Source organism: Jaculus jaculus, chromosome 6 (assembly GCF_020740685.1).
Source record: "Jaculus jaculus isolate mJacJac1 chromosome 6, mJacJac1.mat.Y.cur, whole genome shotgun sequence".
In the NCBI taxonomy this organism is placed as follows: domain Eukaryota; kingdom Metazoa; phylum Chordata; class Mammalia; order Rodentia; family Dipodidae; genus Jaculus; species Jaculus jaculus.
In genome coordinates, this window is record NC_059107.1 from 44,144,027 (window position 1) to 44,204,974 (window position 60,948).

At 42.1% G+C, this 60,948-nt stretch overlaps 1 protein-coding gene and 1 pseudogene across 1 annotated transcript; one reads left to right on the forward strand and one right to left on the reverse strand.

Moving 5' to 3' along the window:
• Positions 1 to 10,034: 10,034 nt before the first annotated feature.
• On the reverse strand, positions 10,035 to 10,463 carry LOC123461441 (annotated as a pseudogene).
• A 9,645-nt stretch (positions 10,464 to 20,108) lies between these two features.
• Positions 20,109 to 59,143, forward strand: Chmp3 (charged multivesicular body protein 3). The gene is made up of 6 exons (XM_004660512.2): positions 20,109 to 20,263; positions 28,417 to 28,477; positions 31,840 to 32,019; positions 48,193 to 48,314; positions 55,150 to 55,264; positions 58,630 to 59,143. Exons 1-6 carry the CDS (start codon positions 20,219 to 20,221, stop codon positions 58,770 to 58,772), a joined length of 666 nt encoding a protein of 221 aa, XP_004660569.1. The 5' UTR covers positions 20,109 to 20,218; the 3' UTR covers positions 58,773 to 59,143.
• Positions 59,144 to 60,948: the final 1,805 nt, after the last annotated feature.

Consider the following 60,948-nt stretch of genomic DNA (forward strand, 5'->3'; position numbering starts at 1 on the left):
CCATAACAGACATGCCACTATTGCACCCATTGGCTCATTTGGTCTAGTTGGCCATACTTAAGTCTCATGACGATCCTCCTGCCTCTGCCTCCTGAAGGCTAGGATTAAAGGAGGCTGAGGTAGGAGGATCGCCATGAGTTCAAGGCCATCCTGAGACTACATAGTGAATTCTAGGTCAGCCTGGGCTAGAGTGAGACCCTACCTCAAAAAACAAAATAAATAAATAAAAGAAAAGGAAATAATTGAAGAGGCATGCACACAGATAGCAAAATATTGAGAAATTTTAGTACAGTAAAACAGAAGAGTGTGTAAAAAGATAGGATGGGAGCTAGTCATGGTGGTGCATGCCTTTAATCCCAGCACTCAGGAGGAAGAGGAAGGAGGTTCGCCATGAGTTCAAGGCCACCCTGAGACAACTTAGTGAATTCCAGGTCAGCCTGGGCTAGATGGAGACCTTAACTTGAAGCCCCCCAACACCCACACAAAAAAAAAAAAATGGGTGGAGTATTGTGTTCCAAGAAAGCAACTGGCTGGCTCCTTGAGTAATTACATTGCCCGAGGGCAGTGGGTTACTGTTTGGCTAGGAGAAGGAGGAGCTAGTTACTGGAGGTCGCACTTTGGGTAGTTCTCTGTGCTGATTGACAGGCTCATGTAGGCAAGCTTTTCTCTACTACACATGTCCTTTCCCATGACCCATCTGATTTTTTTCCGTCTGGTTTTAATTACACAAACATCCAATTATGCATAGGCATAAGATGATAATAGTGGGTTCTCCCTAACTGTTCACCCAGAGAACACAGTTTGCCTTACTTCATGTGTGCCCCAAATCCATCCAGGCTGGGTTGTCCCCATCTCCACCCCCATCTCCTCATCCCACATCTATCATGGCATGTGTTGGAATGGAAACTGACTATAAAAAGTGAGTTAACACTGGGTATGGTGACACTTGCCTTTAATCTCAGCACTCAGGTGATCAAGGTAGAGGGATCACTATGAGTTTGAGGCCAGGCTGAGACTACTTAGCCTGGACTACAGTGAGACCCTATCTTGAAAATAAAAGGGGGGTGGCTGGAGAGATGGCTTAGTGGTTAAGATGCTTGCCTGCAAAAGCCTAAGAATTCACATGAAATCTCCATGTCCCACATAGCCAGATGTAGTGATGCAAGCACAGAATGTTGCACATGCGCACAAGGGGGAGTGTGCATCTGGAGTTTGTTTGCAGGAGCTGAAGGCGCTGGTGCACCCATTCTTTCTCTCTCTATCTCTCTTTCTCTCTCCCTCTTTCTTTCTCTGTTTCTGTCTCAAAATAATTTTTAAAAGTTTAATTTTTTTTAATAAAAAAAAGAGGGGAGGAGAGGGAGTTACTGAAGGTTAATAAGGGAGGAGAGACTTATTCCCTTGTTTAAAGTGGGATATACTTGCAGTTGGATGCAGATGGGGACCCCAGGTTGCCGACTGGTATCTAGGTACGTGGTTAGGAAAAGGGTTTGTTTATTGCCTAAGCCGAGCAGTGTCCCAGGTTGCTAAGCCATTCCCCATGCTTGTCTGCTTCAGGTTGAAAGATAAGAACAAACAATATTCAAACCAGCCAAATGAAAGGAATTAGTAATAACCCATGTAAATGCTCTTAACTCTTCAGTAACAGACACAGACGAGCTGATTGGATTCAAATCCAAGATTCAACTGTTTGTCATCTGCAGGGAACATATCTGGGTGTGAAGACACAGACAGACTGTAGGAGGAGACATGGAAGTTGCTATACCAAGCAAGCAGAAGCTGAAAACAAGCAAGAGTAACTATACTTGTTTCCAACAAAGTATGTTTCAAGCCAGATTTAGTCTAAAGAGACAAAGAAAGCAACCCATCAAAAAGATACAGTAAACAGAAATATATGTGCACTGAACAAACACAGGACATACAGGAACAGATATGTCCACATACAATAATAGTGGATGTCTTCCACATCACACTTTTATCAATAGAGCATGCAGATAAAATATCTACAAAGAAACTTTAAACTTTCCCATAGGCCAAATGGACTTAGCAGTCGTCTACATAATATTTCATTTAAAATCCATAGGATAAACATTCTTCTCAACATCCCATAGATGACATTTGAGGCCAAAACACAAGTCTTAACAAATACCAAAGAGAGTAAAGTAATTTAGTATATCATGTCAGATATACCAAATACCAAAGAGAGTGAAGTAATTTAGTATATCATGTCAGATCACAGTAGAATCAAGCTAGAAGTTAATTTTAAGAGAAACTGCACAAATATTTTGAGAATGAACAATACCCTCTTGGATGATCAGAAGGTTATACAAAACATGCAAGAGAACACTTAAAATTTCCTACATTAGAATGAAAATGAAAACACAACTTATCAGAAAATTTGGGATGCAGAAGACCTAGTTCTAAGTGGTAAGTTTATAGTTATGAGTGCTTACATTAAAAAAAAATCAATATTAGGGTTGGAGAGATTGCTCAGTGATTAAGGCACTTGCCTGCAAAAGCCTAAAGACCTGGGTTTGATTCCCCAGTACCTAGATAAAGCCAGATGAACAAAGTGGTACATGTATTACATGCATCTGGGGTTTGTTTGCAGCAGCTAGAAACCCGGGTGCACTCAGTCTCTTTCTGTCTTTCCCTCCCAACCCCCACATACCAAAGGATGGTGGCACATGCCTTTAATCCCAGCACTCAGGAGGCAGAGATAAGAGGATGTGAGTTTGAGGCCAGCCTGAGATTTCATACTGAACTCCAGGTCAGTCTGAGCTTGAGCAAGACCCTACCTTGAAAAAAACAAACAAAAAAAAAAAAATCAACACTGGAGCCAGGCATGGTGGCGCATGCCTTTAATCCCAGCACTTAGGAGGCAGAGGTAGGAGGATTGCCATAAATTTGAGGCCACCCTGAGACTACATAGTGAATTCCAGGTCAGCCTGGGCCAGAGTGAGACCCTACCTCAAAAAAACAAAACAAAACAAAAAAAATCAACACTGGGCTGGAGAGATGACTTAGCAGTTAAGGCGTTTGCCTGCAAAGCCAAAGGATCTCTGTTAGGCTCTCCAGGACCCACATAAGCCAGATGCACAAGGGGGCACATGCATCTGGAGTTCGTTTGCAGTGGCTGGAGGCCCTGGAACACACATTCTATCCCTCCCTCCCTCCCCCTCAAATAAACAAATAAATAAAACATCAACATTTTAAAAAATAAGAAAACTTAATAATGCACCTCAGCATCTTAGAAAGACAAGAAGACAAATCCAATAAATACAAGGACAGAAATTGATGAAATGGATACTAAAGAACAATATTAAGGAATCAATGAAACAGACAGTTTATCCTTTGAAAAGATGAAGAAGGGGCTAGAGAAATGGTTCAGTGGGTAAAGTGCTTGCCACATAAGCATGGGCACCTGAGTTGGATCCCCAGCACCCATGTGAAAGCTGAATGTGGTAGCAGGTACTGGTAACCCTAGCACAGGGTAGGCAGAGACAGGAGGATCCCTGGGCCTACTGGCTAGCTTGTCTAGCTGAATTAGCGAACTCTAGGTTGAGAGCAAGATATGTCTCAACAAGAAAGGTGTTAGGCGGATGTGGTTGAACATGCCTTTAATCCCAGCACTCAGAAGGCAGACGTAGGAGGGTCACTGTGAATTTGGGGCCATTCTGAGACTACATAGTAGTGAATTCCAGGTCAGCCTGGGCTAGAGCGAGAGTCTACCTTGAAAAAAAAACAAAACAAAAAAAAAAAGAGCAAATGCGGGCAAAGACTCAGGGTGATGGGTACTCTTATACATTATTGGTGGGAATATAAATTAGTACAGTCACTATGGAAATTGGTATTACGATCTCTCAGAAAATAGGACTATAAAAATAGGACTATAAGTTTCAGCCATGCCACTTCTAGGTAAATAGCAAAAAGAATCTAAGTCAATATGTAATAGAGATAACTACGAAATCTATGCTGACTGTGGCAGTTCTCACACCAGCCATGCTATAGAATCAGCCTAAATGTCCATCAACAGATCAATGAACAAAGATAAAAAGGTCAGGTGTGGTGGTGCATGCCTTTAATCACAGCACGCGGTAGGCAGCAGTAGGAGGACTGCCTTGAGTTCAAGGCCACCCTGAGACTACATAGTGAATTACAGGTCACCCCTACCTCAAAACAACAACATAAAAGATATAAAGAGCTCTCTCTCTTCCTCTCTCAAATAAATAAATAAATTTAAAAATATAAAGAAGACTGGAGAGATAGCTTAGCAGTTAAGGGCTTGCCTGTGAAGCCTAAGAACCCTGGTTCAAGGCTTTATTCCCCTGGATCCACATTAGCCAGATGCACAAGGGGGTGCACAATTCTGGAGTTCATTTGCAGTGGCTGGATGCCCTGGTGCGCCCATTCTCTTTCTCTCTCTGCCTCTTTCTCTCTCTCTTGCTCTCAAATGAATAAAAATAAACATAAAAGGAAAAAATATATATAAAGAAAATAAAACAGTAACTTTAAGGAAAAATGTATAGAACTGTAAAACATTACTAAGCTAGACTCAGAAAAACAAATGTTTTCTCTCATATGCAGAGCTTTGTGTGTGTGTGTGTGTGTGTGTGTGTGTGTGTGTGTGTGTGTGTCTAAGAAGCTGAAGCTCTTGCAGGCATTTGTAATCTCAGGTCCTGGGGAATGAGAAGTCATCAGTGGTGATACATAACGTGGACACTGCAAGACTTAAGTTTGGCCAGCCAGACCAAATGAGCCAATGAGCGCAATAATGGCATGTGTGTTATGGTGGAAACCAATTGGCTCCATGGGAGGGAATACATGCCTGGTACTGAAAACCTAGTCAAAAGCCTATCACTGGGGAGGTCATGAGCCCTAGGATTGTAACACCTGCTGCTGTCTGGCTAAATGCATATATTGTGCTCACCAAACTGCCCAGTAAGCACTTCTCTTAATGTTCATACCCATATATTGATGCTACTCTCACTTTTGGTTAGAGAAGCTTCTATTTTCAGATGACAATGACCTTGGGATGACTCAAAAGGCACCATGATGCTGAGAAGTGACAGAGGAGTGCTCAGCACTGAAGCATCTCTATCACACCTTCCAAGGCTCAGGGTCCATTGTGGAAGAGGTGACCAAAAAAAAATGTAAGAGCAAAGGAAGGGTAAGACTGCTTGCAATGCACTTTTCCATGCACAGAATGGCTGGATATCCATGACCTTGCAGTGCCTGGTACTATCTATACAAGACCTTCATAATAGGAGGAAAAGATCATGACATCATAATAAAAAAGAGAATAATTGAGAGGGTGAGGGGATATGATGGAGAGTGGGTTTGTGAAGGGGAAAGGGGGGTAGTGAATTATGGTTTACTGTCTATAATTATTGAAGTTATCAATAAAACAGTTTATTTATTTATTTGTTTTTTTCAAGGTAGGGTTTCACTGTAGCTCAGGCTGACCTGGAATTCACTATGTAGTCTCAGAATGGCCCTGAACTCATGGTGATCCTCCTACCTCTGCCTCCCAAGTGCTGGGATTAAAGGCATGTGCCACCATGCCCGGCTAATACAAAAGTTTTGAAAAAACAAGCAGGAGTACCATATGGCCATTTAAAAATATTTATTTATTATTTTTAATATTTTTTTATTTATATTTATTTATTTGACAGAGAAAGAGGGAGAGTGAGAGAATGAGTGTGCCAGGGCCTCTGGCCACTGCAAAAGAACTCCAGATGTGGGCTGGAGAGATGGCTTAGCGGTTAAGTGCTTGCCTGTGAAGCCTAAGGACCCCGGTTCGAGGCTCGGTTCCCCAGGTCCCACGTTAGCCAGATGCACAAGGGGGCGCACGCGTCTGGAGTTCATTTGCAGAGGCTGGAAGCCCTGGCGCGCCCATTCTCTCTCTCTCCCTCTACCTGTCTTTCTCTCTGTGTCTGTCACTCTCAAATAAATAAATAAAAATTTTTTTTTTAAAAAAAAAAAAGAACTCCAGATGTGTGAGCCCCTTTGTGCATCTGGCTTATGTGGATCCTGGGGAATCGAACCTGGGTCCTTTGGCTTTGCAGGCAAGTGCCTTAACTGCTAAGCCATCCCTCCAGCCTTTATTTACTTATTATTATTATTTTTTTTTTTTGAGATAGGGTCTCACTCTGGTCCAGACTGACCTGGAATTAACTCTGTAGTCTCAGGGTGGCCTTGAACTCACGACGATCCTCCTACCTCTGCCTCCCAAATGCTGGGATTAAAGGCGTGCGCCACCATGCCCGGCTTATTTACTTATTATTTAAAAGAGACAGGAAGAGGCAGACAGAAAGAGAGTGAGTATGGGCATATCAGAGCCTTCTGCCACAGCAAATCGATTCCAGACTCCATGAACCAATTGTGCACTGAGCAGCTTTATGTGAGTACTGGGGAATCAAATCCAGGCCATCAGGTTTTGCAAGCAAGTGCCTTTAACTAATGAATCATCTCTCCAACCTCCAAATGGCCTTTTTGTTTGTTTGTTTTTGTTTTTTTGTTTTTTCCACGTAAGGTCTTACTCTAGCTTAGGCTGACCTGGAATTCACTATGTAGTCTCAGGGTGGCCTCAAACTCACAACGATCCTCCTGAGTGCTAGGATTAAAGGTGTGTAGCACCACACCAGGCCCAAATCACCATTTTTATTCAAATATTTCCACCTCCCTTGAATGTCTGTTTCCCATTATATAGATTTTTTTTCTTTCCTGAAAATTGAAATCCTTTGTGCTAGTTGAAGGGATTTGTGCTTTGAATCAGATTGATGTTCTGCTTGTAGGAACAGCATCCTTGGGTCTCATCCCAAGGTCTGATTGTGGTGGTTTGATTCAGGTGTCCCCCATAAACTTAGGTGTTCTGAATGCTAGGTTCCCAGCTGATGGAGATTTGGGAATTAATGCCTCCTGGAGGGAGTGTATTGTTGGGGGCGGGCTTATGGGCTTTATAGCCAGTTTCCCCATGCCAGTGTTTGGCACATCCTCCTGTTGCTGTGTTTAACTTTATGTTGGCCAGGGGGTGATGTCCACCCTCTGCTCATGCCATCGTTTTCCCCTGCCATCGTGGAGCTTCCCCTCAAGCCTGTAAGCCAAAATAAATCTCTTTTTCCCAGAAGCTGCTCTTGGTTGGGTGATTTCTAACAGCAATGCGAACCGGACTGCAACACTGATCTTACTGTGTCTACGGTTTGTCCTGCTTGTTTACCAGAACATGATGGGACACAAGTCACTGGGTGGTCACACCTTATGCATGTCTTCCCAACTAAGCCAATAAGGTTCTTTGAACCTAGAATGGAATTCCCTGTCATGGGTTTCCCTTTAAGGGTACTGCATGTCCTAGGGAATTCCCTCTTTATACCTCTACCTTGTTGGGCTGAAGGGAACAAATAAGTGTCTCTTATCTTCAAAGTCTTTATACTGGACACTAGAATTTCTAAACTAAAAGGGACAATGTTGTAATAAACAAAAGTGGACACAGAAAAACACTGAATTAGGTATTGAAGAATGGCAGGAGAAAAAGTCTGATTGCTAGCAAGCAAACAAATGCTTCACTCAAACGCTCCCAACAAGATAAGAGGATATCCAAACAACCAGCTCAGAATTGACCAATGGACCACTGGCCAAACCAAAGGGAGGTCGAAGCTCCAGAAAGAACTCCTTAAAAAAGGGCCCATGCATCTGGGTGTGGTGGTGCATACCTTTAATCTCAGCATTTGGGAGGCAGAGGTAGGAGGATAGCTGTGAGTTTAAGGCCACCCTGAGGCTCCATAGTGAATTCCAGGTCAGCCTGAGCTAGAGTGAGACCCTACCTCGAAAAACAAAAAAAACAAACAAACAAACAAAAAAAAAAAGGCCATGCTAGTAACTTGCACAGATCCAGATAACTCCTCTAGTGTAAATTGTTTGCCTTGGGACCCCACATTAGACACCAAAACTATTGTCATAAAACATAATTCTCAAGCCAGGCATGGTGGTGCATGCCTTTAGTCTCAGCACTTGGGAGGCAGAAGTAGGAGGATCACCATGAGTCCACCCTGAGACTACATAGTGAATTCCAGGTCAGCCTGGGCTAGAGTGAAACCCTACCTCTAAAAATTTAAAAAAAAAAAAAAAACAACTTTCAAAGGGAACAGGAAATTATTTATTCTTGAGCTAAATATGAGTGATCATGGTCTAGGAACATTCAGGCTCCAATGTGGAAATTGTTCATGAATTTTTATAGTTATAGAACAAAATAAAATCATAAATCAAGGCATTTTAAACATATTTGTAGGAACATCAAGTAGGCAGGTTACAGCAAATTGAGAAAGCGTCAGCTGCAGGTGTCAGATGCTATCTTATACCATTCTTAGTGTTTTGTGAAAGCTAGTGGTCTGCTAAGTTAATACATTCTAAAAAGTTTTTTTTTAAATATTTTAGTTATTTATTTATTTATTTGAGAGTGACAGACACAGAGAGAAAGACAGATAGAGGGAGAGAGAGAGAATGGGCGTGCCAGGGCTTCCAGCCTCTGCAAACAAACTCCAGACGCATGCGCCCCCTTGTGCATCTGGCTAACGTGGGACCTGGGGAACCGAGCCTCGAACCGGGGTCCTTAGGCTTCACAGGCAAGCGTTTAACCGCTAAGCCATCTCTCCAGCCCCATTCTAAAAAGTTTTACTTGATAGTCAAATATATGTTGGCTAGTGCTAAACAGCAATGGACCCTGCAAGCCCTAATACTGGCCAGTCAAGCCAAATGTGCCATGAGCCCTAGGAGTGTAACCCATGCTGGTATCTGGCTACAATGAACATATTATACCCACCAAACTGCCCTGTAGGCACTTTTAAAAATGTTTATATCCATGAACCAATGCTACTCTCGCTTTTGGTTAGAGAAGCTTTTCTTCATATGGCAGTGACCACTGGGGTTATTCAAAATCCACCATAGTGCTAAGAAGCGACAGAGGAGTGTTCAGCACTGAGACACCTTTGTCACAGCCTCCAGGGCTCAGGGTCCATTGCAAAAAAGGTGGTGGAAAAAATGTAAGGGCCAAAGAAATGGTAGGACTGCTTACAATGCAATCTTCCAACACAAAATGGCCTTGATATTCATGACCTCACAGTGCCTGAAACTATCTACACAAGACCTTCATAATAGGAGGAAAAGATGATGACATCAAAATAAAAGAGAGACCAGTTGGAAGGGGGAGGGGATTCAATGAGGTTGGATTTGAGAGGGGGGAATGGGAGTAAAGGAAGGGAATTATCTCGATTTTATTGTCTATACATATGGAAGCTGTCAATAAGAAGCTTTAAAAAAAAAGATGTTGGATCAGACGCAGAGGTAGTGAATGAAACCATCAGATGATCTATACACAGTTCAAAATAATTTGGCTCTTGATCTGTAACATTTCATTTCTCTACAATCACAAAGTTCTAAGCACACAATCAACCTTGAGGAATCTTGTAAACATGAGTATTTTTTTTTTTTCCTGAAAGGTTCAGTTCACAGTATGAACTTTTTACCATTATCAGGTAAGGTAATGACAGCAACCAGCAACTCACTGTATAGATTCTAAGATTGCCATTAATGAAATGTTTCTAGTCTTTGTTAGTAAGAGTCCTGTGAGAGTCTGATTAAGGTTGTCAGCAAAACCACAGCACTGTTCAAAGTGCATAAGAGAGTTTATTCTGGAGCCAAATATGAGTAGCCGTGGCTAGAGAACACAGACTAAGATGTGGTGTTTGAATGTAAGATGCCCTCCCGTCGGCCCATGTGTTTGGGTACTTGTCCTCCAGTTGGTGGTGCAGTTGGGAAAGTTGTAGAACATCTAGGAGGTGTAGTATTGCTGGAGGAAGTGTGTCACTGGGCTGGTCCCACTTTCTGATTCTCTTTCTCTGCTTATTGTATTGCTGGTGTGACAATTTGATACTGGCTTCCTGTTCTTTTTTTTTTTTCCTGCTTGGTTAAACAATTTTAACAGTAAGCAATAGAAGCACAGTTACATGGAAAGCCCCACATTTTGCTATTGAAAGAGTCTTCTCTGTCTTTACTTGTAAGGTGTTGAGGGTGGGACCCATTCGTGAATCTTCTTTCTAGTGGTGGAATATGGCGCATACTGTTCTGGAGTGCCACTCGTTGAATTTATGGTTTGCCCAAATGAATTTACGAGCAGTAGGTGGTTTTGTTGTTGGAGGGTCAGTCATGCAGTGAAACCAGCGATGCCACTCACGAGGCACCATGCTTCCATCCACATCCCAAAATGTGTTTTTGCCACTCATTTCAGTAGTATATATAACCCATCGGTGACAGCCAAAAAATTGCTTGTTGTATTTATTTCCATATTTGTCTTCCCCTACTAATGTACCAACTCTCACATCATTTGCCCTGAATAACACTCACAGATGACCCTGGAGGCCGCCATGGCTGGTGAGCTGCTGCGACCCTTGCTTCAGGACCACCCACTCCATTTTCCCCCTGGCTTCCTGTTCTTGCACCACCACAATGGACTCTACTCTCTGAAACTGTAAGCCACATTTAACTCATTGCTTCTGGTCACACATTTATTTATTCACAGCAGTGAGAAAGTAACTGGGGCTAGAGAGATGCTTAGTAGTTAAGGTTGCTTGCAATCAAAACCAAACACCCAGGTTCAGTTCCCCAATGCCTATGTAAAGCTAGATGCACAACTGCCCATTCTTTCTCTCTCAAATAAATGAATGAATTATATATATGATTTATATTTATTAAATATATACAATTATATAAGTATACAAAAATTAAATATACAGACATATATAAGAGAAAGTAACTGATGTACAGGTTACCTCAAATATGATGCTCCAATGTGGTAACAGTCTCATGAAGATTTTATGGTAATAGAACAAAGAAAGTCATAAATCAAGACTCTTCAAATACATTGGTAGAAACACCAGGAAGGCCCCTTACAACAAAAAGAGGAGAAATCTTGCTTATAAGCTTCAGGTGATATCTGAGGACATTCTTAAGTCTTTGGGTTACTGTAGCTAAGGGTATGTTTGTACCCTTCAAAAGTATATACCTAAGTCAGGATGCAGAGGTAGGAGGATCACAGTGAGAGTTCGAGGCCACCCTGAGAGTACATAATGAATTACAGATCAGTCTGGCCTAGAGAGAAACCCTACTTTGGGGGGAAAAAGGTATATACTTAGTAGTCACAGGTTGAGTGTTAGGTCATACATAGAGGTGGGCAATAAATGGCTATTAAGGGGACTAAAGACAGCCCAAGATACTTTATTATAGATTTGCAACATCCCAACTCTTCACAATCACAGAAGTTCTAATCAGGTGATCAGCCTTATAGAACTTTAACACAGGTGAGACATCCTGGGAGCTTCAGTTCCCTAACCACTGGCTTTTGACTAGATTTTAAGAACCTGGAATGGATCTCTCTTGAGGAATGGGCCTTAAATCCAGTCAATAGCAGTTGTTTACCTCCATAGCAGTTACACCACTATTAAACTGCTGGGCACATGTTGTCTGGCTGGCCAGTTGGATAGCTCACTGCTTGGTAAGACTTGATTACTCCCCACCAGTACACTAGATAGGGAATAGTTACATGATTGGCTGATTTAAGCAGTAACTGCATTTGTATCTTTCTGATAGGCTTAGGATGCTGGTGGGCAAAGCTTGTGGGCAGGGGGCTAGGGGAATTCCAAGCAGATTAGGTAACCTTTATTGTGATTGGCTATATGTTTCAAGAAAATTTAGGACTTCTGGTTAAGATGGCAGGTTAGGAACCACATGAAAGCAGCCTAGGGAAGAAAAAGCCAAAAAAAAAAAAAAAAAAAAAACCCAGCAAAATACATGCTTTTACTAAAAAACGAGGTGTATAAGAAATTAAAATGGCAGCAGAGAAGTAGGAGAGATCCAGGGCATCCAGAGCCCATACAGAAAGGCAGAAGTGGCTCCAACAGCGGCAGTGCCAGGTCCGCAGGGCCACAGTGGCCAGGCTCACTTGAGCCACAGAAAAAGCCAGGTGAGGGGAGTTTCCCACTCACACAAGAGCCCTTCGCAAACTCAAGAAACGTGAAGAGAGAGTGGCACTGAACAACAGAGAAGCAGATCACAAGGTAGAAGAGCATGTGGACCAGTGAGAGAACTAGAGCCACCATCAACAGGCTCCCCTCTCCCACCTCCAGTGCCCAGCTCCAGTGAACAGAGCAGTGGACCAGTGACCCAGCCAGCCTACTTGAACCCACAGTGCACCAAAGAGAGACCCAAGCAGGAGCACAGCATAACTGAGACCAAAATCATCTCAAAAGGAAACTGGGATTACACCAGATCAGTACCCGCCTAATAAACCTGATATATAGCCCTGAACGAGAAATGCTAATTGCAACCTCCATATCAGGATAAATTATATGTTAAATTGGATGGATGGTCAGATTTGCCATTCTTAAATAAGCTATATTTTGGGCTTGTTATTTGTTGCTTCTTGAATTATAGTGGCTTTGTTTCCTTTTCTGTTATACATTAGGGAAGAGTCTCACTTGGTGACAGGCTGACTTGGAACCCTTAGCAGACCAGAAATCTTAACCTCCTTGTTCATAGAGGATCTGGTTGTCATAATACCTACTCTTACATAAATACTTTGTGCTATTTTTCATTGAATGTATACATTGTTTAGTTAAATTTTAGAATATATCTGTATTTTGTTCCACTCAGCCTACTTTAATACTCTCATAGCAGGCAAACCCAACATCTAGGTTCACTCTTGTAGGTACTCTGAGAGTCTTAAGAGCCACACCTAGCATCTTAAGCTCCTACCCTGAAGATATATAACATCAGATTGATTGATACATCTAATAATGCACAGCTAACTAGAAAATTCAAGCATTAACTTAATCCAAGATGTAAAAATATATACATTATAATGTAAGAAACACCAAAAGTCAAGACAATATAAATCCACCAAAAAGTATTAATGCATGAGAAATGTCCTCCAATGAGAACGAGTTAGAAAAAATGCCTGAGAAAGATTTCAAAAGAAGGATTATAAATATGTTCAAAGAAGTCAAAGAAGAACTTAAAGGAATGAAAGAGGAAATCAAAGGAATCAAAGAAGACACAGGACACCAATTTAATGAAATAAAGAGGTCAATACAGGACATAGAAATAGAAATAATATAGAAAAACCAGTCAGAATTACTAGTATTGAAGAACACAGTTAATGAAATAAAAAAAACTCTGTAGAAAATCTCACCAGTAGAATGGATGAAGGAGAGGAAAGAATATCTAAGGTAGAAGACCAAGGTGGCAGATGTAATACAGTCGAAAAAAGAGAAAGACAAACTAATAGAAAAGTATGAATGGGAATTTCAAGATGTTCAGGACACTATGAAAAGATCAAACACAAGAATTCAGGGCATAGTAGAAGGAGAAGAATTTCACTCAAAAGGCATAGTAGGCATCTTCAACAAAATCATAGAAGAAAACTTCCCCAAAATTGGGAAAGAGGTGCCAATGCAGATACAGGAATCCTTTAGAACACCAAAAAGTCAAAACCTGGAAAGAACCTCTCCTTGCCATATTATAATCAAACTACCAAACATACAAACCAAAGAAAAAATATTGAAAGCAGTTAGAAAAATCCAGTTACCTACAAAGGCAAGCCCAATCAGGATCAAAGCAGATTACTCAACACAAACTTTAAAAGCCAGAAGGGCTTGGAATGATGTATTCCAAATGCTGAAAGATAACAACTATCAACCAAGGTTACTTTAACCTGGAAAGCTATCCATTCAAATAGATGGAGAAATAAGGACATTCCACAACAAAAGCAGGCTAAAGGAATATTTGAAGACAAAACCAGCTCTACAGAAAATACTTGAAAGAATCCTCCATGCTGAAGAGAAAGCAAAGCACACATATAAGGAACCTGGAATAAACAAACAATACTCAAATACTAGTTAACACAAGAGAGCAAAGCTAAAACCAGAAGAACTACAAAAAATGGCAAAAATAAATACACACCTTTCAGTAATATCTCTTAATCAACGGCTTCAATGCCCCAACCAAAAGACATAGGTTTGCAGACTGGGTTAAAAGGCAGGATCCTTCAATTTGTTGCCTACAAGAAACCCACCTTTCTACAAAGGATGAACACTATCTTAGGGTGAAAAGTTGGAAAACAGTGTTTCAAGCAAATGGGCCTAGAAAACAAGCAGGGGTTGCTATCCTAATATCTTACAAGGTAGACTTTAGTCCAACATTAGCTAAGAAAGATAAGGAAGGTCATTTTATATTGATTAAGGGCACACTCCAACAGGAGGACATAACAATCCTAAACATATATGCACCTAACATGGAGGCTCCCAACTTCATCAGACAAATGCTATTAGAATTAAGGTCACAGATAACACCAAACACAGTGGTAGTGGGTGACGTCAACACCCCACTCTCATAAATTGATAGGTCATCCTGGGAAAAAATAGAGAGGCTTCTGGACTAAATGAGGAATGGACCTAAAAGATATATACAGAACATTTCATCCAAATGCTACAGAATATACATTCTTTTCAGCAGCACATGGAACATTCTCTAAAATAGACCATATATTAGGACACAAAGAAAATCTTAACAAATACAGGAAAACTGAAATAATTCCTTGCAATTTATCTGACAACAATGGAATCAAACTACAAATCAATAACAAGAAAAGCTATAGAGCATACACAAAATCATGGAAACTAAACAATACACTACTAAATGATGATTGGGTCAAAGAAGAAATCAAGAAGGAAATCAAAAAATTTATAGTCAAATGATAATGAGAACACAACATACCAAAACCTTTGGGATGCAATGAAGGCAGTCCTAAGAGGCAAATTTCTAGCTTTCAGTGCCTATATTAAGAAATTAGATGGGCAGGAGAGATGGTTTAGCGCTTGCCTGTGAAGCCTAAGGACCCTGGTTCAAGGCTCAACTCCCCAGGCCCCATGTTAGTGACTTGCACAAGGGGGTGCATGTGTCAGGAGTTCATTTGCAGTGGCTGGAGGCCCTGGCACGCCCATTCTCTCTCTCTCTCTCTCTGCCTCTTTCTCGCTCTGTCTGTTGCTCTCAAATAAATAAATAAAAATAAAAATAAATTAGAAAGGTCGCAAGTAAATGACCTAATGCTTTACTTTAAAGTCCCGTAAAAAGAAGAACAAGGCAAACCGAAAATCAGGAGATGGGAAGAAATAATAAAGATTAGGGCAGAAATTAATGAAATAGAAACCAAAAAAAAAAAAAAAAAAAAAAAGCAAAAACCTATCCAAAGAATCAATGAAACAAAGAGTTGGTTCTTTGAAAAGATAAACAAGATTGATAAACCCTTAGCAAATCTGACCAAAAGAAAGAGAGAAGAGACACAAATTAATAAAATTAGAGATGAAAAAGGCAACTTCACAACAGATACCAGACAAATTTAAAAAATAGGGACATACTAAAAAAACATATACTCTACTTAAATATGAAAATCTAAAAGAAATGATTTCCTTGAATTATATGACCTACCTAAATTAAATCAAGATGAGATTAATCACTTAAATAGACCTATAACAAGTATGGAGATCCAAGCAGTTATCAAAAACCTCCCAACTAAAAAGAAGCCCAGGCCCAGATGGATTCACTGGTGAATTTGAACCAGACCTTCAGAGAAGAGCTAACACCATTGCTTCTTCAGCTTTTCATAAAATAGAAAAAGCAGGAATCCTACCAAACTCCTTCTACAAAGCCAGCACACCCTGATACCAAAACCAGGCAAAGATAGAACAAAAATAGATAATCACAGGTGAATCTCCCTCATGAACATAGATGCAAAACTTCTCAACAAACAGAATAAAGAATATATCAGAAAGATCATTCACCCTGACCAAGTAGGCTTTATCCCAGACATGCAGGGATGGTTCAACATATGCAAAACGATTAGTGTAATATATTATATAAATGGACTGAAGGACTAAAATCACATGATCATCTCATTAGATGCAGAAAAAAGCATTCGACAAAATCCAACATCTCTTCATGATAAAAGTCTTACAGAGACTGGGAATAGAAGGAACATATCTCAATATAATAAAGGCTATTTATGACAAGCCTATAGCCAACATATTAGTAACTGGGGAAAAATGGAAGCTTTTCTACTAAAATCAGGAACAAGACAAGGGTGTCCACTGTCCCCACTTTTATTTAATATAGTACTGGAAGTCTTAGCTATAGCAATAAGGCAAGAGATGCACATAAAAGGGATACAAATTGGAAAGGAAGAAATCAAGGTATCATTATTTGAAGATGACATGATTCTATATATAAAGGACCCTAAAGACTACCAGCAAACTGTTAGAGCTGATAAACACCTACAGCCATGTAGCAGGATAAAAAATAAATACACAGAAATCAGTAGCCTTCATATATGCTAACAACAAACACACAGAGGATGAAATCAGAGAATCACTCCCATTCACAATAGCATCAAAGAAAATAAACTACCTTGGAATAAACCTAACCAAGGAAATAAAGGATCTCTACAATGAAAACTTTAAAATACTCAAGTGAGAAGACACTAGGAAGTGGAAAAACATCCCTTGTTCCTGGATCAGAAGAATCAATATTATGAAAATGGCAATCTTACTAAAAGCAATATACACATTTAATGCAATCCCCATCAAAATTCTAATGGCATTCTTCACAGAAATAGAAAAAACAATCCAAAAATTCATTTGGAATCAAAAAAACCTCGAATATCTAAAATAATACTGAGCAACAAAAATAATGCTGGTGATGTCACCATACCTGATTTTAACCTATTACTACAGAGCCATAGTAACAAAAACAGCATGGTACTGGCACAAAAGCAGACATGTAGGTTAATGGAACAGAATAGAGGACCCAGATGTAATTCCAGGTAGCTATAGCCACCTGATAGTCAATAAAATGCCAAAAATACTCATTGAAGAAAAGACAGCCTCTTCAGCAAGTGGTGCTGGGAAAACTGGATATGTATCTGTAGAAGGATGAAAATAGATTCTTCTCTCTCTCCATGCACAAGAATTAAGTCCAAAATGGATTAAAGACCTTAACATCAGACCTGAAACTCTGAAACTTCTAGAGGAAAAAGTAGGGGAAACCCTTCAACATATTGGTCTTGACAAAGACTTTCTGAATACAACCCTAATTGCTGAGGCAATAAAACCACAGATTAACTGCTGGGACTTCATGAACGTACAAAGATTTTGTATGGCAAAGGACACAGTGAAAAAAGCAAAGAGGCAACCTACAGAATGGGAAAAAGTCTTTGCCAGCTATACATTTGATAGAGGATTAATAGTTAGGGTATATAATGAATTCAAAAAATTAAGTAGTAAGAAATTAAGCCAATTAAAAAATGGGCTATAGAACTAAATAGAGAGTTCTCAATAGAAGAAATATGAATGGCATGTAAGCATCTAAAAAATGTTTTACATCCCTAGTCATCAGGGAAATGCAGATTAAAACTACATTGAGATTCCATCTTATTCCTGTCAGATTGGCTACCATCATGAAAACAAATGACCATAAATGCTGGCAAGGATGTGGAAAATGAGGAACCCTTCTACTCTGTTGGTGGGAATGCAATCTGGTCCAGCCATTGTGGAAATCAGTGTGGAAGTTCTTAAGACAGCTAAAGATTGATCTACCATATGACCCAGCTATAGCACACCTAGGCATATATCCTAAAGAATCATATCATTACCTTAGAGATACTTGCTCAACCATGTTTATTGCTGCTCAATTCACAATAGCTGGGAAATGGAATCAGCCTAGATGACTTTCAACTGATGAGTGGATAATGAAGATATGGCACATTTATGCAATGGAGTTCTACTCAGCGGTAAAGAAAAATGAAATTATTAAATTTGCAGGAAAATGGATATTTCTGGAAAGGATTATACTAAGTGATGTAACCCAGGCCTAGAAAGCCAAGCGCCACATGTTCTCTCTCATATGTGGATCCTAGCTACAGATGATTGGGCTTCTGTGTGAGAAGGAAAAAACTCAGTAGCAGAGGCCAGTAAGCTAAAGAAGAGATATAAAGGGAAGAGAAAGGAAGAGAGGAGGGTACTTAATTGGTTGGTATTGTATATATGTAAGTAGAAGAATAGATTAATGGGGTTGAAAAGGCCCAAAGTGTAGTCAGGGAAAGTGTTCTAGTAAAGGAAAGGTGAAGGGAGGGCTAATCAAAATCGAAGAGGATATAAATAAATCATATGGAATCCTACTTTTTTGGACAATGGAGCACTCAGGAGCCATAGATTGATGGTAGAAAATTTTCAGTGCCAGGGATGGGATACCTTCCAGTGAGTTTTTGGCCAGGGAGGTCCCTGATGCCCCCAAAACATTATAGGCCATTGCTGAGGCCCTTTGTTTCCCACCAGAAATAGATGGTAAGACCCTATTGCTGAAGACTCCTCATAATTGGGCTGCAAGGCCACTGAGAAATCCTACTGGAGCTGAGCTGAAAACCTCCTCCATGTAGACCAGCTGACAGAAATCTGGAAGAAGCCATTCTGCATGCAGTTCAATGGGAGAAAAAGAAATCACCAGTGAAGAAACTTAACGGTGGACACTGCAAGCATTATTATTTGGCTAGCCAGACCAAATGAGCCAATGAATGCAACAGTGGCATGTCTGTCATGGTGGAAACCAACTGCCCTCTAATTGGACTGGAGACCTGCTTCATGGGAGAGAATACATCCCTGATACTGAAAACTTAAAACAGAGGTAGTCATGTCCCTAGGGGTGTAATGTCCGCTGATGTCTGGCTAAATGTATATACTGTGGTTATTAAACTGCCCAGTAAGCACTTCTCTTAATGTTCATACTCTTATATTAATGCTACTCTGACTTTTAGTAGAGAATCTTCTCTTTTCAGATGGCAGTGTCTTTGGGATGGCTCAGAAGGTATCATGGTGCTGCAAAGAAGTGACTGCATTTCTCAGTACTGCAGTACCTCTATCACACCTTCCAAGGCTCAGGGTCTAATGCGGAAGATGTGGCAGAAAGAATGTAAGAGCCAAAGGAAGGGTAGGACTCCTTACAACGTGCTCCCTGCAGACACAAAAATGGCCTGGATATCCGAGACCTCACAGTGCTTGACAATACCTGCACAAGACCATCATAAGAGGGGGAAAAGATCATGATATCAAAATAAAAGAGAGAGTGATTGAGAAGGGGAGGGGATATGATGGAGAATGGAGTTTCAAAGGGGAAAGTGGGAGGAGGGAGGGTAGTCCCCTGCCATACTTTTTATAATCATGGAAATTGTTAATAAAAATTTTGGAAAAGGAGAAACTTTAAGCAAACTTATTTTAATCAAACTTATCTATGACCACAGGAAGGCATGGTTCCAACAGTCATTTCCTTTATCAGGAAACTGACCTTGCTGGGAAGCAGAATCTTAGGCCTATTGATGGAGAAGAAAGTTAGGCCTATTCATAATTTGAGGTCTATTATGGCATCCTGAGTCCTTCAACTGCAGTTAAGACTTGATTATTCTCCACCAGTATACTAGATAGCATTTTCTAGCACTATGACAGCTAGCCAGTAGGGAAGGGACTTCCAGCTCTCTTCCAACTTGATTTCCCAGCATCCTGCAACCAATGCATGTGATATCCTCAACAACAGGTTCTTACTGTTTAGTTCTGGTGGGCAACCAAAAACTTTGGCAATAGCCTGTATTATTTTGTCAGTCTCCCTGACTAACAACTCTTTAGGACGTATACCACCCCTAGATGCCCAAGTTTTTTGTGACTAGGTCATGATGGTGCTAGAAGAGGAGGTGTGACTTTTCTGGAAGCAGTCATTTCTGGCTTGATAGCTGTAAGGTAACACTAAGAGGAAGCCCCGAGTATTTTGGAAGTGGAAAATTGCATGGGCTACAGATGTGTGTCATAATTTATAGGTTTAGAGGATGGTGTTACATCATATAAATACTTCAGTTGACTCACAACTTGCACCATGGCGTCACCCTTTCTGAGCAGAGCACTCCGCCCAACTGGAGTCTGCGCCTGCGCAACGCGCATGCGTACTCTCTCAATTGCCGCCGCGCCCCTCTCTGGGCATCTGGGCTCCCTTCCTGGCCGCCCCGCCCAAGCGGCTGCCCGTGACCTGCCTCGGCGCAGGGAACGGGAAGCCGGAAGGGGCAAACGGAGTTCCGTTCGCCATGGGGCTGTTTGGGAAAACCCAGGAGAAGCCGCCCAAAGAGCTGGTAAGGACTCCAGTGGTGGCAAGCGAGCGGGTCGGTCTGCGTGGGACGTAGTGGAGTCGGTACACAGCCGGACGCGCATCCCTCCCCGGCTGCCCAGGGAGCGCCCGGCCCCCATTTCCGGGGCCTCCCACTCGACCGAGGGGCCGAAGGAAGAGTCTTTCGGGGTGGGGAGGAAGCGTCCTTAGTGCCTCGGCCAGCGAGCAGGGAGTGGAGGGCTGGGCTCCGCGTTCCTCAGCGTCGCCGGGGGGTGTCGAGGCAGCGAAGCTTTCCGGCGTGGAAGCTGCTCCCCCCACCCCGCGCGTTGGTACAGGCCGCCCGGAACCTTTCTCCCGTGCAGGCCCCGCCCCGACCACCGGGCGGAGGGGACGCTGGCGGAACGCCGTAAGGTCGGGGTACCTCCAGCCCCTCTCTCCTCCTGCCGTGTGGAGAGGGAGGCTCTTTTCTCTGTTGACTCTAGGGGAGCAACAGTTAGACGAAAGTTCTGGACCGGGCACTGCGCTCTAGATCTGCGTGTAAACCTAATGTGGTGGACAAGTAGTTAGGAGTGTCCAGAATGAGAGAGCCAGCGTTTGAATCCTACTTTCTCCTATCAGTTCTGGGAGCTCCAGAAACTTGCCTGAACCTGTATCTTCTCGTGAAGAGTAATAACGTTACAGAAATAATTGGCGATTAAAAGTTTGAGCTAGCAGTGGTAACGAGGGCTAATTCTTTGTATATTATTCTGTAGCCTCAAGCAGACCGGCATCAGCATCGGTGCTTGTCAAACATCTGGGGTCCTACCCCAGATTACTGAATCCCTGTTTGGAACTCCTAACACCATCCCTAGGTAGTATGTGCATTGACGTTTGAGAAACTCTTCTACACCTTTCAAATTTATAGGTAATGGAAAAATCCTCAAACCTTTAGTAAGTGATCTTACCTGTTCAGCTCTCACAAGTGTATTTTTCAAGCCATTCTCATTCATCAACCCTGCCATTTTTGGTGTGTGTCAGCTTCCCCAGGTATTTTTCCGTACTGGAAAATAAATTAACGTCGTGTTCTTAGCAGTTACATTTATCATTTAAAAACAGCCAACGTGTTAAATAGTTATGGGACCCCTCCCCCCCCCCAAGTAGGACCCCACTCTAGCTCAGGCTGACCACTATGTAGTCTCAGGGTGGCCTCCAACTCATGGTGATCCTCCCACCTCTGCTTTCCAAATGCTGGGATTAAAGGCGTGTGTCACCATTCCCATCTAGTCATAGGACTTTTATTTAGACTTGATTTCAAATTATGAATGGCAAAGCTGTCCACACACTGAAGGTAATAATTTTCTTCTCAAAAAAAAAAAAAACCAAAAAAAAAAAAAAACAAAGAACCTGGGCTGGAGAGATGGCTTAGTGGTTAAGCGCTTGCCTGTGAAGCCTGAGGACCTGGGTTCGAGGCTGGATTCCACAGGACCCACGTTAGCCAGATGCACAAGGGGGCGTATGCATCTGGAGTTCATTTGCAGTGGCTGGAGGCCCTGGCACGCCCATTATTCTCTTTCTCTCTCTGCCTCTCTCTCTCTCTCTGCCTCCCTCCCCCCTCTCTCTGTCACTCTCAAATAAATAAATAAAAATGAACAAATTTTTTTTAAAGATTTATTAAAAAAAAACCTTTCCAAGTATCTTAGAGTTTTCATATACTACAAAACGTGCATCTACAAGGTGATGTTAAACACCTTGTTTACCCTCCAAAAGTTTTATTTTACCAGAGAAAAAGATGTAACAGTTAGGATAACTTAAAGTAAAGGAGTTTTTAAAATTTATTTCTTTATTTGAGAGAGTGGGAGGGAGAGAGAAAGAGACAAATTATACATAGCTAGAGAGAATGGGCGCTCCAGGGCCTTAAGTTGCTGCAAACTAGATGCATAAGGCTATAGCAGTGAGATCTCTGTTATAGCTTTCCTTTTGTTGCTATTAAATGAATATTGGTGGGAAGCTAAGGGTTTGGATTGAGCATCTGCACTGGACCCAACAGAGTAAATCAAGCTGATATAATTTAACCCCAGTAACTAAGGTTTGGTTTGCTGACTGGTTAACTAAGCTACAGCCAATTACATTGCTTTCTCTACCCCACCTTCATGTTTGTATAACTGCTGTTAGACCACATTGTTGGAGGAACTGCTGTAGTTCCCGAAGCTGCATGATTGGTGATTAGTATTTATTTATTTATGAGAGAGAGAAAGAAAAAGAATGTGGTGTGCCAGGACCTCTAGCAACTGCAAACGAACTCCAGACATATGCACTACCTTGTGCATCTGGCTTTACGTGGGTATTGGGGACTCAAACTTGGGTCCTTTGGCTTTGCAGGCAAGTGCCTTAACCACCAAGCCATCTCTTCAGTGTCTGGTGATTAGTTTTTGCTTTGCTCTATTAAGTTACTAAATATAACTACTCTAAGGAAGGATTTTTTTTCCCCCTGCTAACACTGCTGGAAAGTAATATAAGGGCTGATACTTTGGTGGTTTATGAGTATGCAGTTTCTAATCTTTCTCTTCAGTATGGATTTGTGTCCCTTTCCTGAATCAACTGGTGCTTAAGAGTTTTATGAATGGTAGTTCTAATTTTGCCATTTCTTCCTCATTTGTCAGTGACAGTCTTTTTTTTTTTTTTTATGGTTTTTCAAGGTAGGGTCTCGCTCTAGCCTAGGCTGACCTGAAATTTACTATGTAGTTTCAGGATTGAACTCACAGTCATCCTTCTACCTTGGCTTCCAGAGTGCTGGAACTAAAGGTGTGTGCCAGCACGCCCAGCAGTGACCATCTTCCTGTCATGGCTAGGGCTCTTGGGTTCCCTGGGTATATAATTTCTACTAAAAAGGCAAGATAAGTGCTGAATTGCTTTATTGCTTTTTTTTTTTTTTTTTTTTTTAATCACTAGTACTTAGAAAAGGAGCTGCTGTCATAGCTTCTGGTGGCTTCAAATGCTTTCTCACTCTAGCGCCATTTTGGTCTCATATGTTTATATATTTTGTATGTTATAATTACTTCTTTTTGAAAAAAAAATTATTTATTTTTGAGAGAGGAGAAAGAGGCAGAGAGAGAGAGAGAGAGAGAGGGAGGGAGGGAGGGAGGGAGGGAGGGAGGGAGGGAGGGAGGGAGAGGGGAAGAAAGGCCGGCCTGCCAGGACTTCTAGCTACTGCAAACGAGGTCCAGGTACATGTATGCATCACCTTGTGATTTGGCTTATGTGTGTACTGAAGAATTGTACCTGGGTCCTTAAGCTTTGCAGGCAAACACCTTAACCACTAAGTCATCTCTCCAGCCCTGTTACAATTACTTCTAACCATTGTTCTGAGTAATACTGAAATAAAAGTTTGATAGTAAAGCTAATCAGTTTTTAGCTCCTTTTAATGCAAATCTGTTGGTTTTCAAGTGCTTCCTTATTTTCTACCATAATATATCATGGTGTGGCTTGGATATCCCCATTCTGGGGCCTAAAATCAGCCGTTTCTCCAAACAGCACTAGTTTCTTATGGTAGTAGTGTTATTTAGAAACCAAAATTTGGGTGCCCATGATGTTGCTTGTTACTGGAGTGTCTTCAATTCTAAGCCCAGGTAATTCTAAGCCTTTTTATGAAGCAGAAATAGGGCATAATATTCTTTTGAAAAAGTCATGAGGGAGCTGGGTGTGGTGGTGCACACCTTTAATCCCAGCACTCAGGAGGCAGAAGTAGGAGGATCACCATGAGTTTGAGGCCACCCTGAGACTATATAGTAAATTATAGGTCAGCCTGTGCTAAAGTAAGAGCCTACCTCAGAAAAAAAAGGTCATGAGGGGGTGGGAGAGATGGCTCAGTGGTTAAGGCACTGGTTTGCAAAGCCTAATGACCCATGTTTGATTCCCCAGTACCCACATAAAGCCAGATGCAGTGGTGCATGCACCTGGAGGTTGTTTGCTGGAGGAGCAATCGTGCCAATTCTATCTCTTTCTCTGCTTGCAAATGAGTAATAATTTTTTTTTTTATTAAAGTCACTGTTAGCTATGTGTAGTGGTGCACTCCTTTAATCCTGGCATTCTGGATGCTAAGGAGAATCACTGTGAGATTACAGCCAACATTATCTACAGAGTGAGTTTAAAGAAGATCAGCCTAGACAAGAATTAGACCCTCTTTCAAAAACAGACAAACATACCATGATTGGAAGATGGAATGTTATGGAGAGTAGATTTGTGAAGGGAAAAGTGGGGGAGAGGAAGGAATTACTGTGGTTTATAATTATGAAAGTTGTCACTAAAAAAATTTTTTTTAAAGCCATGATGGTGATTATGGACTAAATTGTGTTAAAACAATCCTTTTGCCCCACAATAGAAGATTTAAACAAAAAAATAATTTGAGATCTACAAAGCTAATCTTTTTTAGATTTTACTTATTTATTTTGAGAAAGAAAGAGGCACATAGAGAAAATGGGCATGCCAGGGCCTTCAGCCACTGCAAAGGAACTCCAGACACATGTACCACTTCTGCATCTGGCTTATGTGGGTACTAGGGAATCAAACCTGGGTCCTTAGGCTTTGCAGGCAAATGACTTAATCACTAAGCCATCCCTCGAGCCTTACAAAGCTAATTTGAAAGCTAACAAGGCAATGAGTGTTGTAAAATCAAGATACTGGAGAACTGGGAAGCTCAATTATAAGAGATCTTCTAGTTATTAGTGCAGCACTGAGAAACAGAATCTGAGTAGACTTTTTTACAAAACCTATGGCTGAAAGAGCATAAAAAATGGATCACTGTGAGTTCTAGGTTAGCGTAGGACTGCAGAGTGAGATCCAGGTCAGCCTGGACTAGAGTAGTTAAGGCGTTTGCCTGCAAAGCCAAAAAAGGACCTCAGTTCAATTTCCCAGGACGCATGTAAACCAGATGCACAAGGTGGTGCATGGGTCTGGAGTTGGTTTGCAGTGGCTGGAGGCCCTGGCACACCCATTCTCTCTCTCTCTCTCCACTTCTTTCTCACTTTCTCTAAATAAATAAATAAAAATTTAAAAAAGAGAATTATGGGTACTCAAGTAAATACCTGTATAAAATATTCATAGCCACTCTATTCATAATAGTCAAAGGGTGGGAACCAATCAAACATCCACTTGGCCCAGTGGCGCGTGCCTGTACTCTCAGCTATTCACAAGGCTGAAACAGGAGGATTCCTTGAGTCCTGGAGTTCTGGGCTGCAGTGCACTATGCTGATTGGGGGACGAGGACGGACCACAAAGTTGCCTAAGGAGGGGTGAACTGGCCCAAGTCGGAAATGGAGCAGCTCAATTCATCAACAGATGAGCAGATAAACAAGTTTGTGGTATATACATATAATAAAAGTGAGATATATAAAAGACTGAATGACTCATGTATACCTTGTAGATGAACCTTGAAAACATGCTGAAGGAAAACACCCAGGAGGCCAGGTGTGGTGGTGTACACTTTTAGTCCCTGCACTCAGGAGGCTGAAGTAGGAGGATCGCTGTGAGTTCCAGGCCAGCCCAAGACTAATTCCAGGTCAGGCTGTGCTAGAGCAAGACCCTATCTGAAAAAAAATCAAACAAAAAAAAATGGCAAATTGTGTGCTATATGAATTTCACTTCAAAAAGTATATGTAAGTGTAACCTAATTAAAAATTTTAAAAATTGAGCCAGGTGTGGTGGCACATGCCTTTAATCCCAGCATTCAGGAGGCAGAGGTAGGAGGATTGCCTTGAGTTCGAGGCCACCCTGAGAATACATAGTTAGTTCCAGGTCAGCCTGGGCCAGAGAGAGACACTGCCTTGAAAAACAAAAAACAAACAAAAATTAAAAATTGCATGGCATTATAATTTTAAGTGCTGAAGTGTTTCTTCAGGGTGGAGTTAGTAGTGGTTGTTGTATGGTTAGGATAAATACTTTAAATATTTTATTATTAAACACTAAAAGTAGAATTTATTGAAAATACATTTTTAATTTTTAATTTTTTTGTGGTTTTTTTTCCAAGTATGGTCTCACTGTAGCCCAGGTGGCCTCAAACTCACAGCAGTCCTCCTACCTCTGCCTCCTGAGTGCTAGGATTAAAGGCTTGTTCTACCATGCCTGGCTAATTATTTTTATTAATATACAAAGAATTAAGATTTTCATTATGGTCTGGAGAGATGGCTTAGTAGTTAAAAACACTTACTTGCCCAAAAGGGCATTTTAAAAATCCCTATAGCCAGGTGTGGTGCACACACCTTTAATCCCAGCACTCAGGAGACAGCAGTAGGAGGCTGATTGTGAGTTCAAGGCCAGCCTGGAACTACAGAGTAAGTTCCAGGTCAGCCTGAGCTACAGTGAGACACTATTCAAAAAAAAAAAAAATCCTTAGAAGATACATTTGGGACAGGATTCAGTATTACTTCTATTCTTATTTTGTTTTATTAGACTCAAGTGCTAGAAACCTCTTTAAGTAGATTGTACTGAAAGGGTTTTTGTAATGATAGTGCCTCCCAGTTTTTTGAGCTTCTTCTGAGTCATGCCAAAAACACACGGTGATTTAGTAAAATGTTTACTTTTAATAATCAGCTGACAATTCAGATTTTTAATTTTTTAAAATTAAAAAAAATATTTTATTATTTATTTATTTATTTGACAGAGAAAGAGGGAGAGAGAGAATGGTCGTGCCAGGGCCTCCATCCACTGCAAACAAACTCCAGATACATGTGCCCCCTTGTGCATCTGGCTAACTTGGGTTCTGGGGAATTGAACGTGTGTCCTTTGGCTTTGCAGGCAAACGCTTTAACCTCTAAGCCATCCCTCCAGCCCTCTATTTTTTTTCTTTTTTTGTTTGTTTTGATTTTGGTTTTTCAAGGTAGAGTCTAGCTCTAGCCCAGGCTGACCTAGAATTCACCATGTAGTCTCAGGCTGGCCTTGAACTCACAGTGATCTCCTACCTCAGCCTCCCTAGTGCTGAGATTAAAGGTGTGCGCCACCACATCTGCCTGCCCCCACTTATTATAGGGTTTTTTTTTTGAGGTAGGGTTTCACTCTGGTCCAGACTGACCTGGAATTCACTATATAGTCTCAGGGTAGCCTCAAACTCATCGTGATCCTCCTACCTCTGCCTCCCGAGTGCTGGGATTAAGGTGTGTGTCACCATGCCTGGCTTTTTCTCAATATTAAAAAAAATATTATTCATTCATTTATTTATGAGCGAGATAGAGAAAGAGGCAGGGTGAGTGAGTATGGGGCCACCAGGGACTTCCTGCCACTGCAAATGAACTCTATCTGCATGTTCCACTTAGTGCATCTGGCTTTGTGTGGATAGTGGAGAATCAAAACCTGGGCCATCAGGCTTTGTAAGTAAGCTGTCTCGCGTGTGTGCTCTCTCGCTCTCTTGTGTGCGTGCACGTTCTTTCTCTCTCTCTCTCTCTCTATGTATGTGTGTGTGTGTGTGTATATATATATATATTTTTTTTCGAGGTAGGGTCTCACTCTGGCCCAGGTTGACCTGTAATTTACTATGTAGTCTCAGGGTGGCCTCGAACTTACAGTGATCCTCCTACCTCTGCCTCCCGAGTGTTGGGATTAAAGGCCTGCGCCACCACGCCATATGTATGTATGTATGTATGTGTGTATGTATATATGCATACATACACACATACATACATACATACATATAATTTTTTTTTTGAGGTAGGATCTCACTACTCTAGCCCTGGCTGATTGGGAACTCACTCTACGTCCAGGTTGGCCTCAAACTCACAGTGATTCTAGCCTCCTGAGTGCTGGGATTAAAGGCTGCCAGAAGGTGCCTATAACTGCTGAGCCATCTCTCCATCCTTCTGTGAGTATTTTTGAAAAGTGATTGGGCAACATCACTTGTGGAATTTGGCAATCATTTGTGTTATCTGAAATCAGGTACTTACACTTGTACGGCAGTCACTTTATCTGCTGAGCCATCTCCTCAGCTGTGAAAATAGCTTTAAAACATCATGTCTATGAGAGTTCAAGGCACCCTGAGACTAGTGAATGCCAGGTCAGCCTGAGCTAGAGAGAGACCTTGCCTGGAAAAACAAAAACAATAGTAACAAAAAAAAAAGTTGTGTCTGAAATAAATGTAGAATTAATGCAAAGTTCTTCAGAATTGGTTAGGAGTGTTTGCTTCTCTGATAATTGCTTATCTAAAATTTTCTCCAGGTCAATGAATGGTCATTGAAGATAAGAAAGGAAATGAGAGTTGTTGACAGGCAAATAAGAGGTAAATTGTCATTTTATGTTTTCTCTGTACCCCTTTGCTATATTTCATGTCAGTGCATAAAAATAAACTGGATCTATATATATAGGACATAGTTTATTCTCATACTAATTATGTATAGATGTTTAAATTATTTTACTTCCTAATTCTATATTCAGTATACAAAGACAGTGAATTTTAGAAAATTGTATTTCATAAGAGCAAAAGAAACCTCTATTACTTAGGAACAAATATCTTTTATGGAGTTTGAATTAAATAAACTATATAAGTAAAAATACAATTTTATTTTTTTTTCAATTTTATTTTTCTACTGTTCGAATATCTTAGCATGACTTTAAATTGAGGATAATATATTTCTGAATAAAGTTTATTCTTTTTTTTTTTTTTTTTTTTGAGGTAGGGTAGGCTGACCTGGAATTCATTATGTAGTCTCAGGGTGGCCTCAAATTCACAGCAGTCCTCCTACTTTTGCCTCTTGAGTGCTGGGACTAAGGGCATGCACCACCATGCCCAGTTTATCTTTTGAGTACTATTTGGAATTAAGCTAATTTGTCAAGGAATGGTCAGTCTTCCTTCCTTTTCTTTTCTTTTTTCTTTCTTTCTTTCCAAGATAGGGTCTCATTCTAGCTCAGGCTGACTTGGAATTCACTGTGTAGTCTCAAGGTGGCCTTGCTTGAACTCATGGTGATCCTCCTACCTCTGCCTCTCATGTGCTGGGATTAAAGGTGTGAGCCACCGTGCCCGGCTTAAAACTTTTTTCTTAACACATTTATGATTGGAGAAAAATGAATACCATAAAGATGTCCCTGTATTTAAAAAAGAACTAGAGGTGAGAATTCTGTTCTATAGCCATGATGTAGTAAATAAAAGTATGAACAAAGCAAGAAGGAACAACTGGATAACGTCTATGAAACAGCTGTTTTCAACACTGGTCAGCTGCTGGTTCAGATTGAAAAAGTTAAACACAGAGCCCTGTATTCTCCCCAGAGAGTCTTTCTGGAACGTTGCACATGGAAAGGAATTCTGTGAAAAGCACATTGGTTCCACTGAATTGAAGACTCAGAGACCAGGGTCCACGAAAGCTGAAATTTGTGGTGTAGGGTATCAGAGAAGAGGATTTTTGTTGTTGTTGTTTTCGAGGTAGGTTCTTACTCTAGTCCAGGCTGAAGAGAAGAGGAAATTTAACCAGAGAAAGAACTCCAAGTATCTTTGCAGGATTCCTTTGAGTCTTTAGCTAAATACTAATCTATGCTCACTTAGGGAGACATTTCAAGAGGTTGAAAAAGAACAGTTACTGAGAACAGAAAAATAACTAGGAACTTGAAGCTGAACAACTCCCAAAGTTAACAGCGGGTTGGAGATGTTTAACTTCGGACCAAACATTGAAGAGACTCTTTTTTTTTTAACTTTTTTGTTCATTTTTATTTATTTATTTGAGAATGACAGAGAGAGAGAGAGAGAGAGAGAGAGAATATGGGCATGCCAGGGCCTCCAGCCACTGCAAACAAAGTCCAGATGCGTGCGCCCCCTTGTGCATCTGGCTAACGTGGGTCCTGGGGAATTGAGCCTCGAACCAGGGTCCTTAGGCTTTACAGGCAAGTGCTTAACCACTAAGCCATCTCTCCAGCCCTGAAGAGACTCTTTTTTAAAAAATTTTTTATTTATTTATTTGAGAGCGACAGACACAGAGAGAAAGACAGATAGAGGAAGAGAAAGAGAATGGGCGCGCCAGGGCTACCAACCTCTGCAAACGAACTCCAGACGCATGCGCCCCCTTGTGCATCTGGCTAACGTGGGACCTGGGGAACCGAGCCTCGAACCGGGGTCCTTAGGCTTCACAGGCAAGCGCTTAACTGCTAAGCCATCTCTCCAGCCCCTGAAGAGACTTTTTTAAACATCTTGAGACATTCACCACAGACTGCAGAAGAGTCATATATATATATATATATATATATATATATATGTTTTTTTTTTTTTTTTTTTTGGCTTTTCTAGGTAGGGTCTCATTCTAGCTCAGGCTGATCTGGAATTCATATGTAGTCTTAGGGTGGCCTTGAACTCACAGTGATGATACTCCTACCTCTGCCTCCCGAGTGCTGGGATTAAAGGCGTCCACCACCACCCCCGGCGAAGGGTCATATCTTTATATTAAGGTACTATTGGTTTTAATGAAGAAAGCTTGTCAGACATGGTTGTGCGCGCGCGTGCGCACACACACACACACGCATGTGTGTGGGTGTGTGTAGGTCAAAGGAAAACTTTCAGATCAATCCTCAACTTTCTACTTCACTTCCATACATACACTGGGATTATAGACGCCTACCAGTTTTCAGTTTTTATGTGGGGATCTGAGGATTTGAACTCATTTGCTCAGTTGTGCAGTAAATGCTTTATTCACTGAACCATCTTCCCAGCCCTGCCATCCCCTCTTATCAGTAAGTACTTTACATGCAAATGGATTAGATATTTAGGAATTAACCAAGGATGTGAAAGAAATTTATAATGAAATTTACAAAATGTTATTTAAAATACAGACATAGGGCTGGAGATGGCTTAGCAGTTAAGGCTCTTGCCTGCAAAGCCAAAGGACCCAGGTTTGATTCCCCGAGACCCACGTCAGCCAGATGTACAGGGTGGCATGTGCCTCTGGAGTTCGTTTGCAGGACTACAGGCCCTAGCATGCCCATTCTCTCTTTCTATCTGCTTCTCTCTGTCTCTCAAATAAATAAAATAAAATATATTAAAAAATAAATGTTAGAACGGGTTACCAAAACTTTAAAATTATGTCAAGTATAATAGAATTATATGTCTCTATTATTACTTAAATTTTTTTTAATTTATTTGCAAGCAGAGAGAGAGAGAAAGAGGTAGATAGAATGGGTGCACCAGGACTTCCAGCCACTGCAAAATGAACTCCAGATGTATGTACCACCTTGTGCATCTGGCTTTCATGGGTGCTAGGGAATCGAACCTGGGTCCCTAGACTTTGCAGGCCAGTGCTTTAACTGCTAAGCCATCTCTCCAGCCCTCTGATTATTATTATTGTTTTTTTTTTTGAGGTAGGGTCTCACTCTAGGCTGACCTGGAATTCACTATGTAGTCTCAGGGTGGCCTCAAATTCACAGTGATCCACCTACCTCTGCCTCCCGAATGCTATGATCAAAGGTGTGTTCCACCACATCCAGCCTCTGATTATTTTTAAACTATTTCAGTGTTGTTTCTAGAAATAATAAATACCCCCGCATTAATTATTTTTTCTTCATTTATGTCCTACTCAACAGACATACTTAGATTATAATTAAAGCAGTTTTAGTGCTAGTACATCTGACTTACCCATGATTTTTGATGTTGTGTTCTAAATTTAGATATCCAAAGAGAAGAAGAGAAAGTGAAGCGATCTGTGAAAGATGCAGCCAAGAAGGGCCAGAAAGATGTCTGTGTGGTTCTGGCCAAAGAGGTGGTGAGGTCGAGGAAGGCTGTGAGCAAGCTCTATGCTTCCAAAGCACATATGAACTCCGTGCTCATGGGCATGAAGAACCAGCTTGGTAAGGGGCAGATACTTTAATGTTTATCCATAATGCTGTCGTTGTCACTGGTACTAGTTGTTCCTGGTTTCCTAGTAAAGGAGGACCAAGGTCAAGTCTGGTTTTATTTATTTATTTATTTATTTGGTTTTTTGTGGTAGAGTCTCATTCTACTCCAGCCAGGCTGGCCTGGAATTCACTCTGTACTCTCAGTGATCCTCCCACCTGAGTGCTGGGATTAAAGGCGTGCACCACCATACCCAGCTGGTTTTTGTTTTTTACGTAAGCGTCTTCACTGGGGTGCTATACCAATGCAAGATATAAATCTTATTATTTTATTCTTTTGTCAATGTTTCTGAAAGGACAAAATACCTAAATTTATTTAGAAGTTAGAATATACTGAATGTATAAAGAGTTGCAGTTCATAATTCACATAGCATTTGAATGTTCTTCATAGAATGAACGTGTGATCTCATGGTATTCTCTTTAAAACACTGGCTTCTCAAGCTGTGCCTGGTGGCACACACCTTTAATCCCAGCACTTGGGAGGCAGAGGTAGGAGGATCACCATGAGTTCAAGACCACCCTGAGACTACATAGTGAATTCCAAGTCAGCCTGGACTAGGATGAAACCCTACCTCAAAAAACAAAACAACACTGGCTTCTCATTGCATTTGGGTTAAAACTCGAGTACTTGCTCTTTTCTGCTCTATATCCATCCACAGTGGTCTTTCTGTTCTTGGCACTAGATAAATTTATTCTTTTTTTTTTTTTTTGGTTTTTCGAGGTAGGGTCACACTTTAGCTCAGGCTGACCTGGAATTCACTATGGAGTCTCAGGGTGGCCTCGAACTCTTGGCGATCCTCCTACCTCTGCCTCCCGAGTGCTGGGATTAAAGGCGTGCGCCACCACGCCCGGCCAAATTTATTCTTATCATAGATCCATTATACTTATTCTTTCTGTCAGGTACACACTTCAGCTACCTCTCTGATTGACTCAGTCTTTCTCGTATGATTCAAGTCTCAGTTCAAATGTCAGACACTCAGTGCAGGCTTTTCTAAAGTGTCTCACAACATAGTTGTATCATGGAAGTACCTTTAATTTCCTTATGGCTCTTTTAAGTACATAAAACTAGCTTGCTTATTTATTTGTTTGTTTATTTGTTTATTGCCATGTTTGGAATCAAACCAAGACCTTGCACATGCTAAGCAAGTGTGCTACCACACAATTTCTATGTTGCCAGCTTTTGTTATTTATGTTTAATGCATAAATTGTTTCCTCTCATTAGAACTAGGACCTTGTCTGTCTAGTCTAGAAAGAATCTAGCTTCAAAACCAGTGTCTGGTGCAGTTAATATTTGTGAAGAGTGTATCTGTTAGTAAGGTGAAGTGTTAGTTGTTCCCCTATGTACATACTCTTTATTTTTTATTTATTTATTTTTTAAATTTTGTTTTGTTGTTCATTTTTATTTATTTAGTTGAGAGCAACAGAGAGAGAGAGAGGGAGAGAGAGCGGGAGAGAGAGAGAGAATGGGCAAGCCAGGGCCTCCAGCCACTGCAAACAAACGCCAGCTGCATGCGCCCCCTTGTGCATCTGGCTAACGTGAGTCCTGGGGAATGGAGCCTTGAACCGGGGTCCTTAGGCTTCACAGGCAAGCACTTAACCGCTAAGCCATCTCTCCAGCCCTGTACATACTCTTTAAAAAAATATATTTTGCCGGGCGTGGTGGCGCACGCCTTTAATCCCAGCACTTGGGAGGCAGAGGTAGGAGGATCGCCATGAGTTCAAGGCTACCCTGAGACTACAGAGTTAATTCCAGGTCATCCTGGACCAGAGTGAGACCCTACCTCGAAAAACCAAAAAAAAAAAAAAAAAAAATATATATATATATATATATATATATATATATATTATTTAGTTTTATATATTTGAAAAATAAAGAGGCAGAGAGAGAGAGAGATTGGGCACGTCAAGGCCTCCAGCCAGTGCAAACTCCAGATGCATGTGCCCCTTGTGCATCTGGCTAACGTGGGTCCTGGGGAATCAAATCTGGGTCCTTTGGCTTTGAGGCAAACACCTTAATTGCCAAGCCACCCTGCAGCCTTAAAATTATTATTATTAACAACATATTTTATATGGGTACATCATGTGTTGGTACCCTCTTTTCCCTTATCCCTGCACCTATTCTGTTGGGAACCCTCCTTAGTAGGATTTCAGGTATTCCTTATTGGGTTGTGGTTTATGCATTGTGGGATCAGCAGTCAGTTATTTTGGGGGGATATGTACATACTCTTAATTGTACTAAGCATGTTGTGGAACATTTATCAAAGAAATTTTACTGAAGAATGTGGTCTTCTCCCTCCCCCACCCCCCGCAAGGTAGGGTCTCACTCTAGCTCAGGCTGACCTGGAATTCACTGTGTAGTCTCAGGGTGGCCTCGAACTCATGGCATTCCTCCTACCTCTGTCTCCTGAGTGCTGGGATTAAAGGTGTCCCACCATGCCCTGCTGGGTTTTCTCTTTTGTTACTTGGTATATCATTTCAGATTGAGAACTTCAATTCTTCAGAGAGAGAGAGAGAGATTCTCTGTACATGGTAATTGCTATAGTGTAGGTTCCAAATATCAACATCACTATCATCATCAATTTTTTAAAAAGATATTTACTTATTTGTATATTTATTTATTTATGAGAAAGAGAGGCAAATAGTTAGGGAGAGAGAGAATATAGGTACACCAGGGCCTCTAGCCACTGCAGATGAATTCCAGACACATGTGCCACCTTGTGCATCTGGCTTACATAGGTACTGGGGAATCGTACCTGAGTCCTTTGGCTTTGCTGCTAAGACATCTCTCCAGCCCTCATCATCAATTTTGCCTTTGTGTTCTACTTTCTGAGAAATTTCCTCAACTTTACTTTTCAGCTCTTTTTTATTTTTATTTTATTTATTCACTTATTTAGTGGAAAGTGAGTGAGTGAGTTAGTATGTGTGCACCAGGGCCTCTAGCCATTTGCAAATGAACTCCAGATGCATCTGCCTCTTAGTGCATCTGGCTTTACACGGGTACTGGGAAATTGAACCTGGGCCGTCAGGCATTGCAAACAAGTGCCTTTAACTACTGAGCCATCTCTCCAGCCTCATACCATGTGGTGCTAGGGACTGATTGTCCCTAGGCTTTGCACATCTTAGGCAAGCCATCTACCAGCTGAGCCACATCCCCAATCTCTCCAGCTCTTCTCGTAATACTTTAGTTTTACAATCTTAATTTTAATTTCCTGTAAAATCAAAATTTGATAGTTCCTTTATTTTTTGGTTTTGGTTTTCTGAGGCGGGGTCTCACTCTAGCTCAGGCTGACCTAGAATTTGCTATGTAGTCTCAGGGTGGCCTTGGACTCTCAGTGATTCTCCTACCTCTGCCTCCCAAGTGCTGGGATTAAAGGTATTTGCCACCATGCCTGGCTTCCCTTTTTTAAAAAAAAAAAAAAGTTTTTTTTTATTTATTTGAGAGCGACACAGAGAGAAAGAGGCAGATAGAAAGAGAGGGAAAGAGAATGGGCGCACCAGGGCCTCCAGCCACTGCAAACGAACTCCAGATGCGTGTGCCCCCTTGTGCATCTGGCTAACGTAGGTCCTGGGGAATCGAGCCTCAAACCAGGGTCCTTAGGCTTCACAGGCAAGTGCTTAACCTCTAGGCCATCTCTCCAGCCCCCCCCCTTTTTTTAAAAAAAATATTTTATTGATGTTTACTTATTTGACAGAGAAAGAGGGAGAGAGAAAGACAGAGAGAGAATGGTTGCGCTAGGGCCTCCAGCCACTGCAAACGAACTCCAGACACGTGCACCCCTTGTGCAGCTGGCTAATGTGGGTCCTGGGGACTCAAACCTGGGTCCTTTGGCTTTGCAGGCAAATGCCTTAATTACTAATCCACCCTCCAGCCTTAAAATTATTATTAACAACATATTTCATACATCATGTGTTGGTACCCTCTTTTCCCTCATCACTGCACCTGTTCTGTTGGGAACCCTCCTTAGTGGGGTTTCAGGTATTCCCTACGGGGTTGTGGTTTATGTGTTGTAGTCAGTTATTTTGAGGGATATGTACATACTCTTAATGGTACTAAGCATGTTGTGGAACATATATCAATGAAATTTTACTGTGGAGAATGCAGTCTTTTTTATTTTTGAGGTAGGGTCTCACTCTAGTCCAGGCTGACCTGGGATTCACTATGTAGTCTCAGGCTGTCCTTGAACTCACAGCGATCCTCCTACCTCTGCCTCCCAAGTGCTGGGATTAAAGGGAGAATGCAGTCTTAAATAATACCTTTGTAATCTTGGTCTCCTTTACTTATAATGTCAAAACTCATCAGGCTCGTATTAGAACACATCAGTTTGTGAGCAGGGGTTGTTGGTTTTTATGAGCAAGCACCTTTAGCTGCTGGAACATCCACCCAGCCCCTGCTGGTGGTTTTTGAGACAGAGTCTGAATATGTTGTCTAGGCTGGATTTGAAATTTGACTGTCTCAGCCTCTCCTTGACAGTCTTTTTCTTTTTCTTTTTTTAAAAATTTAATTCAGTACTATATTGCTCCTACAGTACCAATAAAGTATTGCTATTCTTAGAAGTTCTAATATTTTGGTTCCTGGCAAACTCTTATAGGAGGAAATAGCACATAAAACCTTGAATTTTAACTTGGAAAATATGGAAATATATTCCACATTTGAGTTCACTTTAGAGATCTATACTTTGTGTTGTACTTTCTGAGAAATTTCCTCAACTTTATTTTCCATCTTTTTTTAACTTTTATTTTATTTATTCACTTACTTAGTGGAGAGTGAGTGAGTGAGTGAGCATGGATGCACCAGGGCCTCTAGCCACTTGCAAACGAACTCCAGATGCATCTGCCTCTTAGTGCATCTGGCTTTACATGGGTACTGGGAAACTGAACCTGGGCTGTCAGGTGTTGCAAACAAGTGCCTTAACCACTGAGCAATCTCTCTAGCCTCACACCAGGTTTTAAGGGCTTTATATATCTTAGGCAAGCCATCCACCAGCTGAGCCACATCCCCAGTCTCTCCAGCTCTTTTCTTAATACTTTAGTTTTACTATCTTAATTTTAATTTCCTGTAAAATCAAAATTTGACAGTTCATTTATATTTTGGTTTTGGTTTTCTGAGGTAGGGTCTCACTCTAGTTCAGGCTGACCTGGAATTTGCAGTGTAGTCTCAGGGTGGCCTTGGACTCTCAGCGATTCTCCTACCTCTGCCTCCCTAGTGCTGTGATTAAAGGCATGCACCACCATGCCCAGCTGACAGTTCCTTTTTTTAAAAAAAAATATTTTACTTTTATTTATTTATTTATTTGACAGAGAAAAAGGGAGAGAGGCCCAGCTATAGCATTCCTAGGCATATATCCTAAGGACTCATCTCATTTCCTTAGAAGTACGTGCTCAACCATGTTTACTGCTGCTCAATTAATAATAGCTGGGAAATGGAACCAGCCTAGATGTCCCTAAACTGATGAGTGGATAATGAAGATGTGGCACTTTTATACAGTGGAGTTCTACTCAGCGGTAAAGAAAAATGAAGTTATGAAATTTGCAGAGAAATGGATGGATCTGGAAAGGATTATACTAAGTGAGGTAACCCAGGCCCAGAAAGCCAAGCGCCACATATTCTCCCTCATATGTGGATCCTAGCTACAGATGATTGGGCTTCTGCGTGAGAAGGAAAATAGTAGCGGAGGCCAGTAAGTTAAAAAGGAGATATAAAGGGAAGAGAAAGGAAGGGAGGAGGGTACTTAATAGGTTGGTATTGTATATATGTAAGTATAATGATTGAGATGGAGAGGTAGTATGATAATGAATGGAATTTCAAAGGGGAAAGTGCGGGGACAGGGAGGTATTACCATGGGATATATTTTATAATTATGGAAAATATAAAAAAGAGGGAGAGAGAAAGAAAGACAGAATAGGCTTGCCAGGGCCTCCAGCCACTGCAAATGAACTCCAGACATGTGCGCCCCCTTGTGCAGCTGGCTAACATGGGTCTTGGGGAATTGAACCAGGGTCTTTTGGCTTTGCAGGCAAATGCCTTAGCCACTAAGCCATCCCTCCAGCCCCCGACAGTTCCTTTTTAAACAACTGTCATATGTTCTTACTTCCTGAGGCAGTTTGAACCTTATTAGTGATGGTCTTCGTTTGAAACTTCTTGTGTTTAATGCATCATTTCTCATAGCTTCTTCTTCCAGTCCTCACTTCTCTCTCCTCTGTTTTTTTTTTTTTTTCCCGGCTTTTCAAGGTAGGGTTTCACTCTGGCCCAGGTCACCTGGAAATCACTCTGTAGTTTCAGGGCGGCCTCAAACTCATGGTGATCCTCCTACCTCTGCCTCCCGAGTACTAGGATTAAAGGCGTGGTCCACCACACCTGGCTCTGTCCTCCTTTTGAAGAAGTGAGGAGAAGGGAAGCAGGGAGTAAATCTTGTTTTATTTATTTATTTTTGTCTTTTGAGGTACGGTCTTGATCTGGCCTATGGAATTCCACTATGTAGTCTCGGGCTGATCGCAAACTCACGGAGATCCTCCTACCTCTGCCTCCTGAGTGCTAGGTTTAAAGGCATGAGACACTGCCCCCAGCAAGGGTATTCTTTTTTTTTTTTTTTTTAATTTTTTTTGTTCATTTTTTATTTATTTATTTGAGAGCGACAGACATAGAGAGAAAGACAGATGGAGAGAGAGAGAGAGAATGGGCGCGCCAGGGCTTCTAGCCACTGCAAACGAACTCCAGACACGTGCGCCCCCTTGTGCATCTGGCTAACGTGGGACCTGGGGAACTGAGCCTCGAACCGGGGTCCTTAGGCTTCACAGGCAAGCGCTTAACCACTAAGCCATCTCTCCAGCCCAAGGGTATTCTTTTCATGCAAATGATTGAGCTCCAAAGAGCAAAATGTTCATTTAGTTTTTCTTTGTTTCTTTTCTCTCCCTCCTCTCTATTTTTGAGCCATGAGATTAAATTTGAGAACAGTACACAGTTATTGTTCTCAAGGTATAGAATGGAAAGCCAATAATTGAATTCTAATTTACTATTCATTTACTAAGAAAATAATGAACTTAACCAAATCAATAGGTATTTATAATTGTAAACTGATGAATATTAGGAGACTGTAAAAGGGCAATGGAGAGTCAAGAGGCACCTTTCAGGCCCTGATGAAGTCTGAAGGTGGATGTGCAGTTAATATTGGTGGGGTGCTGGTGGAGGTGGTATTCAAGTCTGAGTGGCATATGTCAAAGCCCTGAGGTCTGAAAGAACAGGACATTTGCAACACTGGAGGAAGATCTGGGAGGTTCAGGTGCTTAGCAGAGAGGAGTGATTGTTGGAGAGGATGGACAGGGAAATAGATAATTCTTATAGCTGTTAGGAGCCTGGGGGTTTCGAAGACAAGCTCAGAGTTCTACTTGCTGTGGTAATGGTGCAGATAAAGTGCAGTGGGAGGTCAGAGGTGAGGTATTTGGGGAGAGTCGGTAGAGGCGCAGGTGAAATAGTTCAGGCAGTGATGAGGCAAGAGTTTGACAGGAGTGCGCTAAAGGGGAGAGTGGGAGGTACAGCTGGAAAGATGTGTTGGAGTCAGAGTTCTGATTAGGACATGAAAATTCTGGCATGTTTGAGCCCAGACTGCAGGTGTGTGTGTGTGTAGGGGGGAGGGTAGGTACTGATGTACCAAGATGGAGGCCATGGGACCTGAGAAGGAATGGAACAGGCGGGTATCTGAATCTTAATCTAGTGGGAATGAAATTGAGAAGAAATGCTCTAGAGAACTGTTCTAGAGACAGAGTAAATGGGATTTCGTGAAGGTTAAACAAACCTGAGATGTGAGCTCTGGAAGCTAGAAGTATTGTAGAGCCATTAGTAAAATACACAATAAGGAGAGAGGGTTGGTTAGAACAGAAAAAAAGAGAGTCCATTTGGGGCTGACCAGGCTAGCTCCATGAGATCAGCATCTGTTTGGTTCTCCCAGCTACCTACCACCTAAGCATTGAAGGGATCCCCAAAGAGGTTTGTTGAAAGGGTTTTTGGTGGAATGTGGCCTTTTGGAAGATTTAATACAGCTGAAAGGGTGACAGCAGTATGTGAGAAGGGAGCAGGAGGGAAGAGTTTCTTTTCTAGGAGTGGAAAAGAGAAAACTAGAAATAGTGTAACCAGAGTTTCTAAGAGGTCTTTGTCTGTCTTGAGTCCCAGTACCCCATCCAATACCCAGCCTGTGTTGGCTTTGATGAAGTCATTCGTTTTCCTTAAGATATTTCCTATTAAAATCCAGAAGTCTTAGGGAGCAGTAAAGTTAAGCCTTGTCAGCTATTAATACATTATTATGATTAGATTCGTTGCAAGCAACAGCTTTCTGACAGCAGCTCCTAGCAGAAAAAGACACATGATGAGTAGGTTGTGATTGGGATTGAAGGTTAAGGAAGAGGGTCAAAGGTGGGGCAGGAACAGAATTACAATATGATCCAGCAATTCTACTTCTAGGTCTATACCCAGAAGAATTGAAAGCAGAGACTCAAATTGTACAACTACATTCCTGGCATGATTCACACAGCTAACAGGTAGAAGTAACACACTGTTGATTTTGATGTAGGCAACAACATGGATGAATCTTGAGGATATGCTAAGTGAAATAAGCACATCAAAGAAGATTAGAAACTCTTATAATTTCACTTACCTGAGGTACCAAGAGTATTTATTATTTTAAAGTGCTATAGAGATATGTAAAATAAAAAGCAGATGTTCACCAATTGCCCTGGCTCATCCTCAGCCCACTTCCCCTTTACCCGTACACAGAAGCTGGTCTTTACTACAGGCAGAGGAGAGCAGGGTCTAGCAGTGTGGAACAGTGCAAGAATAGTGCCAGGCACATGGTTTTGGCTCTGCGTACTGTGTGGCAGAAGAACTCTGCCTCTTGCGGCTGCATTTCTAGTATGGGTAGTCCTTGGTTCCCAGCAGTGTGGGGTCCTGTGATGTCAGCACCCATCCGAGTCAGCTTGTCCACTTCTCGTGTGGCTTTTGTTGAAATAGATGCAGCTGTTATTCTGTCACTATACTCAGAATGTGGTTCTCTTTCTTTTTCCCCTTGGGATACAACATGTTGCTACATTTGTAGAAGATTCTAATTCTCATTGGCTTCAGCCCCTTTATTCACCAGTAACTACCATCTGAATTACCCTGTAGTATGTTTTTTTTTTTAAATTTATTTATTTATTTGAAAGAGAGAGAAAGAGAGACACATACACACACAGAGAATAGATGTGACAGGTCCTTTAGCCACTGCAAACAAACTCCAGATTGTGCCACCTCATGCATCAGTTTATGTGGGCCCTGGGGAATTGAACCTGGGTCCTTTGGCTTTGCAGGCAAGAACCTTAACTGCTAAGCCATATCTCCAGCCCTAATATGTTATTTTTAGTCTAACATTATATTGTTTTACACATAAACATGTATACACTCATAGTTACTTACCCAGGCTTATAAGTCCAAACTTAAAAAACTGGAACAGAATTTACTTGTCATAAATTTATTTTTACTTACTGATTGGCAGATCATAATTGTAAACAGTTAAGGGATAAAATGTGGACTTTCAAAAAAAATGTGGGGTTTCAATATGGAATGATTAAATCAGGTTAATAACGTAACTTGTTTTTTCCTTAGTAGAATTTTTACTTTTTAGAAACTTTTTTTTTTTTTTTGGCTTTTTGAGGTAGGGTCTCACTCTAGTTCAGGCTGACTCTAGCTTAAAAACTTTTTATCGAGGGCTGGAGAGGTGGCTTAGCAGTTAAGCACTTGCCTGTGAAGCCTAAGGGCCCTGGTTTGAGGCTCAATTCCCCAGGACCCATGTTAGCCAGATGCACAAGGGGATGCATGCATCTGGAGTTTGTTTGCAGTGGCTGGAGGCCCTGGCACGTCCATTATTCTCTTTCTCTCTCTGCCTCTTTCTCTCTCTGTCTGTCACTCTCAAATAAATAAATAAAATTAAACAAAAAATTAAAAAACAACTTTTAATCGACAATTTTCATAAATATAGACAATATACCATAATCATAATCCCTTCTCCCTTGTCTTCCCCTCCCAAATTCCCACTCCTGAATCCTTTCTTTCCAGTTAGTCTCTCTTCTATTTTGATGTCATCATTTTGTTTTTCCTGTTTCTTTTTCAAGGTAAGGGTCTCACTCTGGCCCAGGCTGGCTTGGAATTCACTATGTAGTCTGAGAGTAGCCTAGAACTCACGGTGATCCTCTGCCTCCTGAGTCTTGGGATTAAAGATGTGTGCTTGTTTTTCCTTCTGCTGTGAAAGTCATGTGTAGGTAGTGTCAGGCACTGCGAAGTCATGGATATCCAGGCCATTTTGTGTCTGGAAGAATACATTGTTAGGAGCCCTACCCTTCCTTTGGCTCTTGCATTCTTTCTGCCACCTCTTCAGCAAAGGTCCCTGAGGTTTGGAGGGTATGATAGAGATGTCTTACTTCATGCTGAACACTCCATTGTTACTTCTTCTCAGCACTTTGGTGAGTTTTGAGTCACTCCAATGGTCACTGCCATCTGAAAAGCTTATCTAACCAAATGTGAGAGTAGCATTACTATATGGGCATAAATATAAGAGTTTAGAAGGCAGTTTGGTGGGTATAATATATTAATTTAGCCAGAAAACAGTATTAGTTTTCTTGCTAAGCCTTATGATCTCCCCAGCCATAGGCTTTTGACTGGGTTTTCAGTACCATGTGTGCATTCCCTCTTGTGGAGCAGGCCTCCAGTCCAATCAGAGAGCAGTTGGTTTCCCCCATAACAGATATGCACCAGTTGGTACATTTGACCTGGCTGGCCAGCCATAAAGCTTGCAGGGTCCATTGCTAGTTAAGACTGTTGATGAAGTCTCTCTCCCAAAGGGCTGTGTGCTTCATAGCTCTTTCCAGAATCCTGATAGCTAGTCTGCATGGAAGAGGCTTCCAGCTCAGCTACAGCTTGATCTTACCTAGTGTAATTTTTTTTTTTTAATATTTATTTGCAAGCAGAGAGATAGAAGAAAGACAGACAGAATGGGTGCACCAGAGCCTACAGCCACTACAAATGAGCTCTGGATGCATGCACTACTTTGCACATCTGGCTTTACATGGGTACTGGGGAATTGAACCAGGGTCATTAGGCTTTTCAGGCAAATACCTTAACTGCTGGGCCATCTCTCCAGCCCTAGTTTAAACTTTTTTTTTTTCTAGTGCTAAGGATCAAACCCAGCACTGCACATGCTAAGCAGCCTACCACTAAGCCACATCTCTAGAGCTATTATTTTATTTCAATATTTTTAAATATTTGCAAGCACAGAGAGATAAAGGGAGAGAGAGAATGAATGAATATAGGTGTGCCAGGACCTCCTGCCACTGCAGACAAATTCCAGACTCATGTGCCATTTTATGCATCTGGCCTTATGTGGGCAATGGGGAATTGAACTCAGACCATCAGGCTTTGCAAGTGCCTTAACCCACTGATCCATCTCTCCAGCCCCTGAGAATCTTTAGAATGACTAGTCTCTGCTTCTTTGTGTTTGGCTTGGTTAGACTGTGCCTTTAGGTGGGAGCATGCATTTGTCTTTCTGTATTAGTTACATTCATGCTGCTGTGACACAAACCTGACAGGAACAATTTAAGGGGGCAAGTTTATTTTGGCTCATAGTATTATTCACTCTTTGTGTGACAAAGCACCTGACAAAAGCAACTCCAGGGAGGAAGGCTTTTTTTGTTGTTGTTGTTGTTGTTATTTTTCGAGGTAGCATCTCACACTAGCCCAGGCTGACCTGGAATTCACTATGTAGTCTCAGGGTGGCCTCGATCTCATAGCGATCCTCCTACCTCTGCCTCCCAAGTGTTGGGATAAAAGGCATCCATCACCACACCCGGCGAAGGCTTTGTTTTGAATCACGGGTTGTATTCATTGTTTTATCACATTGTTTTCTTACTAAATTTTTAGTGCTTGGCTGTTTTAGATAACAGTGCTTTATCCAATATGGACAATATGGTGGAGAAGGCTTGGCAGCAGGAGCATAAAGTGGAGCTGGTCACACTGTGTCCCCAGTCTGGAAGCAGAGCCATGAGTGCTGCTCCTCAGCTTGCTTTCTCTGTTTCTGCAGCCCTGAGTCCAAGCCTGTGGGATGAAGCTACCCCTACTTAGGGTGGGTGCTTCTGCTCAATTAACCAATCTAGAAAACCCTTCACAGACATGTGAAGAGATTTGTTGCCATGGTGATTCTAAATCATATCAAGTTGACAATTAGAGTAATCAGCACAGTATCCAGAGATGATTCTTCTGCCTCTACCTCCTGAAACCCATGTTTTTTTCCTTTCCCTCAGTACACTGACCCTTCGTTTTTCCTTGTTCTTCCTTAAAATCGGGAATTAATACCTTTCTTTTTTCTTTTTTCTTTCTTTATTTTTATTGTTGTTGTTATTATTATTATCTTTCTTTCTTTCTTTCTTTCTTTCTTTCTTTTTTTTTTTTTTTTTTTGATTTTCCAAGGTAGGGTCTTGCTCTAGCTTAGGCTGGCCTGGAATTCACTATGTAGTCTCAGGGTGGCCTTGAACTCAGGGCAAACCTCCTACCTCTGCCTCCTGAGTGCTGGGATTAAAGGCATGTGCCACCACACCTGGCTAATACCTTTCTTTTTTAAAAAAAGAGAAAGTTATTTGCAAGCAGAGAGAGAGAGAAAGAAAGAAAGAATGAGAATGAGCATGGGCATGCCAGGATCACCAGCTGCTGCAAATGAACTCCAGATGCATGCACCACCTTGTGCATCTGGCTTCATATTGGTACTGGGGAATCAATCCCAGGTTGTTAGGCTTTACAGGCAAGCACCTCAACCACTGGGCCATCTCTCCAGCCCCCTGGAATTTATATCTTTCTTAAAGTAAAAAAATCCCTCAGTACTTAACAGATACTATATTTACATGGTTTGAAGTCCATTTTTTGTTATTAAAACAAAATAACGTGTAGTGGATACTTTATAAGTAGGTTTATTTTGGCCATAGTTTTGGGAGTTGGAAGCCCCAGATGGATGGATGTGAGGGCCTTGTTGGGAACGACGTCCTGACAGAGCACAACTGGAAGAGGTGATGTGAGAGTTAATAAAGTTCAGAGTTCCACTGGCCAGGATTGATCTTTTTAGTGTAACTGACTCTCAAGAAAACTAGCAAACTTTGTGAGAGCAGCACTCACCCCTTCTGAGAATAGTGCCCCATCACCTGATACTGTTCTATAGGTATCACATTTGGTGGCCCCATTAATTCTCACCATGGCCACACTAGAGACTAGGCTTCTAGTACCTGAAACAGGGTGGGATACACTCAGACTATTTCCAGACTAGTACAGTCTGTCATCTTTTGCCTTTTACTCTAATAATTTCTTCCTTTCTCCCTTCCTTCCTTCCTCTTCCTTCTTCCCTCCCTCCTTCCCTTTTTTGGTTTTTTGAGGAAGGGTTCCACTCTTGTTCAGGCTGACCTGGAATTAACTCTGTATTCTCAGGGTGGCCTCAAACTCACAGTGATCCTTCTACCCCTGCCTCTTGAGGGCTGGGATTAAAGGTGTGTGCCACCACACCTGGATCTTTTTATTTTTGTTATTTATTATTTATTATTATTTTAATTGTTATTAACATTTTCCATGATTATAAAAAATATCCCATGGTAATTCCCACCCTCCCCACCTATTTTTATTTTTAATATGTTATTTTTCTTTATTTATTTGAGAGAGAGAAATAGGCAGAGAGAGAGAGAGAGAATGGGTGTGTCAGGGCCTCCAGCTGCTGCAAATAAACTCCAGATGTGTGTGCCCCCTTGTGCATCTGGCTTATGTGGATCCTGGGATATTGAACCTGGGTCAAGTGCCTTAAACACTAAGCCATTTCTCTAGCCCCTCCTCCTTTCTTCCTTCCTCTCTTCCTTTCTTTCTCTGTTTCCTTTTTCCTCCACTTTTACCTCCTCCTCTTCTTCTTCCTCCTCCTCCTCTCTTTTTTTTTTTTTTTTTTTTTTTTAATATTGAGGTAGAGTCACTGTAGCCCAGCCTGATCTGGAATTCCCTGTGTAGACTCAGGGTGGCCTGGGACTCACAATGGTACTACTTCTGCCTCCCAAGTGCTGGATTAAAGGCATGCGCCACCACACCTGGGTCTCTAATAATTTCCTGAATGTAAGTCACATTGTGGTACTCTGTGTTATAGACAAGGATAAAACATTGGCCCATATGGACATCAGACTTATAATTTAAGCAGAAGTACATGGAATTTGCTTGATTTTTTTATATAAATTATTTATTTATTTATTTATTTGAGAGAGACACACACACACAGAATGGGCATACTAGGTAGCCACTGCAAATGAACTCTTAGACAGATGTGCCACCATGTGCATCTGGCTTACATGGGACCTGGAAAATTGAACCTGGGTCCTTTAGCTTTGCAGGCAAGTGCCTTAACCACTGAGTCATCTCTCCAGCTCTGCTTGATTTTTTTTTTAGCTTTTTTTTTTTTTTTTACTCTTCTCTTTGCCTGCATTTGGACAATGATAAACAGTAAGTAACATTTTGCACTCTCTTTTTTTTTTGTATCTTTGTAATAGTGGGTATAATTTATTTTTTATTTCAGCCACATTGATTCTTGCCCCTTCCTCTGATTTTTTTTTTTTTTTTTTTTCGAGGTAGGGTCTCACTCTGTTCCAGGCTGACCTGGAATTAACTCTGTAGTCTCAGGTTGGCCTTGAACTCACGGTGATTCTCCTACCTCTGCCTCCCGAGTGCTGGGATTAAAGGCGTGTGCCACCACGCCCGGCCTCCTCTGATCTTTTAAAAATATTATTTATTTATTTATTTATTTATTTGAGCGAGAGAAAGAGGGAGATTGAGAATGGGCATGCCATGGCCTCCAGCCACTGCAAATGAACTCTAGATGCATGTACCCCTTTGTGCATCTGGCTTACATGGGTCTTGGAGGTCAAACCAAGATCCTTTGACTTTGCATGCAAATGCCTTAACCGTTAAGCAATCTCTCCAGTCCCCTTCTTCTAATTTATATTGATTTTAGTAAATACACATTTTACTTTCTCATTAAAGCGGTAAGAGAAATGAAGTATTCTCTGCCATTAACCAGCTTCCTTACTAATTTAAAAAAAAATCACAAAATGTGCTCTTACATGCCAGCTAAGCATCTAGCCATACTGTTCCTGTTCTGTGAGAAGCTCCCCAGGCTCTGGATTCCACCACAGGTGAATGAATGTGCCGTCACTGGCTTAGCCAGGTGGCAGTATTGGACGCATCTTGCCAGCGTTAGTGAGCAGCTCGATGCATAGTGAGTGGTTTTCAAAACTTAAAAAATAATGTTTATTTGCATGTGTCTATGTATGTGACTATGTATGGGTACACCAGGATCTCCTGCTGCTGCAACCAAATTCCAGATGCTTGTACCACCTTTTGCATCTGGCATTTACATGAGTGGCTTGGGGATTGAGCCTACACCAGCAGGCTTTGCAAGCAAGCACTTTAAACCATTAAGCCATCTTCCCAGCCTCAGAACTTTTAAATCTCATAAGATTACAAAACAAATTGGGAGAGCTGCCGACTCTTTATTTTGACATGTTAAAGATACTGAGGATGAAATGATCATTTGCTTCCATGATAGTTTCTTCTAAAGAAGATAGTAGCATATATACAATCTTGGACGTCAGAAGGCTTTTTCTTAGCAAGGAACTGTAGCCACCTCAGGCTGTTGTTTCCCTGCGTCTCTCATTTTTCTGATTGTCAGCAAGATGCTCCTCATTGTGCAGGCACAGTCCTTTGATGTATGGGAAGCTCTGCTTAGGTCACTGAAAGCCTTCTGCTTCCCATGGTGGCCCTCACATGGTCTAGAGCTTTTCCTTCCATGTGTGACTTGTCCCTGGTGTCAGTCTCCTTCCATTAAGATCAGCTACAGGCCTTCAGGCCACTCTGCAAATTAGCTCATTGGTATGAATGCTCAGAGAATTCAGCTCAGGTAGGACTCAAAATTGAATGTCTTGGTCATCTAGAGGCTGGCCATGAGTTTAGTAGTCCACCTGCTACTCTCCCTTTTATTGAAGAGCCTCATGACTGGGACTCCCTCTCTGGACCAGTCCTGACTGCGTGAAGTCTTTCCATTTCAGCGGTCCTGCGAGTGGCTGGTTCCCTGCAGAAGAGCACAGAAGTGATGAAGGCCATGCAGAGTCTTGTGAAGATCCCAGAAATACAAGCCACCATGCGGGACCTGTCCAAAGAGATGATGAAGGTGACTCGGACTAGTGTTGTTGCCCCTTCCAAGCCTCTGAAAATTCCCCTAGCAGGGATGGGGTGAATGGGAGTGGAGAGACTGCCACTCAGACAGCAATTGTTTTGAGTGAAGGTGCAGCTGCTAACACTGGCTGAAACCATTGGAGCCAAGCATGGCAGAGGCTGGGAAGGACTTCCAGGCATCCTTTAGAAGAAGCAAAGTTATACCTAGATCTCTAGGGCAGCTGGAGATAGAGGGAACAACCGTTTAGTGTTGAAGGAGGTAGAGTTTACAGGGCCTGACCTGAGCAGAATGCCAAAAGAAACCTTCATCCTGCTGGCCTGCAGGGGATGTCAGTGACACTGGCAAGGGAGGTCATTACAGACCAGAGATGGGAAGCATGTTCTGTAAAGTGCTCGATAACAGGTGCATGTATTCTTTGTTGTGCCATAGAACTGTTGTAAGTACTCAATTCTGCTTTTCGGTGCAAGAGCAGTCCCAGATAGCATTTAAACAAATGAATGAGATTATTCCAATAAAATTGCATTACAAAAGCATTGGCCTGTATGCTATAGTTTGAAAACTTCTATTTCTAATATAAGAGGGAGAGAGACACTGACTGACTGAGGATACAGACATAACAAGGAGTTACACTAGTGGTCTTCAGACAGGAACAGGGTTAAGCAGGGCATTGTTACTAAGCTACCACAGCTGATGGCATGCCACACATTTTGTCTTGTCCAGTTTTCCAGCCACACTGTTTTTATTCTGTTGTGGTGGTGGCTTGTTTGTTTTTTCGAAGTAGGGCTCCAGTCCAGTCTGACCTGGAATTCACCATGTAGTCTCAGGCTGGCCTTGAACTCACAGTGATTGTCCTACCCCTGCCTTCTAAATATAGGGATTAAAGGAGTGTGCTACCACACCTGGCTCTACTCCCTTTAATTTTTTTTTTTTTTTTAATTTTTCCTAGTGAAGAGGACTGAACCCAGGACCTTGTTCTTGCTAGGCAAATACTCATCCACTGAGCTAAATCTCTGACCACTTTACTCCTTTTTTTATACATAAAGACATTGAATCTCAAAGCTGCCAGGTAACTTAGGGTATCAGGTTAGAAGTGAAGACTGGAGGGGCTGAAGGGATTGCTTAGCGGTTAAGGCATTTGCCTGCAAAGCCAAAGGACCTTGGTTCAATTCCCCAGGACCCACGTTAGCCAGATGCACAAGTGGCCACAGGTGTCTGGAGTCCGTCTGCAGTGGCTAGAAGTCCTGGTGTGCCCATTCTCTCTCTCTCTCCTCTTTCTCTCTGTCAAATAAATAAATAAATAAATAAATAAATAAATAAATAAATAAATAAATAAATAAAATGAAGTGAAGGTTGGAGCTGGAGCACAGGTGTGTGCCTCCTCACCTGAGCGGGAACCTTGTACAGGTGCTGCTTTATACTCTGGATCTGGGGCTTGACAATCAAGACGGTGCAGCTCAAGTCCTTGCACACAGAAGTCTCTCCCAGAGAGTTCTATTTGTGACTGGAATATATGCAAGGGTTGAGTGTGAGAGAAAGGCTGGAGAAGAACTCTGGTAGAACAGCATCATACATAGCCCAAGGCCCAGGTCTTTGCTTGGCAGTACAGTTAGGGGTCAGGAGGGCATGTGTACCCAGCTTCATTATCCATCCAGAAGTGGGTACCAGTGACCTGCCTGTTTTAACGTATGTAGCCACCAGATGTGAAAGGAAGCTGTTTCTAAAAAGCTGGAGGGTAAGGGATCTTCACAATAGTTTGTGAACACTGCATGTGTAAAGGTTTGTAGGAAGCTTGCATAGAGTGCATCAGAAGGACTGACTGCATCCCGTGATACTCAGGCAGGCACTTACTGAAGCTTCCCGTGGAGGCCCAGCTCTGAGAGAGCAGGGCACAGTCGTAGTCATCCCATTTATCCCACTGCCTGGCTTCATGGCATAGCTCAGGAATTTGATGAGTAGTTGCCGACTGAGTGAATAAATGAAAGATGATAACTTCTTCCTTCAGAATGTGATGGGCCATTACAGGCTGGATTATGATTGACTCTTCAGGGTGGTGGTATGGCTGTAGACTATGAAGGGCTCTTTTAAAAATTTTATTTATATTATTTATATGTATATTGTGGGCTAACATGCCACAGTATGCATGGGGAGGTCAGAGGACAAGTTTGAGGTGTCTGTGCTCCACCTTCTTCATGTCAGGGTCTATCTCTTGCTACTGCAAACAGACTCTCAGACTGCAAATTAAAGTCATACACGCTGGCCCATGAGCTTCAGGTTCTCCTGGCTCGGCCTCCCATTGTCTTTGGCACATTGTGATCACAGAGGCACGTGCCACTTTATATCTTGCTTTATGTGGGTTCTGGGAACTGAATCATTGAATATAGGCTGGCAGGTTTTGCAGTCAGGTGCCTTTAATGTCTGAGCTTCTCCTTAGTCCTGGTAGCTTTTCTTTTCTTTTCTTTTTTTTCTTTTAGCTTTTTGAGGTAGGGTCTCTTTCACTATGTAGACTCAGGGTGGCCTCGAACTCATGGTGATCCTCCTACCTTTGCCTCCTGAGTGCTGGGATTAAAGGTGTGTGCCCCCATGCCTGGCTTGGTAGGCTTTTTTTTTTTTTTAAAAAAAAAAGCCAATTAGTAGGCATTAATTGAACCCCTTTTTCTGTTTGGCTGGGGTGTGTGTGTGTGTGTGTGTGTGTGTGTGTGTGTATGTTTGGGGGTTTTTGTTTGTGTTTTGAGACATTGTCTCACTGTATAGCTTAGGTTGGCCTTGAACTCACTGTATAGCCCAGACTGGTCTCACTCTTAAAATCCTCCTGTCTCAGCCTCCCAAGTACTATTTGTTGAGAAGTAGCCCTCTGCACTAAATGGCTTCTATTTAGCTAGGCCATTAGGTCCCCCTTGTTGACCATGAACATGAGTTTTTCATTTTGGTTGAGAAAGGCTACAACATTGGACAAAATAGGGCACTAGCTAGGTTGATATAATTAACAGTCACTTCAGGGGACCTTGGAAAGATTGCTTAAAAGTTACAGGGATTGCTTGCAAAGCCTGCTGGCCTGGGTTCAGTTTCCAAGCCACATATATATATATAGGCTGTACTTGAGAAGTGATGCAAGTATCTGGTGTTTGCAGGATACTTGGCACACCCATTATACACACATCCAAATATATATGTGTGTGTATGTATGTGTGTGTGTATGTTTGTTTGTTTTGTTTTTTGAGCTAGGGTCTTGCTCTAGCCTAGGCTGACCTGGAATTCACCTTGTAGTCTCAGGGTGGCTGGGATTAAAGGCATGCTCTACCATGCCCTGCTATTTTTTTTTCTATTTTTTAAAGAGGTGGGACTAGGGAAATGGCTCACTGGTTAAAGGCACTTATTTCCAAAGCTTGCTAGCCTACATTTAATTTCCCAGTGCCCACATAAATAAAGCTGAATGTACAAAGTGCATATCTTTCTCTCTCTCTCTCCTCTCTCTTCCTGAAAATAGTTTTTTTTTGGGGGGGGGATGAGGCTCAAGGCAGGGTCTCATTCTACCTCAGGCTGACCTGGAATTCACTATATGGTCTTAGGATGGCCTAGAACTTAACAGTGATCCATCTTCCTCTGCCTTCCAAGTGCTGGGATTAAAGGCACGCACCACAACACCTGGCTCAGCTCTTGAAGTGGCGCACACCTTTAATCCTACATTTGGGTGGCAGAGGTAGGATTGATGTGACTTTGAGCTAGAACAAGACCCTGCCTCAACCCCCCCCAAGAATATAGTTTTTATTTTTTATTTCTTTTCTTTTATTTTTTTAATCTTACTTTATTTTTCCTCAAATTTTTAGAACATTTCTCATGATTAAAGAATATAGTTTTTAGGGCTGGAGAGATGGCTTAGCGGTTAAGCTTGCCTGTGAAGCCTAAGGACACCGGTTCGAGGCTCAGTTCCCCAGGTCCCACGTTAGCCAGATGCACAAGGGGGTGCACGCGTCTGGAGTTCGTTTGCAGAGGCTGGAAGCCCTGGCGCGCCCATTCTCTCTCTCTCTCTCCATCTGTCTTTCTCTCTGTGTCTGTCTCTCTCAAATAAATAAATAAAAAATTTAAAAAAAAAAGAATATAGTTTTTAAAACAAGAGTTGCTTCAGAGATCTACAAGCAAAAAAGACTGCCATGGGGTTGGGGTTGTTAGGAGAGGAGCCACTGTCAGAGTTATCTCGTGACCTGCTCCTTGCGTGATGTACAAAGCAAGAAGCTCAGTTCTTTCAGATTGCAAAGCAACTAGGATTTTTCTTTTCTGGTAGCTTCTCACATGGCCAATCAGCCCTGTCCTGCCTTTTATGCTCAGGGTTGTCTTGGGAACTCATTCTGACATGGGAGCATGATGCACTAACCTTTGCTCTCTGATCTAGCAAAGAACAGTGCAGAGTCTCACCTGGGAGTTGGGGACTAGTGAGCAGGAAGAAGGCAGCACCTTACCGAGCTGGGCCATGGCAGCCGGCCCTCGTATGTGCTCCATGGAGGTCCCCTAGTACTTTCTTCCTATTTATTTATTTACTTGTTTGAGGCAGGGTCTCATTGTAACCTAGGCTAACCTGGAATTCACTGTGTGGTCTCAGGGTGGCCTCTAACTCACAGTGATCCTCCTGCCTCTGCTTCCCAAGGACTGGGATTAAAGGTGCCACCATGCTCAACCTTTCTACCCATTTGTTGTTTATCTATATATTTAGTTATTTGTAACAGAGAGAGATAGAGAGAAGATAGAATGGGTGCACAGGGTAGCCACTTCAAATGAACTCCAGCTGCATGGGCCACTTTGTGCATCTAGCTTTATGTGAGTACTGGGGGATTGAACCTGAGTCATTAGGCTTTGTAGGCAAGTGCTGTAACAGTGGTTAATCCAAACAGTGAGCAATCTCTCCAGCTGTCTATCTTTCTAAAAAAAAGTTTATTTTATTCGTATTTATTATTTATTTATTTATTTAAGAGAGAAAGGGCAGAGAGAAGTGAGCACTTTAGGGTATCCAGCCTCTGCAAACAAGCTTCAGACACATAAGCCACCTTATGTATCTGGCTTATCTAGGTCCTGGGGAATCGAACCCAGGTCCTTTGGCTTTGCAGGCAAGCACCTTAACTGCCAAGCCATCTCTCCAGCCCTTAATAATTTTTTAAAAAATTATTTATTTGAGAGGGAAAGAGGCAGAGAGAGTTATTTTATTTTCATTTATTTTTTTTAATTTTTTTTTAATTTATGAGCGACAGACACAGAGAGAAAGACAGAGAGAGGGAGAGAGAGAGAATGGGCACGCCAGGGCTTCCAGCCTCTGCAAACGAGCTCCAGACGCGTGCGCCCCCTTGTGCATCTGGCTAACGTGGGACCTGGGAAACCGAGCCTCGAACCGGGGTCCTTAGGCTTCACAGGCAAGCGCTTAACCGCTAAACCATCTCTCCAGCCCAAGAGAGTTATTTTATTTTTGAGAGAGAGAGAGAGAGAGAGAGAGAATGGATGCATCAGGACCTTCATCCTGCTGTGAACACACTCCAGATGTGTCTGCCCCCTTGTGGTGCATATGCACTTGCATCACTGAGTTTAGCTATGTAGGACCTGGAGATTTGAACATGAGTTCTTAGGCAAGCATCTTAACCACTAAGCCATCTCTCCAGCCCCCCCCCCAACCTTTTTTTAAATTTAAATTTTATTTTAGAGAGAGCAGGAGAGAGACAGACTTGGTGTGCCAGGGCCTCAGCCACTACAATTGAATTTGCCCACCTAGTGGGCATGTGCAACCTTGTGTTTGCCTTACCTTTGTGCATATGGCTTATGTGGGATCTGGAGAGTTGAATATGGGTCCTTAGGCTTCACAGGCAAGTACCTTAACTGCTAAGCCATCTCTCCAGTCCCTACTTTGTTTAAGTTTTTATTTATAATTTGAGAACTACGGGCATGTAGTGGCACCCTGCTACTGCAAATGAACTCCAAGTGCATTTGTTGCTTCATGCATCTGGCTTGGTGTGGGCACTGGGGAATTAGTTGAACATGGGTGGGCAGACTGCAAGGAAGTGCCTTTAACTGCTGAACCATCTTCCCAGCCCCTACCCTTAATACTTTGTTTGTTTGTATTTTTGAGGTTGGGTCTTGCTCTAGCCCAGGCTGACCTTGAATTCACTATGTAGTCTCAGAGCAGCCTCCAACTCTCTGTGATCCTCCTACCTCTGCTCCCAAGTGCTGGTAAAGGCATGTGCCACCATGCCCGGCTCACCCTTGATGCTTTCTGGCACAGGTTTCCAGTAATGTACCTAGCTACCTGGCCTTACTTTGTTGGGTCCAGAAATACTTGTTGTCTCCCATAAGAGGTGGCCAAGCTTTGGTGATTTGAGTGATCCTCACACCCACTGGATGAGTCTTCTGCTAGCAACTGCCAGCTGCCCCGCTGTGGTGCTCTTCAGGCTTTTGCTGGATGTCCTCCCTGCTCTTGTCCTTTGTTACCATGTGTCTCCTCTGGCTCCAGCCAATTTTCACACTGTGTGTGCCATATTAGGGCAGATGCTTCCCAGATAGCTCAGCATGTTGTTTCCCTAGTGCCACCAATCAGGGACATACTGGGGCACTGCTGATAGCAGTAGAGGCTTTCACCCAAACCTCCCCAACATTGGTGCTAAATTTAGAAGTTGTTTCTCTTTGGTCTTTGTCTTTTGCAGAGAGGGCAGTGTCCAGCATTTCCTTTGCCATGTGCGTGTCCTGTGTGGCAGCCCTGGGAAGGATGGAGAGAACAGAGCTTGTTCTAGGTGGTATCTCAGTGTGTCTGGTACAGGTTTAACAGTCAAGGGAGGTGACATGTTTATTCTCTATTTAGGCCGGGATCATAGAGGAGATGTTAGAAGACACATTTGAAAGCATGGAAGATCAGGAAGAAATGGAAGAAGCAGCAGAAATGGAAATCGACAAAATCTTGTTTGAAATTACAGCAGGTATGGTCACAAGATTCATCTTCTTTCTTTTGTTTCTCATGACCCTTTTGCCTGCCTTAACTAAATTAGCTAGTAGCTTTACACTCTAGTCTCCGACTCCATTTTATTTCATTGTGTTTTATTTGTTTTCAAGATAAGGTCTCACTCTAGCCCAGGCTGACTTAGAACTCACTCTGTAGTCCCTTGTTGGCCTTGAACTCACAGCCATCCTCCTACCTCTGCCTCCTAAGTGCTGGGCTTCAAGGTATGTGCCACCACACCATGCCTGACTTCCCTTTTACATTTTGTTGTTGTTTTTTGAGGTAGGGTCTCTGTCTAGCCTAGGCTGACCTGGAATTCCCTATGTAGTCTCAGGGTGGCCTTGAACTTGTGGTGATCCACCTACCTCTGCCTCCCAAGTACTGGGGTTAAAGGTGTGAACCACCACGTCTGGATCCCTTTTACATTTTTATTTTGGTGTATGCAAGTTATTATTTTTTCTTTTTTTAAATTATTTTTATTTATTTATTTGAGAGTGACAAAAAGAGAAAGAGGCAGAGAGAGAGAGAATGGGCGCACCAGGGCCTCCAACCACTGCAAATGAACTCCAGATGCATGTGCTACCTTGTGCATCTGGTTTACATGGGTCCTGGGGAATCGAGCCTCAAACTGTGGTCCTTCTGCTTCACAGTTAAGCACTTAACCAGTAAGCCATCTCTCCAGTCCCCTTTTATTCTTTTTAAAATGTTTTGTTTTATTTATTTGCAAGAAGAGAGACAGAGAAAGCATGGGTGCACTAGGGCCTCTTGCCACTGCAAATGAACTCTAGATGCATGTGCCATTTTGTACATCTGGCTTTACATTGGCATTGGAGAATCAAACCCATGCTGTCAAGCTTTTGCAAGCAGTCATCTTAACCACTGAGCCATCTCTCCAGCCCACAAGTTATTTCTTAAGGAATAAGTATAGTGTAGCCATAGACATTTTCCCCCCTAAGTATGGTCTCACACTAGCACAGGCTGACCTGGAACTCACTGTCTGGCTCTAGACTGGCCTCATACTCACAGGGATCCTCATACCTTAGCCCAAGTGCTAGGATTAAAGGCACGTGCCACCATGTCTGACTAGAAAAGACTCTGGTTTCACTTTAGTGCACAAACATGTCTGTGGTCTATCTTCATGAGAACTAAATATAAATAGTAGCTATCCCTGGGAGCCTTAAAACTTTAGTTATTCTGAATTTTCTTAGTTTTATGTTTAATAAAAATGGTAGGACTTAATTTTGGGGGAGGAGGAGGAGTTTTGGGTTTTCAAGGCAGTGTTTTGCTCTAGCCCAGGCTGACCTAGAATTGATTATGTAGTCTCAGGCTAGCCTTGAATTCATAGTGATCTTCCTACCTCTGTCTCCTGAGTGCTGGGACTAAAGGCATATGTCACCATACCTGGCAGGATTTAATTTGTATTTGTTCATTTGATTAATTATTGGATCAATTATTCTAAGAAAACATTTATGGAAATTAAAAAAAATAGGGCTTTTGTTGTTGCTTGAAACAGTCTTATATAATCCAGGCTGATCTTGAACAGTCTGCTTACCTAATGAGTGCTGGGCTTCTAGATTTGTTCCACCATGCTTGCCTAACAATGTAGTTATTTTGTTTATGTGGAACTGGGGTGGGGATTGAACCTAAGGTCTCACACATGCTAGGCAAGCACTGTCACTGAGTTATGTGTCCAACCTCCTTTCTTTCCATCATCTGTCTGTCTATAATCTATCTCTAAATCTGTTATATACCTACCTACCATCTTGAGACAGGGTCTCATTAAATTACCCAGGCTGGGGCTGGAGACTTAGTTCTCAAGATGTTGTTAAGATGCTTGCCTGTGAAGCCCAAGGACCCAGGTTTGATTCCCTAGTACCCATGTAAACCAGATATCCAAGGTGGTGCATGAGTCAGGAATTCGTGTGCAGTGGCTAGAGGCTCTGGTGTGCCCATTCTCTCTCTCTCTCTCTCAAAATAATAAATAAAAATAAGATATTAAAAAAAAATTGCCCAGTTGCCCTTGAACTGATTCTATACCTCAGACATGCCTCAAACTTGCAATCCTCCTGCCTCAACCTCCCTAGTAGCTGAGATTACAAGCCTGTGCTACCAGGCCTGGTTTCAAAATCATGTTTTATGCTAAGAAATTTCAAATTTCAAGTGAAATTTTGAGTAGTGTTGAGTAATTTAGGAGCATTAGAACCATGACTTTTCTGCCCATTTCTTCTTTTCTTTTCTATTTTTATTTATTTATGTATGTGTATGTGAGAGAGAAAGAGAGAAAATGGGCATGCCAGGGCCTCTAGCCACTGCAAATAAGCTCCAGTTGCATGCATCACCATGTGCATCCAGTTTACATGGATCTTGGGGAATCAAACCCCGATCCTTAGGCTTCACATTCAAGCACTTTAACTGCTGAGCTATCTGTTCAGCCTGCCTCTTTCCCCTCCCTCTCTCCCTCCCCCACAAAAAAAATTCTGGGCCAAAATGACCCTTCTTCCTCAAACTCCAAGTAGCCAGACTACAAGCACATACAGCAGGATTAAAATTCTAGAAATCAAAATCCTTAAAATGATTATGATTTTATGCTGGGTGTGGTAGCATACTTGTAGTCCTGGCTACTCAGGAGGCTGAGGCAAAAGGATCACATGAGACTTCACCAGTCTGGGCAACATAGCAAGATTCCATCTCAAATACATCTACACCCCGTAAAGGTTTTTTTTTGTTTGTTTTGTCTTTTTTTTTTTTTTTTTGGCCTTAAAAATATGAACTCCAAATGGAATTTCAAAGGGGAAAGTGGGGGTGGGGGAGGAAGGGTATTACCATGGGATATTTTTTTATAATCATGGAAAATGTTAATAAAAATTGAGAAAAAAAAACAATAAACAAATAAAAAATAAAAAAGAATGAACTCCAGACATAAGAGCCACCATGTGCATCTGGCTTACATGGGATCTGGGGAGTTGAATCTAGGTCCTTAGGCTTTGCAGGCAAGCACCTTAACTGCTAAGCCATCTTTCCAGCCCCTACTTTTTTCTTTTTAAATGAACTCCAGATGCATGTGCCACCTTGTGCATCTGGCTTATGTGGGTCTTGGGGACTGTAACCTGGGTCCTTTGGCTTTGCAGGCAAGCACCTTAACTGGTAAGCCATCTCCCCAGCCCCCATAAAGTTATTATCAGGACAAGTTGCTCCATACACATTTGTCACAATGGGCAAATCCTACCTAAAATAGCAGGTTCCATTGTCATTCTGTCTTGTCAGATTGGTCCAGGAATGAGAGGGTAGGATTGAGGGACCATTTTCTTAAGCTCATAGGTTGTTAAACTTCACATTGTCTTTCAGGGGCCCTGGGCAAAGCACCCAGTAAAGTGACCGATGCCCTTCCTGAGCCTGAGCCTCTGGGAGCGATGGCTGCCTCAGACGAGGAGGAGGAGGATGACGACCTGGAGGCCATGCAGTCCCGGCTGGCCACACTTCGCAGCTAGGGCCACCCAGCTCGGGTTCTCCTGCTGGGTGTATGCGTATGCCTCTGAGGAGCAGCCACGCCATGTATCTCTTGCACTACACCTCCATTTGTGAGGCACTGCATTTGGAGAAGGTTCTATGCTAATATCTCTTCACTCTCTCCTGAGATTTGGGGATCTCCAAGGGATTGGTCTTAGGAAGGTGGTGTATTAAAGGCATCACTTTCTGAATATAGACAGCAGAAATATCTTGCTGTGGGGAGGGCAAAGAATCCATTTTCTCGTGAAGCAATTTTGAGAATAGTTGATTGACTGAATGTTGAGGACTCTGTACATTTTTGTGTGTAAAATACTATAGAAGTGGACTTGAATAAATTTCTGCTTTAATTCTTGGTCCCATTGTAAATTGTCATATGCAATGAACTGCCAGACTGTTTCACATGTTGGCCTTGGAAAAAGAGTGCTATAGCCAAGCCTGTGAGACCCAGAAGCTCAGCAGAAGTGGCTTCTGCTCTATGGTCTTCACCACACAGTGGGGACTGCCCTTCTACATTCCATCATCATAGTTTACCAAAACAACCCCTGGTTATTGTGCCTGTTGGCTGGGTAATCCTACTATGCTCTGTTGTGTACGGGGGTATCTTTGCAGCTATCTTTCCTATTGTAAGTGGCATGCAAAACAGATAGCTCTGGATTTAGGACACCCCTCTTAATACCTGAGCCTGCTTTGAACCTGATGTCTTGTGCATTGGACATAGGCCTTACAATGAACAACACCTCCAAGCCAGGAGCTGACCAATGAGAGGGAAGTGTCATATGTCATAACCAACATACACTGGGGCATTTTTTTAGACACATTGAGACATATAACCCCACACTTTGTGTTTGACAAATACGTGATCTCATGTTAGTCTTCACAAATGGGGAACACAGCTCAGCTCGCTGAAGTGACAGAGCCTAATCACAGGCTGTGGCAGATCTAGAGTTCAAACCCAGATCCCTCTCATCCAAGTTCTGTGTGCCCCAAACTAGCTAGACAGGAGATCAGCCCAGCCACTGTCTCACAACTGGCCTTTGTAGATGATGGCATGGAGAAACCCTTGCCTGGGTTGTTGCCTCAGTGGGGTCCTTCTAGTCTGATCACAGAGAGTAGCAGACCTGCCTCCAGAGCACTTTCCTGGTACTCGCCCTTATCAGCAAGGGGTAGTGGTTTCAGCTTGTGCTTTTTTACAAGAGTCTCACTCACTATATAGCCCTAGCTGGCTTGGTGCTTACTATGTAGATCAGGCTGGCCTCCAGTTTGCATCAGTCCTCTTCTGTTGACTTCCAAGTACTGGATTCCAAGCACCTGCCACCACCACCACTCCTAGCCTTTAATTGTGTGTGTTTGTTTTTTTAAGGTAGGATCTCACTAGCCCAGACTGACATGGAATTCACTATATAATCTCAGGGTGGCCTCTAACTCATGACAGGCTCTCTCCCACTTCTGCTTCCCAAGTTCTGGGATTAAAGGCGTGCACCACCACACCCAGCTTTAGCTTTTTTTTTTTTTTTTTCCATTTGAGCGAGAAAGAATAGGCATGCCAGGGCCTCCAGAAGCTGTAAACAAATTCCAAACGTATGCGCCACCTGTGGCATCAGGCTTACCTGGTTCCTAGGGAATCAAACCTTGGTTCTTCGGCTTTGCAAGCAAGTGCTATAACCACACGAAGCCATCCCTCCAGCTCTATTGCTTTTTTTTAAAACTGTTTTTATTGATTTTGATTTGGGTTTTTGAGGTAGAGTCTCACTGTAGCCAAGGCTGACCTGGAATTCACTCTGTAGTCTCAGGGTGGCCTTGAAATCACAGCAGTCCTCCTACCTCTGCCTCCCGAGTGCTGGGATTAAAGGTGTGAGCCACTACGCCCAGCTTTTATTATTTATTTGCACACAGAGCAAGAGAAAGGAAGAATGACACACCAAGCCTCTGCCACTGTAAATGAACTCCAGGCACATGTACCACTTAGTGCATCTGGCTTTACATGATAACCTTTTCCATGTAGATCAGCTGACAGAAAGCTGGAAAAAGCCACAACTGCATGCAGTTCAATGGGAGAGAGAGAAATCACCAGTGAAGATACTCAACAGTGGAGATTGCAAGCCTTATATTTGGCCAGCCAGGACAAATGAGCCAACAGGTGCATAATAGTGGCACATC

Bases quoted from the DNA above. Each gene is read 5' to 3' on its own strand.
- Chmp3 (XM_004660512.2), top strand. From the start codon at position 20,219: ATGGGGCTGTTTGGGAAAACCCAGGAGAAGCCGCCCAAAGAGCTG. The intron at 20,264-28,416 runs GTAAGGACTCCA...AATTTTCTCCAG, and splicing joins AGAAGCCGCCCAAAGAGCTG to GTCAATGAATGGTCATTGAA. The intron at 32,020-48,192 runs GTAAGGGGCAGA...TTTCCATTTCAG, and splicing joins GGGCATGAAGAACCAGCTTG to CGGTCCTGCGAGTGGCTGGT.